The sequence below is a fragment of the Nomascus leucogenys genome, chromosome 16, assembly GCF_006542625.1.
Source record: "Nomascus leucogenys isolate Asia chromosome 16, Asia_NLE_v1, whole genome shotgun sequence".
NCBI lineage: Eukaryota > Metazoa > Chordata > Mammalia > Primates > Hylobatidae > Nomascus > Nomascus leucogenys.
In genome coordinates, this window is record NC_044396.1 from 89,966,511 (window position 1) to 90,038,599 (window position 72,089).

The following is a 72,089-nucleotide window of genomic DNA, read 5'->3' on the forward strand; positions in this document are numbered from 1 at the left end:
TGAATATATGTCATGAGGCCTGACCCCCTCTGATGCTGATTAGCCCTTGCTCTTATCCCAGCATTTGTATTTTACTCATATCTATGTCTAGAGTCACAACCAGCCTCCTTAGGGCAAGAGAGTTCGGACATAAAAAGTACCACGTGTAGAATCCAATAAACATTGAATGAATTATTGTAAAACATCATGAATGAGTTTGTAGGTAAAGGGTTTCAATAATAACAACATACAGAGATTTTTCCCCATGAAGAATCTAAAAAATTAAGAATATTTTTAAAAACAGAGCTTGTCAAAAACATTTTGCATCTGAAAAGCATTACTTAAAATACTATTAATGTATTGGGATCTCTATAACCTAATCTTGTGTGACTGATGCTGTGAGAATAAAACCATGTATTGTGGATTTAAGAAGTAAACTCATTTCCCCAGGAGTCATTGAAAGTGAGCATATTTAGGGATTAGCTGTTTACTTCAGTATCGTGTCATCTTCTGTGGTCCTACGGTCCAAAGAGAAAGTTAGAACTTTCTCTTTGATGGTGAAAGCGTGCTCTGCAGGCAGAAATTCATGCCTTACAAACCTTCAGAAAGGCAGAAGCTGTGGCCCGAGCAAAGGGAAGAGGGTTTGTCCCTCGCCTCTTGAGTTCCCACTACTTATTCTCACGTCCTCTTTGTTTCGATGGGCCCATGATGAAAGCGCATGTGTACAATTACTGCAGGAGAAAATAAGCATTCTAATCACCTATTGAAGATGCATTATTTTGTGTAACCAGGGTGCTTAGGAGCCATTGAAAGTTCTGAAAGGACAGGAGAATGAGAATCTGTTCTTAAGGACAACCACTCTGAGTAACTCGGCTGAATGCATCCTATCTATTTATCAATAACTCTAGTTCCCTTCCTTGGAATGGAGAAGTGTCAGCAGTGTTGATTAACCAGGATCACAGACCCATTTTAATAAGATGACAAAAAGTGCAGACCTTTTACTCACCAGAAAAACGTACCCACAACCAAATTTTGAACATAATGTATTAAGGTTTATGCATCCCGTGAAGTCCATCTATGATCAAAGACTGGTGTTAAAATCTGTAAAGTATAATATACAATAAAGGAAGAGTAAGAAAAAAATAGTTTTAGAAAATTAGATCCTGTGTGAGTCACAAGATATGTATAAGTGACAAAATGTGTGGGGAAGTGAAGAGATGCTTGAGAAACAGTTTGGAATTTGAATCCGAACTCTGCTGCCTATTCAATGTATTGGCTTAACTAAGACATCTTAACACTCTGAGCCAATTTGGTGCAAAAAGAATGATAATGTCATTTGCAGCATAAAGGGAATGCCTGTAGAAAGCCCAGCACAAGGTCTGATAGGACTTAGTGCATTCGTTTAATGGAAATTAAATCAGCAATTATTTTCTGAATATATTTTATTTGCCTAGCTATATGATAGTCACAAAAAGAGGCTTGCACCAAATACCTGATGTGGTACGCATTGAATGTGTCATTAAACTGATCTCAGCCAAACCTATACATCATCGTTCTTGCTTTAAAAATGCTTGAGAAGATAGAATAAAAGCATGACAGTGCTTGAAGAGACAATAGTACTTTTCTCCATTTATACTGGAGTTTCAGAGCTGGAGCTTGGATGAGAACAGGGGTATCCAGGCCCTCTGTATTCTTTCCATTCCAGTATTTTACAAAGAAGCTAAAAATTCGATGTATTTCCATTGGATGAGATAAAAATAAAAGCCTCAGGGAACACAACCGCGATCCTGGACCAGGAGAGATTCTGCAACATACTGCTGTAAGAGAAGCCTGGAGACAAGAGCTGCCATCTCCAACCAAGCCATAACCCTCTCCTCAGAGGTAAAGAGAAAATAGCAATGGGACTTATGAGCAGTCTCCTGTGGATTCCAGATACTTGCTTGTTTTTAAATCGATGTTCCCAGCTTTGTCATGAAACATTACCTGTGTTAACCTTTGCAACTTTTCAAAAATTTGTATGTTATTATTGGTTAAAGTAACTCTTTTACCTACTCACAAGGCCATAGTGGGGAGTAAATGAGACTCTCCGATGACTGACATATAATAGGGTCTCAAAAATACATTTGTGTCATCCCTCTCCCAGGTGCTCCTGTCTCCAGCTCCTGGTGTGGCATCCTCCAATCCACATCCCTGGATGGAACACATGCTAGATACTCTCAGTCCCTCGTAACTGGAAAATGAACCATTGTCAATCAAGTGGGTGCTCCCCTGTCCTTCAGGAATCTTCATCAACATGCAAACCCACTATCTCCAGAAACACTTTAGCAGTATGAATTATTGCAAAGTGCCACAGCTGGTTACCTGATAACATTGGGTCTGGGAACAGGGCAGATTATTTATGGGAAAGAAACAGATGTGAAAAGAGAGGGAGTTCACGTCTTCCTCAGGAACTAGAGGCTAAAAGTCTTCTTATGTACTCTAAGGAAATGAATAGAGTCTGCCCAGCTTTGAGCTAAAGATGTTCCTTTTGTGAGAATAAATATGAAATTAGACAATGTTGTCTACAATTTAAGATATATAAACATTAATCCATAAGATGCGTAACAAACCAGGTTTTTGACACTTTACTTACAGTAATTTTTAATATGCACTAATAAGTCTCATTGCTTTAAATGATATAATTTTGTCATTTATTAAATTAAAAACTTGGAGTAACCCTGATTAATGAGATACAATTTGTGCAGTTCTGATAACATTTTTAAAATGTAGTATTCATGGTATATAATTTTCAAGCTTCTTTCATTGACTTCTTTGAATTGTTTGGCCAAACCACTAGAGGGGGAAAAAATGGGTATATTATCAACCCTAGCATCAAAGAGAGAATGTGCTAGGGTAGAAAGATCACGGGAATAGGAGGTAGAGCAGCTATATTTTCTTCTTCAAGTTCAGATTTTGCCTTTATTAATTCCTTGAAGAACGCTGTCTTACTGTTCTTTGTACATCTAGCATTCGGTTAATATTTTATGATTATGTGAGTTACTGAAAGAATAAATCAATGATTTACTTTTCTATTTCTGAGTGTCATTAGTCTGTTAAAAGGTGACATGCTTTACCTACCTCACAGAGTGGATTCAAGAGATAAATGATAGTTTGTGCAGGGAAAGGGGAGAGTCGCAAGAAAGAGAAAGGAAAATCAGCATTTATTGAGTGTCTGTCTTGTGTCTGACCCTGAGCTGGGCATTGAAATATGCTGCATAATGCAATATTCGCAATAAAATGATTAAGATGCTAGTTCCATTGTCATTTTACAGAAACGGGAAATTAACATATTCGCTTCCAGAGAAGGTAAATTATTTGCCCAAAGTCACACAGAATGAATAAAACCACAATTTGCATCTAAGTCTCTTTCCACCACCCGAATTTAAAAGAGGTCAGTTTCGGGTTGTTATGTTAATAATTGAATTAATTTATTTACATAAGGGAAAGAAAGGCTGTGTAGACACTTGGAAGCTCTGCCCTGTTCTCTTACTCTGTGAGCAGCATTCCCCTTTGCATCCAAGAAAAGCTGCTGCTTATTTCAATCAGGTAGTCTAGTTAGGGCTGCCTCTGATGGTCTTTCGAGAATCTCTCCACCCATGGCTCAAGCGATGGTCCAAGAAGCCAGCAGAGAAATAAGAAGATGGGGGTGCAGAAGAGGATGCACATATAATCAAAGAAGGCCACCCCGAATCTTTCCCAGAACTGTTTTTGAATGGAGCTGAGGCAGTACATTCAGTCTTTCCCTGGAGGTAGAATTGTGAGCTGGGATGCAGAGGAGGCCAAATGCCACCTTTCTAGCTCCATGGAAGAAGCCCCACATGAGAGGCCACTGGACAGCAGGAGATGAGAGAGGCCAACAGAGGCGGTGGTGGCACTTGTGCTCTGGTTCCAGCTGTCTGGCCCCCTGTCTCTCTGAGTGGTTTGGTGAGGCTTCCTTTAAATTCCTACTTCAAACAAATGAGGGGAGTTGAGCTTCTGGCATTTAACATGGCCTGTTTTATTTACAAGTGTCCTAAGTCCATTTAGGATAGACGAAGGCAAAGTTGAAACAAAAACCCAATGCCACAGCAGGGCAGGCACTTGGCTACAAAGGGTAATGCAGACAAAGGCAGAGGTGCCATAGCCACTAGGACACAGAGACAGTCATTGGCCAGACTCTATCTCTGCCACTTAGACTTGTTTACCATTCAGATTATGAAGACAGCATTACTGTTGGTGGAAGGAAATGTGTTGAATAGGCTCCAGGCTCCAGGGCCCTTGGGCTCCAAGATCTTTGGCAAAGTCTGTTTATTCCCCCAACCCTCTACCAATCCATTGCCTTTTTGATCATCATTCATGCCTTCTAATTTATTGACTACTACCAATATGGCATTCTGATAGGCTCCAAAAGATTGGGAAGACAGAAGGTGTTTCCCTTGAAGAATTTTCAGTCTGGTAGAAATGATATTTAGGTACAATGAACTACAGTAGCATGTAACCAAATTAAGAAGCCTATACCTCTTCACTCAGAGATTTTGGTCTAGAAATCCATTCTACAGAAACCCTTGAAAGTCTCCCCAGAGCTGAGCATTCAGTACACACCTCTTTATTAGTGCAACAAAAGCTCTTATGTGGTCATCAATTAATTAAAATAAATTAAAGAGATAAATCTTAGGTTTTTATTTTATCTTAAATTAGGAGCATGTAAGTGCATATAATTTGTAATTGTTTTTTTACAAAGCATCAAGGCCATGTCTTTGAGAAAGGGTCTAACACTTGGCATTCAGAGTTGTCTCCCTACATAAACTGACTGTATAATGAACCCTCTGTAATTGCCATATCCACTTTCATTAAACGGAAGTAATTCTTGGCCGTTTTATAATCTTCTATCACAAATGAAGGCAATATATCTCTCAAGCCATAAGCAACATTTATATGAGCACACCAGGAGGGTAGGAAGGCCACTCTGACCACTGGCTCTAAATTTCATTATTTATCAAATTCTACATAACCTTGGCTGTAGGGTTTGAGATGGCAATAAACTTCTCAGTCTTTAATCAATAGAGAGTTATTGAACATCAATTTTAAGCTAAGCAGTATGTTGAGCTCTGTGAGGAGGTGAGCAAAGCAGATACCACCCTTACCTTCAAGGAAATGGCATTGCTGTGGGAAAGAATTACCATGAAAACTATGAGAAAGGTTGTAATGGAAAGGTTAGGGGTGCTATGAGAAAAAACATGTCAGTGACAATTGCTTCTTTAGAACATAACTGCATTGAGGCCAGTGTGTCCACTCTGCAACCTCACACTTGGCCTTCCAGTCCATACATGAACTCTTGCTAAGTGAATTGTATCCAAGAAGAAGACTCCTGAACTCAAGCAAAGAGGAATCTTTAAAATTGTTAAAACTGATTTGCTGGACAGGACAAAACAAAATAAAGCTTTTGAGACATTTATAGGCTAATGACATTTCTTAAGTTTCAATTATTAGTAAGTAGCAGATCTAAGATTTGAACCCAGGTAGATCTGAACCCAAGGCCAGGATCTACCCAGATGCTGTCCAGGATGCCTCTCTACTCTCTATCAACTGCCAGGGACTCTTGGATAAGATATGCCCTTTTTTTGCAAGGATGGTTTGTATTTGACAGCTGGATCATAGGAAAGGCTGCATCATTGTCAGACGCCATGTGTTCATTTTCACTGTGCTGCTCAGCTTTACTGACTCCAATTCCATCACAGGCCTGTTGGAAATATCTACACCAAAGATGTCCATCTGCTACAAAAGCCCACCCATTGTTTCGTAGCTATGGTAAATAACATTTATAGTGTCTCCATTTGACTGTACTTGAATAAGCAGGCAGCATTATGGTGTGAAAAATAGAATGAGACATGAAATCTCACCAAACTCTGCCTTCGTCAGACATCAGATGTGTCATTTCACCTCACTGGACTTCAATGTTGAAAGAGTGGTCATCCATCATTACCTCATTCACTCAGTCATTCAACAAGTGTTCACTGGCACCTATGTGTGTCAGGCCATTTTCTGAGATTGTATACACTTATTTATTTTACATTTTCAATACCTCTGAGAGAACAGCATAATAGGCATTCTGCAAAAGTTTGCTGCATAAATAGATAAAATAAATTAAAAATGAATATTCTTGAAAAAGTTAATGATTTTGCATGAGTAAGATGTTTCATAAAATGTTCAATTATTTTTTATTATTTAAAAAGTAACATTACCAAAAAAGTGAAAAATAAAAAACCCACTATACTATGATCTTAATATAACCACAATCTTTAGCAATGTGTAATATTTATTTTGTTTGCTTTTTCATTCCTATACAACCAATATAACATGTACTTTTCATTTGTTAAATGCAAACAAAGGAAAGGAATGTGGTGAGTGTGTGCTATGGCACAGTGAAGAGGGCCAGAGATAGAAAAATAAGTAAGTTTCTACCATCAGTGAGCTAAATTTCCAATACTGGAGAAAGGTCAAAAGTACAATTCAATGCGATGAGTATCTTCTTAATGGAAGTATATATATAATGTTCTTCTTGAACGTGGTACATCATTTTCTTAAGGCATTTGAAAAAAAAAAATCTTTAAGCTGGGACTTGCACAATGACTTGCAAATAAGCAGGGACAGGACTTAGAGGTCAAAAGAATAGAATGGAGAAGCATGAAGATGCCAAAGTGCCCAGTGTTTCACAGATGATGAGCCCAGCACAGGGGCAGAGAAGAGGAGGAAATTTAATGACAACAGCTGAAAGACCCTGAGTGTCAGCTACCATTCCAAACATGGGCAGTGATCAGCTGATTTCATTTTACTACTCTCATTCTCGGTTTCTGTGCACAAAGAAACTGAGGGACAAAAAAAATTCAGAAACTTGACTAAGGTGCAAAGGTAGGAGGTGGGGAGGGCAGGATCTGGAGTGACCACATGTCTGAGAAACTCAACCTCCAATCAGGAAGAGTTTTGGAGTAAAGTAACCATCATAAAAGGTACACTCCATCTATCTTTCCCCTGTGGATTGTGCAGGATCTGAGAGAGGGCTCACACATAGTAAAACATTTGCATGCCCCCTGGAAAACCCCTGACTCAATTTTCCTTCTGGCAAGCACATTCTCTTTCAGCTGGGCTTTACTGAAAGTCTCACAAGGAGCCGCCAGAACTGGCGGCAGGTAGGTGTTTTAGGCACTGACACCTCATTAACCGGACCCATGTCTCTTCTTGGCATCTTTGTCCTTTCTTCTCTCCCAGTACCACCTTTGCTGGTACACCCTGGCTATAATGAGCCACCTCCATCTGAAGAATCTAGCAGCTTTGCATACAGGGCAGGCAGGGAAGGGTAGCTCAGTGCCAGCTCTGCACTGGCTAACAACACTCTAGTTTGAAATAAAAAAACAGGAAGCTGCAACACAAAAATGTATTGACTAATGTCATCTCCCACCCCTGCAGTAATCTTACATCTGTTTTCTTGGGAATTGAAGATTTTTTTTTTGTGAATGCTGGATAACTATGTCATTCTAGAGCATTTACCAGATATATCTATATATATCTATATATAGATATAGATATATAAAATCATATTATTTGTCATCATTTTCTACCAGTTCACTGTCCTATCCTTTTATTCTTGACATCTTGCTTAATTTGAAGTATGGCATTAAAAAATTAGTGGGAACAACTACTCACTCTATTATGACACGGAAGGTATAGGATGAAATGGTGACCAGGGTGTTGAGAAAAAGATCTATATAGAATAATCGGTTCAGCCATCTTATTCTTTGGAAGAAAACAAAAATGGGTCTCCTCCTGTCCATTCCTGGGCTGTCCAGGAATGTCCCTGGGCTGTCCCTGCTCTAAAACAGGAGGCTTGCCTTGCATTTCACTTTCCAGAAGTCTCCTTAATTACCTTCTCTTCTACCAGGCTATCAGTGCTTCTACATTATAGACAGTCTTGTTTTCCTATACACAGCCAGCAGCCAACAGAACTAGGCACATAATAAAAATAAAAGCTACATTTATGCAGTACCACATGCCATCAATGACTCTAGGGGCTTTAAGTGGATTCTCTGATTTATCCTTCATATTTCCCTCCACAGTGGGTGATATGATATCCCCACTGTACAGATGGGGGAGCAAGTATAGCTCAGAAGCATCAAAGCCAGTGTTGCAAACCAGGGTGTCTGGCTCAGGAGCCCATTCTCTTAATCACTAGTTTCTACTGAGCTCAAGAAACATATACTTGGAGAATAAAGGCAAGGGAAGGTTAGCCTAAAAATAAAATATTTTTCAGGCACGGTCTAGCTAGAGGGAGCTACATCTAAAGGATGACTGTGTGGAGAAGTGAAAAGTCTTCTTCTAGTAAACTCAAACAAAAATGAAAATAAAACAGAGGCAACTGGTTCTTGAGATGCAGATTTTGGCTCAAAAGAAGGGAGAACTTTCTAAAAGTCAGAACTGTCAAAGCAAGGGATCAACTGAAGAGTGTCAGATTCCATGGTGCTGGGGATTTCACACATTGTAGAAGAAAGCTTTGTCAGAGATCCTGTGGAAAACTTTTGCATACTGGCCAGAGATTAAATGGAGGACCTCTAAGGTTTCATGCAACTCATTTCAACATGCATGGAATGCACGTGCCTAGCAATAATTAATTGATTCCTAGTAAACATTTGTTAAATAAATGGAGGAACTACGTTTGCCCTGACAAGAGAGGAGGATGCAGAATGCATCCCATGGAATTATAAATTCTGGAGTCAATCCATATTAGGTGTCCAGTACTTCCCAAACTCTGCTACTTGGGAGTTCCTATAAAATCATTTATCAATATTTTTCTCAAGGCTCAGTGAACAGAAACGTCTCCTAACAGCAGCCATTGCTAACATGAATTAAGTGCTCACTAGTGGTAGGTCCTGGATATTTGCATGTATCATCTCATTTTATTGTTGAATGACAGAATGAGGTTGATATCATTTATTGGCCCCATTTTACAGACAAAGAAACTGAGGTTAAGTGACCCACCCAAAGCCACAGAGCTAGTAAATGAAGTCAGAATCTGCATTCGAGCCCCAGAGCCTGTACTCCTATCCACTGCATTAGAGTAATCACTATCATGATTCTTAGGCAGCTACTCTGTATAGGAAGTGCATGAGGTGCTTTATGTACTACAACATCTAATCACCACACCAAATGTATAAGACGAATACCACACCTCTGATTTTAAAGTCAGAGAGTTCAAATGATTAACCAAAGTTACACAGCAATTAAAGGGCATGGTCAGGACACAGCTTAGTTTTGCCTACGCTATGATCCTAGTGGAACTGAATATTTTGGAATGCAGTGCTGGAGATTGGGAGCATTTTTCCCACTCTACATTTTGTCAATGCTTTAGCTTATTTGGTCCTGCCTACCCTTTAAAACCCAGTTAATATGGCACTACTATTGAGCACTTTCCCCAACCTTTTTTCTTCTGCCCTAGAAATACACAATTAACTTCTCCTGCTTTGTTGGAATATCTACAGTACCGAGAAACAGACATTTTATATGGTGGTCATTTGCTTCTAGAAGATATACATATAATATATATTTTACTGTATGGATGTCTAAGTCCATTTGGGCTTCTATAACAAAGTGTCATAGGCTGAGTGACTCGTAAACAACAGAAATGTATTTCTCATAGTTCTGGAGACTGGAAGTCCAAAATAAAGTTGCCAGCAGATTCAGTGTCTGCTGAAGGTCCAGGTTCATAGACAGTCATTTTCTCACTGTAGCCTCACAGAGCAGAAAAAGCAAGGGAACTCTCCAGGCTCTCTTTAGTAAGGACACTAATCCCCTTCATGAGGGCTCTGCCTTCATGATCTAAAAGCCCCACTTCCTAATGCCAATATAGTGGAGGTTAAGATTTAGCATATATGTTGTTGGAGAAGACATAAATATTTGGTTTATAGCAAATAAGATCACATTCCACTTACTGACTTATAATTTTTCTTTTATCACTTAACAACATAAGATCAACATTTTCTGACACTATTACTTATTTATTTTTATTTTCATTATTATTATTTTTTGAGAAGAGTCTCACTCTGTCACCCAGGCTGGAGTGCAGTGGTGTGATCTCGGCTCACTGCAACCTCCACCTCCTGGGTTCAAGTAATTCTCCTGCCTCAGCTTCCCAAGTAGGTGGGATTACAAGCATGCACCACCATGTCCGGCTAATTTTTTTTTTTTTTTTTTTTTTTTAGTAGGGACAGGACTTCACCACGTTAGTGAGGCTGGTCTGAACTCCTTACCTCAAGCAATCCACCTGCCTTGACCTCCCAAAGTGCTGGGATTACAGGCATGAGCCATCGCACCTGGCCACCATTATTTTTCTATTACATCATTTGTAATAGCAACATAATACACCATCTGAATTTGTACTATAATTTAGTAATAAATGCCTATTATTGGATATATATTTTTCACTTTTTAAAATAAAAATTGCTTGAATAAAGTTCTTTCTGAACAAATAGTTACACACATCTCTCTGTGTGTGTGCATATGTACACATATGGTATAGACTCTTAGGAGAGGAATTGCTAAGGTCAAAGTAAATGAACATTTGAATCTCATGATTTGTGTTACCAATTGCCCTCTGAATTCTGCCCATTTCCAATCCCAACAGCAGAGTATGAGAAAAATCATAGCCCAGACTCTCAGCAACAGAGTTTTAAAACTAGTAACCCTTTTTTTTTTTTTTTTGTCAAATTGATAGATGACTTCTTTCCTTCTTCTGCCCTAGTATGTATTTACACTTCTTTAAGACATTCCTTCCAATGCTTTAGAGCTATTAGATTCTTGTGCCTCCACTGCTAGCCTACAAGTTCCTTAAGGGCAGGAATCATGTAACTCACTCATTCTGTAATCCAACTCCCAGCATGAAACCTGCTTCATAGTAGATGGGCAGCAATGTCTACGAATAAAACCAAACTTTGCCAGTAGTTACAGGGAGTAATCAGCAAACAATCTCTGGAGAATTTAACCCCTTTTGTTAAGGTGGGATATGTGTGTCTGCAGTGATGTGATGCTGAGGCTAACTTAGTCTCACTGCTGCAAGCTCCAGATTTTCAGATAAACGTTCCCTGGAGAACAGTGCTCTAACTGAGCCATCACCTTATGTCAGCTCATTGAACACCTGCAGCCTGCCTCTTCATACCATGTAAACATATCACCTCTTTTCTGAGAGAGGGACCCAGAAATTTACAAAATGTACAGTCAAGTTGCCTTCAGTGTTTCAACTTCAAAAACTTTTATTCTTTAACACTACAACCTCAGAAAAGATGCTTCACTTCTTTCGAGACATTTTTGTCACCAGAGTGAAGATAATAATAGTACTACCACTAGGGGTGACTCATACCTCCCCATATGGAATGAAGACACTCTCCAGGTGCAGGTTTGGGGGCTAATGTATATTTCCAGTATCACTGAGACCCCTTTAACAATCACTGCTAAGATATCGCACATCCCTACCAGGCAATTTACCCCTTAAGGGGCATATAGATGTACTTCATTTCACTCACCTCAATTACTCAAATTTGTCTCAAAATACTCTACAGCATGGACATTTTGCTACGTGTTTCCACCCCGTGCCAGAAATATTAATTCATCAATTCATTCATTTGTTATAAAAATAGCTAACATTTATGGAATATTTACCATCTGCCATGCATTGCGCTAAATGCCTTACATATGGTAAAGTATTTAATTCCCACAAGAGTGCTATTAGGTAGCTACTATTATTATCTTCACTCTGATGAAAAAATTGTCACCAGAAGTTAAAGATCTTTCCTGAGGTTGTAGTGTTAAAGGATAAAAGAACTAGCTAGAATCAAGGACATTGGATTCCAGTGCCCATGCTCTTAAAACATTATACTAGCCAACAAATATGTAATGAAATGTACAACGTGCAAACCTCTCTGCTAAATGCCATCATTGTTTACACAGTTATTCCTACTTGAACTCTCTTGTGAGATATTATATTTCAGTGACCTTATGTGAGGACTGACTGCTTTCTGCTCACAGTTGCAATATTCACGTGGCATTTATTTCAGAATGTGTTTTGCATTTTGTTTGAAAACATCAAATTTTTCTATGTGTTAGATATTGGTCTCATGCACTAAACACCCTGCTGTAGGTAATCATTATTGTTCATCTAATTATTGGAAGCCTCGTAATCAGTCCCCAGTTTCCATCCTCTTTTTTTTTTTTTTTTTTTTTGAGACAAAGTTTTGCTCTTGTTGCCCAGGCTGAAGTGCAATGACGCGATCTCGGCTCACTGCAACCTCCACCTCTCAGGTTCAAGCGATTCTCCTGCCTTAGCCTCCCGAGTAGCTGGAATTACAGACATGCACCACCACACCTGGCTAATTTTGTATTTTTTAGTAGAGACAGGGTTTCTCCATGTTGGTCAGACTGGTCTCGAACTCCCAACCTCAGGTGACCCGCCTGCCTCAGCCTCCCAAAGTGCTGGGATTACAGGCATGAGCCACTGTGCCTGGCCTCTATCTTCTTAATTCTATTCCTCAGACTATTACCTAAGGTCTTTTTGTAAAACGTAAGCCCAATCATATCACTTTCCATCCTAAAATCTTCCCGTGACTCCTAAAATCCTCCGGTGTCTTCTCCTTTCCTTCAGGACAAGTTTCCCTTAGAAAAATACATTTGGAACAGGGGCAACACCATCATGCAGAATGACCTTCAGCTTAAAAGTCACTTCATTTCATACACTCTGTCCTTGCTCTCTTCTGTATGGCACCAGATCTTGGTTTTGGCTTCATTAACTTACTCATATTTTAAAGCTTAATAAACAGCTCTCCTAAACTCGAAGATATCCACCTACTTCCTTGGGTTGAGTAAAACACCCCCACTTTGTGCCCCCTCTTCTCTAGTTCTCTAATTTCCCCTCTTTCTAGTGCAGCTTTTATCATAATATACGTAATGATCAATCAATGCCACAACTTTTTTGACTTGTCTCTCATATAGTCTGTGAGCTCTTGGGAGAAGGGGAGGGAAAATAATCTCATGTCTCTGTAACCACTTGGACCTACAGTAACGACTGGCATTCCATAGGCACCCAGTAAACCATCCCATCCATGTCCCTTTGCCATTTAATGCAGGTGGACAGGGATGCTTCATCACTTATGGACCTCTTCCACGGCTGTGACAGCCAATCCACATTTCGCCATGGATATCTTTCCTTCTTTGTTTTTTTCTTATTTCTGTATGTGTTTTTTCCTGTTTTCTCCATATACTTTTTCTCTTATTCTGACTATTCTTCCGTCATTTTCTCCATCTTTCCTCTAACCCTTTCTAAACGCCTGCCTGAATATCTCAAATATTATTTGGCCCCTATAGGGTGCTAAACTCTTTACCAAATGCTGGAGATGGCTGCAGGTGCATAAGAAGAGTTTTCTGTCTCCTCAGATATTTTCATGCAATGAAGGGGAAAGTCAAGTTAGTAGACATTTGTGATGCCATTTTATAGTAAAAATGATGGTAAGAATGCTACCCTCAAGGGCAGAGGTGGGCTCCTGATACAGGACAGAGAGCAGGAGTCAGCAAAGGCTTCTTTGAGGGGATTTACTTTGCTGAGCCATGAACAAAAGGTAGCAGTTACATTGCAACTAGAAGAGGCATCCCAGGCAAACGAGAGAGCATGAGGGAATGTGGAGAAATGAGTAATAGCCAAATTGGGCGCAAACATTGCCAAGAAATAAAGCTGGGAAGGGGAACAGAGCCATATCATGAAGGACCTGTATAGAGACAGTGAAAATGTTTCCATGTAATGATACATCATTCATACTAGCATTCCTGAAGTGTCATGTACCTTCTGAGAGATTTGTGTCACTTACCTCATTCAATCTTCCCCTCAACACTTTGTGATAAGAACTATTATTTACTCCAGTTCAAGAATGGAAGAGGGCTATTAAGACAACAGATACCACTACACTCCTATTAGATTTGCCCAAATCCCCAAAACAGTAACAATACCCAATCTTGGAAAGGATGTGGAGCAACAGAACTCTCATATTATGAAAAATGATACAGTTACTTTGAAAGACAGTTTGACAGTTTCTTACAAAACTAAACATACTCTTACCATATAATCCAATAATTGTACTTGTATTAGTTCATTCTCACACTGCAAATAAAGATATAGCCAAGACTGGGTAATTTGCAAAGGAAAGAGGTTTAATTGGCTCACAGCTCCACAGGGCTGGGGAGGTTTCAGGAAACTTACATTCATGGCAGAAGGGGAAGCAAACATGTCTTTCTTCACATGGCAGCAGCAAGGAGAAGTGCAGAGTGAAGGCGGGGGAAGCCCCTTATTAAAGCATCAGATCTCATGAGAACTCACTATCACAAGAACAGCATGGAGGTAACTGCCCCCATGATTCAATTACCTCCCACTGAGTCCCTCCAATGACATGTGGGGGTTATGGGAACTACGGTTCAGGATGAGATTTGGGTGGGGACACAGCCAAATCATATCAGTACTCCTTGGTATTTACCCAGTGCAGTTGAAAAGGTATGTCTACATAAAAACCTGCATGCAAAAGTTGATAACAGCTTGATTTTAATTGCCACAATTTGGAAGTAACCAACATGTCTTCAATGGGTGATTAGCTAGATTAACTATGGTACACATGTCATTGGATTTAGGGCATACTCTAATCTAATATGATCTCATGTTAACTAACTATATCTGCAAAGACCCTGATTCCAAATAAGATCACATTCTGAGGTTCTGCTACAACATGAATTTCTCAAGGACACTAGTCAACCTACTATAGTTCACCATCAAAATTTATGTCCATCCCACGTGCAAAATACATTTACTTCAACCCAATGTCGCCCAAACTCAACACATGCATTCCAGCATTAACAGTAAATCCAAAATCTCATCCAAATATCAACTCAAAAGGTTTCAAATCTTACCATCTAAACCATCTAAAGAAGGTACGGGTGAGACTCTAGTTTTAATATATCCATTGGCAAAATTCCTTCCCATCTGTAGACTTGTAGAATTAGAAAGCAAGTTATCATCTTTCAAAATACAATCATGGCATGGGCATAGGAGAGAATTCCAGTTCCAAAAGGTAGAAAATGGAAGAAGTAAGTAGGTTACTGATTTAAAAATAATTCACACCTAATAAGGTGAGAACAACTTGATATCATTCATAGGAAACCCATAAAGCTTTTTTTTTTTTTTTTTTTTTTTTTTGAGACAGAGTCTTGCTCTGTCTCCCAGGCTGGAGTGCAGTGGCCCGATCTTGGCTCACTGCAAGCTCCGCCTCCCTGGTTCACGCCATTCTCCTGCCTCAGCCTCCCAAGTAGCTGGGACTACAGGCGCCCACCACCATGCCCGGCTAATTTTTTATATATTTAGTAGAGATGGGGTTTCACTGCGTTAGCCAGGTTGGTCTCGATCTCCTGACCTCATGATCCACCCACCTCGGCTTCCCAAAGTGCTGGGATTACAGGCGTGAGCCACTGCGCCCGGCCCCATAAAGCTTTTAAAAGAGTTCAATAGGTGAAAACACTGGCAGCTTGGATGAAGGGAATGAACATAGTTCAGACTGGATTCTGGATTGCCAGTTCTTTACGGGTAGCTATGAAATGAGATTATGGAAAAGAAATAAGAAATATCAAAGGGAAGAGCCAATTTCCCAGAAGGTAGAACTCAAGAGTCCAGAGAGTGGAGCCAAGTGCTGAGAATAGTAATGTACCCAAAAACCACTCAAGGGAGCAGAGATGGAGCCTGTTTAAAAGTACTTCCTTGTCCTCAGCATATGTGGCTGTTACAATATGGACCCATCTAGACTGCAGATATGCTGTGGACCTGTGATTACAATGTGCCTCCTGTTCCTCCCTATTTTAATCACAGTGCCTGTATTTTATTGCTTCTAACCATTGTGTTTTGGTGGTGGGCAATTTATTTGTATTTTACTTAATAGGCATCTGGATCACACAAGGGATCACCACAGCAAGCCTCGTCCTTATTCACATATGATGCAGATCATGAGATTCTGGATTTCAAGCCATCTCATCTAAGAGGGATGAGATTTCTGAAGGTCCTGCGATTTACATAAACTTAACTTGAATGGGGGAAAATGTGAATAATTCATAATGATAAGAAAGACTCTGATAGATTTAAAAAATTACTACAAATTCCTCAGTATGTCTTTCTCTTTGCAACGTGACATTGTGGCTTCTCCAATCATAGAGTGGAGTCTATTTCTTCATTCACTTGAACAGTCTTGCGATTTGATTTAATAGAAGGTTGACAGACGTGACATGGTGGGTATGCTGAGCCTAGGTCTCAAGGGACGTGATAAGTTCTGTGCTAGCTCTTCTACTGCCCTGAGACTTTCATGTGAACAAGTCTGATCTAACCTGCTGGAGAGGCCATGCAGAAAATGGCCCAGCCAACAGCCTGTACCAACCACCAGACACTGAAATGAGGCCATGCTGGACAATACTGTCCCAATGTAGTCTTCAGGCGGCCACAGGCAAATGAGAGCTCACAAGCTAGACTAGTAAGCAATCTGCCCAATTGCACCCAGCCCAAATTGCTAAAGTGATTTTGAGCAAATTAAATGCTCGTCTTTTTAAGATAAGAAGTTTGGGGTGGTTCATTTTATAGCATTGGACATTAAAATACATTTTCTAATGCAAAGGAAATAATTAGAAAAAACTAAGGGAGTTTGATATTTATAGAAGTTTATGCTATTCCTTATATGAATTTTATATAGACAAATTTTATATAGAAAGTATCAATTCTCAGTACTCTTCTGATTTATTTCACATATGGACAAAGTATATAAGCAATATGTACCTGCATATCAGAACTTCTACGATTTTTTTTTTCCACACTACAGTTTGTTGTTACCCTCTTTCTTTCAAGAGCACAATTACAGGGAGAAGTTTGCATTCTGGGTACATTATATGTACCATAGTTAATCTAGCTAATCACCTATTGAAGACATGTTGGTTACTTCCAAACTTTTTCTTTTTCTTTCTTTTCCTTCTCCTTCTCCTCCTTCTTCTTCTTCCTCTTTTTTTTGCTGGTCTGGCTTATGATCTTTAATGCAGTTTAATGCAGTTGTAGTCACATGGTAGGGCCTGAAATTATCTGGAGGCTACCCAGACTAGACATCCAAGATGTTTTCTTTCTTCACTAGTATCTAACATCTTAGGGATTCTTGGTCTCATTCTCTCAGTCCACATGGTGTCTTATCCTTTATGAACTATCAATAAGATGAGCTTCTCATGGCATATTTGTCTCAGGGACACTTCTTACATAGTGAGTGGTTTCCACAAGGCAAGGAGTGAAACTTACCAGGCCAGTCCGCAGCTACACCTAGAACTGACACAGTATCACTCCCATCTCATTCCACTGGCCAGAGCAGATGCTAACTGGTAGATACAGAAACTCCCACTTTTCAGAGGCAAGGCAACAATTCAGAAGAACAGGCAAGATGATTAAACCATTTAAAAATATATAATCTTGTACAATTCCACAAATCAAATGTTTTTGTTTTCCTTTAGTTTGTTATTAAAAACTAGATAGTATCTAATAATCACTCTTGTAGGTAGAGTAGGGAGCCTTGTGAAGTGAGACCCCATCCTTTCTTTGCAATTAAAAAGTTGATAATATCAATGGTGAATTTTTGTTCAAAAAGAATAAAGAAGTCAAATTAACTGTGCATCATCAATGCCTAGCAGATTTCTGGAATGTGGTAGAGGAACAACAAATATTTGTTGTAATATATTTGACAAAATGAAAACAATACAAACTGGTTATGTGAGCAGAGACAAGTCATTGAACTTCCCTGGGTTTCTATTTAGTAATCTGTAACATGAAAAAGTTCCATGAATCACAGATAATAAGAAAAATAAAACTGGCAATGGGCAATATTGCTAATATTTGTAGATTACAAAGACCATTCATATTTGTGTGGACATGAGTTGTTTGTCTCTCTGGAATGAATTCTAACTTCTGTTTCTCAAAGGCCACTGATTTCCATTTTGGGATTCATATAGTTTTGGGGAAATTGACTTTATCCCAGACTTCTGGAATATAGCCTGTCACAGAGGTTGGCCAATCAGTGCTTCTAATCACATTGGACACATTGACTCATGGTGACCAAGTTTATCTAATAAGAGTTGATGCTGGGACTTATGCAGCCATGTAGGTACATAAAGGAACCCAGTCCTAAGGTGGTAGCTCTCAGGGATATGTGCTTCCTCAGTCTTTTCCAATAGGAAATAGAAAACATTTCCTACATAGAAAACATACAACATATGTATCACTTTGATTGTTTCAGCTCATTGTCATAAGTCACTCAAACTTTTAATAATTTCCTGGCCTGCCTTAAGCCAGCTAGGAGTCATATGAAATCAAAAGAGCCCACCGTGCTGCACACTAATACTCCATTCATGAGAACCTCTCCACCTTGTTGGGTGGTTTCTGACTCACTAGAAGAATCCTACAGAATTATAAGTCAAGTTTTCTCATACTGAAGAAGATTTAAGGGCCTTAGAGTAAAGGAGATCTAAGGTCCATTTGAAGGTCACCACTACTAAGTAGCAGAAAATGAAACTACAGTTTTGTCTTTTTTTTTTTTTTTTTTTCAACAATAAAGACTATTAGCCGAATGCAAGTTGGGAAAAGTCCAACCTTTACTGCTGACAAGTCATGTGTGCTTTCTCTAGAATTTAGCAGACAGGGAGTCTGTCTTAGGTATTGCTATATTGCTGGCTTCAAGGGCATTGTAAGCCTTCAGTAAATAAAGGAATACTATTAGATAAAAACATTATTTTAGGCACATCACTTTTGTTTTTCCTTCTGAATGTTGATATCCTCAACTTTAGTGTAGAGACAATGACTGCTAACAGATATATGATAATAACTAAAGTAGATGATACACAGTATTCTATATAGTACCTAAATAAAAAACAAAGGTTATATAATAGAGGTTAGTTCACTGTATGTCAGTCCACTAAGATTCCACACCATTCTGCCTCTATGCAGCTTTCTGTCTACGTAGTATTTTCATTGAGAACTTCTTCTTTGACTTTGAATTGGGGCCAGTTGGATTTTCTGTCACCAATTTTTCTACCTTGGTCTGATTCATTATTAATAGCAGTGACCCCTGGCATCTCAAAGAGTGAACATTAATGGCAATGGGTTTTAGTTACAAAAGCCAAGGTTATAGTTGTTACAGCTCAGGGTAATTTTCATTCCTAAGTTCTTTAAATTCTTAAAAGTGGAAAGGTCAATAGTGATTTATTCCACTGCCAACCATCTCAATGGCAGTTCTTTACAAACAATTTTTCTGTCTTGACATATGGTGAGACTAATAGCCAATGAAGCTAATTTCATAAGGCAGTGAGCTGACTACTTGGATTCATTTTTAAAAGTAAAATCTGATGTTATATATATATATAAAAAGATGTTCCCAAGGCCCTCCACCTGAACGATGGGGACAAAAAGTGAGAACAAGGTGAGATCCTGCTGCCTTGGTTGTTAGGCTAATTTTATGTGTCAACTTAACTGGGCTAAGGGAAACCCAGATAGCTGGTAAAATATTAGTTCCGAGTGTGTCTGTCAGGGAGTTTCAGGCATAAATTAGCATTTGAATTGGTAGACTGAGTAAAAATGATTAGCCTTCACCAACGTGGGTGGGCCTTACCCAATCCATTGAGGGCCCAGGTAGAACAAAATGGCTGAGGAGGGGTGAACTTGCTCTCTCTGTCTGAGCTGAAACATCCATCTTCTCCTGTTCTTGGACATTGGAGCTCCTAGTTCTCAAGATTTTGGACTCAGGCTCTGAGTTACATCCCCAGCTCCCCTGGTTCACAGGCTTTTGAATTTGGATGGAACTATTGCAGAAGCTTTCATGATTTGCTAGCTTGCAGAAAGCAGATTGTGAGCCTTCTCAACTTTCATAATTGTGTAAGCCAATTCCCATCTCTCTCTTTCTCTCTCTGTCTCCCTCCGCCCCTCCTGTAATGCACTTGGCCATCTTGTATCTCAGCATCAAGAACACTGTAGGGCTTATGTGCTAACTGCATGAACATGTAAAGCTAAGACTTTAGTCATGGCTTTGCCTCATGTTAACTAAAATAGGAATAAAAAACAGCATGTAGACAATTCTCGGGAGGATATGCAGATGGGAGAAAATTCACAAGATATTTTACAAGTACAACCTTAGGAGGGAGAAGGGTGCTAAGACAAAGTACATGCAGACCTTAGCATTGACCTCATCGGCCAATGATGTGAGAATGACGGGTGCCATAAGAAAGCATACACACTTGGAACCAGGCTTGACTTCTCTCACCTTGTTGTGTATTGCAGATCACAGAGATTATAGGCAGGGGGAGAAGTGGTGAGATTAACCAAGCTTCAAACAGAGATACTCCCAAGCTGTTGTGAGAGCTAAGTAGGCAAATTGGTTATCTAAAGACTCCCTGTCTCAAACATACAACTCATTCTACCTGAACCACGAACGGAGTAAAAATCATTCATCTTTTATCTGGTCTGGAAATAAGTCATTCAATTTTCCCTTCTCCAAGCATCTTCATCTACAAGATGGAGGTTTTCTTCCCTCTTTCCTCCTTCCCACTTCCTCTTCCTTCTCTTCTTCCTCTTTCTCCTCCTGTTCTTTACCCTTCTCCTCCTCCCTCTGTTTCTTCTTCCGCTTCTTTTTTTCTTCCTTTCTCTCTCTCTTCCACTTCTCATGCTCTTTTATTCATTCAGAAAATGAACATAAAATTCTACTTGTGCTAGGCACAAAAAATATACAAGTGAATAAAAAACAAATTTTTTCCTATTACTTCAGACTTTTACTTTCTAGTAGGGTAAGAAATTAAACCACATAAGCAAATACATAGTATAGAAGGATTATAATAAGAAAACACAAAATGAAATTCAGATTAAGAAATTAGAGTGAAAGTCACTTCAAGTTGAGTAGCCTAGGAAGATCCCTGTCTGGAAGTAACATGTGAGCTGAGATTTTAAAAAGATGGCAATGATTATTTTCCTAAAGTGAGAAAGATAAAATGCTAAGTTAAATTAAAATAAACAGTTCAAAGCAACATAGGCAGGGGAGGTAATGGAACAAATGATGATTAAGGAATAGATTGGGAACAATCATGTAGAAATGTATAGTTTCTTAGGCCAGAGGGAAAAAACACTTTAAAAAAATAGCATAACGGAAGACATAAGAGTGTTGAAGGAGTGGCCATGAATAGCTTGCATTTTGGAGCCTTGGTTACTGCTGCTGAGTGTAAACAGGGAGGTTACTGCTGCTAAAGTGGAAACAGGGAGATTAGGAGGATGTTACAGTATTCCAGCAGGAGAAGAAGGGTAGTTTAGAAAAGTGGCCATTGCAGATAAAGATAAATAGAAGGATTCAAGAACTTAGTGACTGATTGGATGAGGAGGCAAGAGAGAAAGTAATACTAAGAATGGTTCACTTTATTCACTGTGACCAGGCGATCTCTGCTCATTTCCAGAGAAGTGCCCCAAATAATTGTTAAGAAACTTTACGGAAAACAGGAGCCTATTCAAACACATACCATTGAAGACTCAGGTAAGATTTAAGATATGTCTTTGCTAGGCCTCAATATCCAGAATTGCATTATTTTGTTCAGCAGCCATCGATGTGTAAACACAATAAATGTGTTTTGCTACTGACCTGTGTTTGGAATTTTGTGGGCCAGCAAAGACAGAAAGAGATTGATGCTAAGGAAGTGAAGAGAATTAATGAGAAAGGACACAGCTCAGATGAACTGGCCTAGGCTTCGGATTAGCAAGGAAGGAAAAAGAGTACGAAGCATTACCCAGAGGGAGAAACATGAGAAATAATGGGACTGATGTCTCATTGCCCACTGTACATATAAAGGAGGGAGATGACTGGAAAGGCAGATTACACTCAGAGAGGGAGACATTTGCTTGACATTTTAGTTGTTAGTAGTTCTAGATAAGAGATTTTAAGATGTGGTGGGGAGAATGTAATGAAAACACAAATGGAAGTGCAGATGGTTGGGGCTGAGGAAGTGGAGGAAGCAAAAGGTCATGACGAGAGCTTCAGGATGCACTTGGGCACTGCTGTCTCCTGCGATGAGGACTTGCAGGAGCATCTTCAGTCAGTGGACGAGGTTTCTGGAAAGCCAGGGGAAGCAACACAGCTATAGGGCCTGGCAGTATACCAGTATAGTATGCTATACAAAATGGGGGGCTCATTCCCCTAGCAGTTTACAAATAGGGGCTTAGTGACTACTTATTGAGTAAATGAATGTATAAATTTATCATCTTAAAGACACCTATTTTTGCTTCTATATGTAAATTATGACTTACTAAGTAGGACTTTGGCAGTAATCCTGATTAGTCTTTCTTCTCCTCTCTTTTAACCTGGTTGGATTCTGTTAATAAACCATATTTAGCTGAACCCTTAGTCCAGTATGTTAGTTTTTAAAGGTTGCTGATATGGTTTAGCTATGACCCCACCCAAATCTCCTCTTGAATTGTAGTTCCCATAATCCCCAGGTGTCATGGGAGGGACCAAGTGGGAGGTAATTGAATCACGGGGGTGGTTTCTTCGATGCTATTCTCATGACAGTGAGTAAGTTTTCGTGAGAGCTGATGGTTTTATAGGGGTTCTGGGTTCTCATTCTTCTCTCTTCTGCTGCCATGTAAAGAAGGATGTGTTTGCCTTCCTTTCCGCCATGATTGTAAGTTTCCTGAGGCCTCTCCAGCTATGCTGAACTGTGAGTCAATTAAACCTCTTTCCTTTATAAATTATACAGTCTCCGGTATTTCTTTATAGCAGCATGAGAATGGACTAATACAGCTGCTACAACAAAGGAGCACAGATTGGATGGCTTCAACAAGAGACATTTATTTTCTTCAAATACAATCACATGGCAGTTTAGGGCTTCAACTACTGGATTTTGGAGGGACACAATTCAGGCCATAACTCCCAAGATAATGATCTTATCAGAAATTCTTTGCCTTGCTTGTTACTCATTTAATCGAAGAAAGAAATGATTAATTAAGCACCCGATTTGTACAAAATCCTGAGCATGGAGCTTCACCCAGGTATGCACTAAAAGGTGAGTAAAATGTAATCTCACTCTTCATGTAGAGAATGAAAATATAATAGATGTTGTAATAGCTATGCCAGGTAGACTTTCCAAACAGATCCAACTTTCATTTTAACTTGGTTGGAAACACACATGCTCTAGAGGGGGCAGCCCTTGATGCCACGAAGCTCTAATCCAGCCATGCTCATTGGACCAAAGGTGGATACAACACCCAACCCAAACTGGGTCAATCAAAGATTTACTGGGGATTTCATGTGAGGTCCAAAGGTTGTCACAGATATTTGGAGTTGTCCACATGGCAGGCACGACATGGTATGAAAGGAAAAGGTATCCTAAAATGTATATTTTATTTTACCTATTCTATACATAAGGAAAATGTGCCTCAGAAAAATGGAACAGGTTATTCAAGATCACTACAGCTTCATATAAATACATATATTTAAATGATTTTTATAATATATTATTATAGTATATATTATAATAATATAACATATAATTATGTATGTTATTAATGTATTATAATGCTTATTTTGCATATATACACATATATACACACGTGTATGTTTTAATTTTTCAATGCCTTGGAGCTCAAAAGTGACTTAAATTTAGATACCTCTAAGATGTATATATATGCTTTTCTCTGAGTACTTGTTTTTAATATGCTATTACAGCCAGAGTATTTTGAGGGCATTTTAAAAGATTTTGAAAATACCTTATAGAATCTAATGGAATATAAATATTATCCATTGCTTACCAGCCTGAACTACAGTAATATGTTCAAGTATTACTTCTTCACCTCATTACCACTTAATTGAATTAAAGCTAAATTCGTATTTATGCTGTATAATTAGGAATTACGGGTAAGGGACAGAAACATTCTTATTAGTGGCCATCTGTTTGTAAAGAAGCGGCAATAGCAGAATTACTAGGAATTCAGTAGCAAAAGCACACACAAAGAAAATCAGTACTGGTTGGGCATGATGGCTCACGCCTCTAATCCCAGCACTGTGAGAGGCTGAGGAGGGCGGATCATGAGGTCAGGAGATTGAGACCATCCTGGCCAACATGGTGAAACCCCAACTCTACTAAAATACAAAGAAAAAAAAAAATTAGCTGGGCATGGTGGCACGCACCTGTAGTCTCAGCTACTCGGGAGGCTGAGGGAGGGTAATCACTGGAACCTGGGAGGCGGAGGTTGCAGCAAGCCAAGATCGTGCCACTGCACTGCAGCCTGGTGACAGGGCAAGACTCCATCAAAAAAAAAAAATGAAAGAAAAGGAAGGAAGGAAGGAATGAAGAAAAGAAAAGAAAAGAAAAGAAAAGAAAAAAGAAAGAAAGAAAGAAAAAGAGAAAAAGAAACGAAACAAAAAGAAAAGAAAAAAGCAAAGCAAAGAAAAGAAAATCAGTACTGAAAAGACAGTACATTGATTGTTTGGGTGCAGATGAAGAGATGGTGGCATAGAGGCTAAGAAGTCATGGAGCTACTTAGCAGTACACCTGGGCTAGAACCCCATTTTATCAGCCACCTGGCTTGAAATTAATTTTTCTTTCTAAAACACTTTCCTCCCAAATGCCCAAACAACCTATGTCCACCGAGCCCATTCAATAAATGGTTGAAAGTTGAGTAAGCTGTCAGCTTCACAAGCAAGTGAACCAAGGATTAGGGAGGTCAGCCTCATCACAAAGACTCTTCAGAGAGCAGCTTGATTAGAATTGATAAACAGTCCTTCTGCTCTGAGAAGAAATAACACTCCTCTTCAAAGAACATTAATAACTGATTTCTCTTTCTCATTTTCCTCTCTTAATATTTTTCTAGCAGTTTTTATGTCACTGGCATAGCATTATTATTGGCATCCATCATCTCTTAGGTAAGCTTAGGGGTAATGCCCTTATCTTAATAATTAGCAAAATGGAGACATAAAGGAGTCAAGTGACTTGCCCAAGTTAACACAGAGTTGAAACCCAACCCAGAGATATGGCCATCTGGATCACTCACTTGTCAACAAGAACAAATATCTAGGCAGTGATAAAAACATTAAATGACATGATAATTAATGATGAGCTATATACCACCCCAGAAATGAATAAAGATTTCATGCACATCCTCATTTATGCTTACATTGACTATCATTCATTTCATAACAGTTTCATCAACATCCACCATGTACAAGCCACTGTGCTGGGTTTGAAACGGTCTATGGTGCAATGTTGTGTTGTATCTTAGGCTCAAATCCTTGCCCTGCTCTTCACTAGCTGTGTGAACTTGGGTAAAAGCCTTAATACCTGCAAATTTTCTCATCTGGAAAACAACAACAATAACATTTACCTCTTAGCATCACAATGATGAGTACAACATCCAAAATGATCTGTAAATTCACTGACATGGCAAATATCTGAATGCAGACTCAAAAGAAGTCACCATGATGGGCAAATGGATAAAGGAAGGCTGATATCATTATTGGAACTACACAGAATAAAAGGCAAGGTTCTTGTTCTCAAGAAATTTCGTCTTAAGGAGTTAAGTAGTGATGATCACCCATACAAGGAGTATCTGACAAGCGCCTTCTTGTGACTGAGACAAAACATTGTGGGAACATGGAGAGATTTTTTTTGGTTTGTGCCATTCTAGAGGACTTCAAAAAGGCTGTAGTCTCAAGCAAGACCTTGAAGGGTAAGTATAATTTGACAAACGTGGGGAAGATGGGCACAGTGACTAAAAGCAATAAAATAAATGATGGTACAGGAATGAAAAAAAAAGGTAACTGGCAAATATTAATGAATTGGCCAAGCTTATTGGAACAGAATATGTATCTAGTTGAGGCTGATGTTAAGACTAAATAGGAAAGTCGGGGACAACACAGAGATTCTCCGAGGCAGATTAGGGAAAAGTCCTGTCCAACAGGCCTTGTGCAAAGGCACCATTCACATGCTTCATCTCTACCTTCACTCCTTCCTCCCGTGATGGCAGCTGGCTAGAGGTAAATTGTGTTCCGAGCCCTGTGTCTCGTTTTTATGATTTATTATTTCAGTCTTTCAGCAGGGTGAGAATATAGAGTGTGCTGGATGGCACATACTCGGGGAATTTATGTTGCATAGCTAAACATCATGTCTGTCTATCTCTTCCCAGTAATCTCTAATAATACCCAAATGGGCTTTTTATTTTAAACATCTGGACAGCCTAATGGTGGTTGAGAATTAAGGCGCTGAGTGAAGAAAACAGTGCAGTCATAAAGTCTGTCGGATAAACAAAGCTTTCTCTGGAACATTAACTCCTTTCCTGAGAAATCTTCTCTGTTCCTCAAAATGCACTTAGTAACATTACATCTTCATCTCCAGGTACCACTTTTCTTTTGCAAATACTCTCATGGCATTTAATGGGGCCATTAAGGTAGGAAACTATGGGATATTAGCATAAAAAGAACATTGTCAGAAAAAAAAAAAATGCAAAATGCTTTCTCTCACACACACTCTCACCACCCCCACACCTTTGAAGTTTGCTTTTGTTTTATAACAGCAGAAATTCCCATTGTGGATGGTAATTTTTGCTAGATAATAACTCTGTTGACACTGCCACACACTGGCAAAAGTTGTGTAACTCAGGAAAAGGAGAGAGACTGGAATGGAATATAATCAGATAGTTTTATTTGTTTTTAATACACACAGCCATTCAATAAATACAGGCTGTTGGGTTTTATCTTCCTTCTTAGAGATCTCTATGGCTTCTTCTCACTCCAGAATGGTGGAGAAGTATGAGCAGTCTTTGACAACTCTAGCCTTTGCAAATGCGTGCCATCTGCTGGGTGCCCTCCTTGTCCTCAGTTTCCAGTAAACATTTCCTCACTCTCCAAGATTCAGTTCACATGTTTTCTTTAGTATGAGCCTGTCTAGACCCCACAAGGGAGAGTTGGAAGCTCCCTGCTTCAAGTTATCATAAAACCACACCAACACTTCTCACACTGTCTTGTCATTGCATTTATAGGCATATGGCCCCAACCAGGTTATGAGCAACAACTAGGGCTGGGGGTCAGGAGTGTGGATTACTTTATTCTTTATTGCCATTTTCTGGTTACTTATACAGTGCCTACCACAGAGTTAGGCATTCAACATATATTTGTGTATTAATTTTCCATTGATGCATAACAAGGTACCATAAACTTTGCACCTTAAAGTAGCACATATTATCTTAGAGCTTTTATAGGTCAAAGGTCCAGGCAGGGCTGGTTGAGTGCCCCACTTTGGCTCTCACAATATGATAATCAAGGTATCATACAGGACTGAGTTCTCATCAGAGCCTCAACTCTGGGGAAGAATCTGCTTCAGGCTTACTAAGGTTATTGACAGAATTCAATTCTTGTAGCTGTAGGACTCATGGCAGCTTTCCTCTTCACAGCTAGCAAGAACAAGATAGCAGAGAGAGTCCGCTAACAAGCCAGAGTTTTCTATGGGATAATCACAAGAGCGTTGCCCATCTTTGCACATTCTATTGATGAGAAAAGAATCACAAGTCTCCCTTCATGGAAAGGGAGTATACAAAGGCATGAATAGCAGGAAGTGGGATCACACAGGCCCCCTTTATTGTCTGTCCATCACAGAATGTGTTTAACAAATCTCTAACCCAAATGAACTGCTTTGTTTTTTTCTAATAATAGCATGATTAAACCTAGTGTTGCTGCATGCCATGTCGTTTAGGTATTCGACGTCCTTTGCTTACTATCTGCCTTGGAATGGACAGGTACTTACACGGCAGAGTTTGTGTGTATCCTGTTAGGACTAAACTCTGACCTTTTTCTTCCCTTTTCCAAATTCCTATCTAAAAGGCCTGGGGAGTCACGCCTGCAAACCAAAAATAAAATCCGAAAGCCCCCGCCCAACCATCTGAATGAACTCCCTCCTCGGCCAGGGCACTCCAAATTTAACCTGAAAGGCTGGTTCAGGCCATGACATGAGAGGGTGAGGGGTGGGCATGCCTCATTATGCCCTCCTCGCTTTTAGAATTCAGGAAAAGCTGATCAGCATTTAACATCAACACAGACCTTAAGTCTGATAAGGAACATTGAAAATCTATTCTCTCTGAAGCCTGCTACCTGCAGGCTTCATCTGCATGATAAAACGTTGGTCTCCACAACCCCTTATTGTAACCCAAACATTCCTTTCTATTGACAATAACTGTTTTAACAATTGCCAGTCATCAAGTTTTGAAATCTCTCTATAACCTGGAAGCCTCCCTGCTTCGAGTTGTCTCACCTTACCAGATGGAACGAATGTATGTCTTAAATGCATTTGATTGATGTCTCAGGTCTTCCTAAAATGGATAAAACCAAGCTGTGCCCCAACCACCTTGGGCACATGTTCTCAGGGTCAACTGAGGGCTGTGTCCCAGGCATGGTCCCTCATATTTGGCTCAGAATAAATCTCTTCAAATATTTTACAGACTTTGTTTCTTTTGGTCGGCATGCCCTACAAACATAAAGTCTCATCAGAGGGGTTTTATTCAACCCAGGATAACGTGGCTCACTTTGCAACGTAACTCTGGCATAGCCTCACATGAAAGGTCATGAAGGAAATAAAAATATTTTAACCCCAAATATGTTTCTTTGCCGTATCTCGAAATAGCTCTGCAAAGCTGTCACTTGTGGGGAAAAACTACATTCTGTACAGAATCCTCTTCTCTTTCTGGGGCTTTTTCCTCAATAAAAAACCTTAGCGAGGGCTTAGCATATGCTAGGCACTCAATACTAGGTGGCAAATAAATGATTTATTTAAGGAATGAAGAGAGCATGAGAGAGTGCTCCATCTTTGGTATGATCTAGGGGATAATTTGGCATTTAAAAAAAAAGGCAAAAAACAATTATAATCTATACTCTCTGAAGCCTGCTACCTGGAGGCTTCATCTGCATAATGGGAACCTTGAGCTCCACAACCCCTTATCCTAATCCAGACACTCTCTTCTATTGATTCTAGGTCTTCAGACAATAACTTTACTCTTTCAACCAATTGCCAATTAGAAAATCTTTGAATCCATCTACAACCTGGAAGCCCCCACTTTGAGTTGTCCCACCTTTATGGACCAAACCAATGTACATCTTACATGTATTGATTGATGTATTATGTGTCCCTAAGTTGTATGAATTCAAGCTGTACCCAACCACCTTAGACACATGTTCTTAGGATCTCTTGAGACTGTGACTCGAGCCATTGGTCACTCATATTTGGCTCAGACTAAATCTCTTCAAATATTTTATGGAGGTTGACTCTTCATTGACACCTGTTTGAGTATGTAGCATATGTTAAGCCCTTGCTAAGCACTATGAATATACTGTTAAACACGTGTGTCAAATGAATGAGTTATTAATCAATGAAGAGAGTATGAAAGTGTACTCAATCTTTGGTATGAGTCATACAAATGTGAAACTTACCCTTCTTTATGAAATATTTCCTTTCATATTCTTTAAGTATTGGCTTGGGGTGAATAAGATGCCAACTGTTACATCCTATGCCAGTAACTCAATTCTTTCTTTCTAAGGACCTCTTCTTTAAAGCACTGCTGCATGGACAAGTCCCATAACAGGGGCTTTTGCCTCAGGCCAGAAAGACTGAAGTTATTCAAAGTATGAAATAGCCAGAAATAAAAGATAACTGAAAGAGACCTCTCAACTATCCTGCAAAGTTTCTTCTAGGTCCTTGCATTTGCACCCTCTCTTCTTCCATTCCTTATATGCTCCAGCTTTGATTCCATTCTGCCTACCTTGTACACATTTATGAGTTTTCCCTGAGCCCTGGTTCATCCTTTCCTGCCTTGATTCTCTTGGACCAACTACCTTGTATAGCCCTAAAACCCCAATTCTCTAATCTTAGTCAATTTGTGCTTCATTTTGACTTCCAGAAGTGCCCATAGGTGAGCAGTTACTTGGGTCAGGAATAACTGTGTCTGCTCTAATGCCAGCCTCCTAGGAGTGGCCTGATTCAACCTGGATAGGTCTTGTAGTTCCAAATCTGATGGCTCATCTAGAATCCCATCTCCTTCAAAGACTACAGAAAACATTTTGAAAGGGGAAAGATGTGAGCACTAACTATTTAGGTTTCTGTTCTTATCAGTGTCCTTTGATCCAAAGCTCTTTCAGACAAGGAAGGAATACGGTTAATATACTACATATATAGACATCAATTTCAAACTTATAGAGTTAATATACTACATAGATACACATCAATTTCAAACTTTCCTGATGTTTGCAAAAGAATGCAGATTATTTCCTTTCTTCTTTCATTCCTTCCTTCTTCATTCACCCATTATTCCACAAACAATAATGAATTGTTAGAAGAAAAATGAGTAAAAACAGTTGGTAGAGGGAGGTTAAGCTCACAAAATATTGGTGCATTCCTCTATACTTGCCTGTCTTCCATGCAGTTATATTGGGTCCACATAACTTTATCCTGAAAAGGGATGTGTATTATTTGTATGTCATCTCTATTTTTAGAGCCAAGGCACACCCTCTCCATTCCTTTCCTAATCTTCAGCAGTGACCTTGGAGAATGTATGTTGAGATGGTATAGTTGCAGGGTGAAAGAGCCTAAATTCCTAAGTTATTGCGAGGTCGAGCACAGCTCTGCAGAGCTGTCTAAACACCATAGGTCTTTGGGTGAACAAGAAAAGCTCTGATTGTACTTAGTGAAGGATATTACTGCAGCATAGATAAATGGCATACAAGAAAGAATTTCATACATATAAGAGAATTTCAAAGGTCAACAGTTTGATATCTGTATTGTCCTGAGCCAGAAATGAACTGAAAATGATCTCTCTCTGTCTCAACTATTTATCTATCTACCTCCAAACTATATACTATATATCATTATATATGTATATATCACCATCAACTATATGTATGTATATATAAATGTATAAATATATATAAATATGTATGTGTGTGTATATATATATATATATATATATAAATATTTTCCCTGAGCATATCTTGCTTGTTAATCATGCTTTTATACGCATTATTATGGGGATGATATTCTATATGTTATATTTAATGTAATGAAATAATTCGGTGAATAATGAGGTTTTAGAATATATTTAACAAGTATTCAAATAATGCTTATGGTCTTTCATCTGGTCAACAACAGTAACCTCTCAACTATAGACATTTTTGTACATTATTAAAAACAGTGAATTCTGACAATTAAAGAGTTAGGCACCATTCTCAACAAACTAACACAGAAACAGAAAACCAAACACCACATGTTCTCACCCGTAAGTGGGAGTTTAACAATGAGAACACATGGACACAGGGAGGGGAACATCACACACCAGGGCCTGTCAGGGGGTTGGAGGCAAGGCGAGGAATAGCATTAGGGGAAATATCTAATGTAGATGATGGGTTAATGGGTGCAGCAAACCACCATGGCACATGTATACCTATGTAACAAACCTGCATGTTCTGCACATGTATCCCAGAACTTAAAGTATAATAATAAAAAAAAGAGTTAGGCACTATTGTGTCTATTATGCAGATAAGACAGAGGCACAGAGAAGATTTCATATAACTAGTAAGTGGCAGACTTGGGATTTGGATCAGTCAACCTGGTTTCAGAGTCTGTGTAGTTAATTATTATTGTATGCTAGGCATCATAGCAGCAACCGTTCAGATTTACCCCAGAGTAAATATACCACCAGTTCATTTCGTTTGATGTGAATGTATGCAGCTGCGTCAATATATTTGCCTGATGGACACTGAGGAGACAGTGTGAACTAGAGAAACTAACTATGGTGCCTCTTGTCCCCCCATGTTAGTAGGATAGCTCATATTCTGCTTTCTGAGCTGTCTCCTCCTCTGCCATCCTGTTCCCACTTCAGTCCTGTGATATATGGCAACCTAATACTATCTGCATCTCCTATGGTTTTTTAAATAGCCATATCACAGTAGCTATCCAAGGTCCAAATATCAAATCAGATGACTGTTTTCCTGTTTTCCTTCTGTTGGATTTGACACGCAACAGTCTCTTCTTGAGGAAATGCCTTTCTAGTGCCTTCCTTTTGCATTATTCTAGTCTCTTTGTTGATATGTCTCCAGAGAGGTCTTGAGTTCTTCTCTAACCTTTTCATTACTCACTAGACTTGGATAACCTGTCTTCTCCAGAGGTCTTTTCTATCTGTAAACTTCTATACCTCTTCTCTAATTGAATCTGATTTTTCTTAATGAACTTGGCCACTTTTATCCAACCACTTATGTGCTTCCTTCTCTTTTTTTGTGTGATGCCAAGTTCTCCTGATTCTCATGTGACCTCCCTAACAATTTCCCCAGCGTTCCTTTGATCGGTTTTTCCCCTTCCTCTCCTGCTTGACCTTTAATTAGTAGCAAATCTTAGGTCTCTATCTTAAGTCCTCTTCTCTCCTTGGTCTACATATTTTAAGTTGTCCCTCCTTTATGGACCAAACCAATGTACATCTTACATGTATTGATTGATGTATTATCCCTAAATTGTATTCATTCAAGCTGTAGCCCAACCACCTTAGACACATGCTCTTAGGATCTCTTGAGACTGTGACTTGGGCCATTGGTCACTCATATTTGGCTCAGACTAAATCTCTTCAAATATTTTACAGAGGTTGACTCTCCCTTGACACCTGTTTAACAATATATTCACAGTGTTTAGCAAGGGCTTAACATATGCTACGTACTCAATGGGTAAGCTCATTCCATTTCATAATAGTAAACTCCACCTATGAGCTTCTATGGCACAAATCTTTATCTCTAGATCTTTCCTGAACTCTGTAATACCTATTTGAATCCCCTCTTATAAGTCTAGTTGATATCTCAAACTTCAATTTTCTAAAGCAGAATTCTTGAATAACCCTTCACAATTATTATTCCCTAATTTTTCCTTCTCTCCAATAAATTGTTCACATCCCTATTTAAGGCATTACCCTTCCTTACCGCTTCTCTCATACCTACATCCAATCCATTACCAAGTCTAGCCGATCTTGCCAACAAAACATATTCTGTTCTGATGAACTTCTCTCGGTGACATTACTATTGCCCTAGTGCACATTTCCATTATGTCTCACCAAGTGTGTGAGAGCCTCTCAACTGTATTCTCTGAGTCTTTTCCAGCTGCCTTAAATCATATTCTCACCAAAACAGCCAGCATAATCTTGTAAAAATATAACCCAAAACATATCACAATCTCCTGATGACTTCTTATTACGAGTGATGGTTTGCCTTGGCTTATAAATCCACAGTGGCTTATGACTTGGTCTTCAGAATCATTTGTAAAACTTTTTTTGATGATCAGATGCCTTTGTCCAGCAAAGTATTGTGCAGTAATCTCATGTTAGTCTTTTCCTTCACCTTTAACATAATTACTCAATTCCAGCGATTAAGTTAGAAGACGAATGAAAGGGCTGAAGAGAATCTTAGCAGGAAAAACTGGAAAAGAAGCTGTTTCGTGCTGGATGTTCTCTACCATCTTTTCTTGATACACTCTTGCATTAACTATGCTTTGCCCAACACCTTGAGGGTCACCAGGTTCTGTGTGAATGGTGCAGCCTGAAGTCTAACTAACTCCACAGGACATAATTTGTATAGAGTAAGTTACACAGAGCTCTTTCCCTACACCTCCAGCATGAGCGAATCCTCAGCTTCCACCTGCGAGGACTGAGGAACCTTGATTTTATTAGACATGCTAACACTTGGGTCCCACTTCCATCACAAAATTAGGACTGAAATTGTATAATCAACTAGGAAATAAATAAAAGCAGTCTAAGACACTGTGAACAAAATGTTTAAATACCTCCACTTAACATATAAACAAATGTAAGCTGGAGGGTCATGACACAGGTCAATGTTACATATAGGAAAAGTGCAAGCACTTTTGGGGGAGGTTTCCAGTAACTCTGCTAAGCATAAAAGATCAGAACTGGGATTTGAGGTGGCTCAAGAGCCATGATGTGCAGTTTGACACCAACAAAATTAATTTTCTACTAAAACAAAAACAATGCCACAATTCCAAGAAACATCATTGAATTCAGAGACTTTACAACATAACATACACAATGATGAGGCTACAATCCCAAAGTGCATGAGATTGGCATATAAATAACCAAGAAAACGTGACCAAGACACAAAAGAAATGAAAATCAGCTGAGAAAAATCTCAGTATGACATGCTGAAATTAACATCATATATGGACTTGAAAGCAGCTGTGTTACTATGTTCAATGAAGTAAAAAATATATTCCCTTTAATAAATGAAAAGATAGAAACTCCGCATCACATAAGGACTTCATGAGGCAGCTCCCAGATCTCTCATTGTTCCTCACTTGCTGCTTCGCAATGCACCCTCCAACAGCCCTGCTCAGATTGCCAATCACTGAACTCAAGACCCTTACTTGCCTGAATGCCTTTGCCCATACTTCTCCCTTCTTCTGGGAATCCCCTGCCTCTTTACCTGAATAACCCAAGTTCTTTCTTTGCATCTAAATTTCTACACAAACCTTACCTAATCTTCCCAGGCTGCATTAGGTTTTTTATGTTTCCTTCATGCCTTGTGCATTTTTCCACCTGTGCTATTATAAAATTATCATAAAGTAAACTGCATGTATGCATAGATTATCCTTTAACTTGTGAGCTCTTTGAGGGCAAGAACTTTGTTTAATTATGTTTAATTCATCTTATATAGTACCTACCTTCTAACAAAATGTTTGTTGAATAAATGGAGGAATAATAGGAACAGTAAAGGTAATAATGCATAATATCCACTGACATGTAGTCTTTTCTTTACATTTATTGCTATTATTTAATTTTTAATTAAATAATATTTTATTACTATCCCTATGAAGTAGATATATTTATTAAACTCTGTTTTACAATTTTATGAACTTAACTTTTTGTAGTTAAAAAAATTTCTGAGTCTTTTCTAAAGTACCAGAACAATGTGTTGTTGAAAATCAAATTTTGTGCATCTAAATACTTACTAGACCATACCAACATTTTCTGAAATACTATGTGATTTAAGGAAGTCTTTTACCTTTGTGCATCACAGATTCCTCCTCCAAAATTAAGGAAATGTAATGCGTAACTGGTTCTCAAACTGTGATTTTTGAAGTGAGATCAAAGTTTATTATTGCCTACCAAAAAGAAATGCCAACAGTCTCTGTAATAAAACTTCACGGACAAATTAGAATAGCCAATCATTGTCTTTAGCTTGACATTTTGCCAACCTGACATGGTAAGATTGGCAATCTTTTGCTGATAAGAAACTTAGACCCTTCATCAATAGAATATGATGGAGGAAGAGGAGGAGAAGGAGAGTTTCTTTCTAATTGAGTAGAGTTTATAGAAAGAAAAATAAAAATGCTTTCAGAAAATGGTTTCCAGTGAGGGAGGAAGATAATAAAGTAGATCAATATTGGTGGAAAAATAAGAATATGTGGAACATAATCTCCCTGGTCTCTTGTAGCATAAAAACACAATGCTAAAAACCTTCCCTTCAGCCCTGTAAGGTGACACCACAGAAAGCTCTGAGAAGCAAGAAAGATGAAGAAAGTAGAGAAGATTTTTATTTATACATTGTGAGCTTTTATGTGTAAGACTTTGCCTGAGGTATGGCTCAGATCCTTCTGAAACTGCCCTGAAGACAGCAACTATAAACTGATTAATACACAAGCATGCAATGATCTTAGGAGACTTCAGAGTAAACAATATCAGGCAGTTTTTATACAAGAGTTGAAACTCTCAAGAAAGGAATGGCAGGTATGAGTTACCCATTTTTGCGGCTTTTAGCCTGAGGGCAAGCCAAAGTTAGGGCCAAGCAGGACAACTATGGTTGCTGCATTTTTTTTTAGCTGGGTAAGCAGAGAACAGATTTTGTGGTTACTAAAGTTACTGGCAAGTAAAGGAGAATTATCCTGAAAGGAATAGTCAGAGAGAAGATGCACCCAATTTTGTATATAAACTCTGTCCAAATTGCTGGCTGTTCTCCGAATTGTGCCTGTGTTGGGGAGGCTGCTAGCAACTTTGCTAAAAATGAAAGATCAGAACTGGGATTTGAGGTGGTCCAAGAGCCATGATGTGCAGTTTGACACCAACAAAATTAATTTTCTACAAAAACAAAAAAACAACAACCCAGTTCTCAGGAATACAATGGAATTCAGAGACTTCACAACATAACATACACAATTATAAGGCTGCAATCCCAAAGTTCACGGTTTATAAATAACCAAGAAAACATGACCAAAATGCAAAAGAAATGATAATCAACTGAGAATAATCTCAGCACAACATGTGGAAATTCATATCACAAATGCACTTTAAAGTAGCTGTGTATCTATGTTCAATGACATAAAAAATTATCTTAATTAATGAAAAGATAGAAAATCTCAGCAGTGACATGGAAACCATAATAAAGGGATCAAGTGGAAATTCTAAGAACTCAAAAACACAATATCAGAAAAAAGAGAAAGAGAGAGGAAGGAAGGAAGGAAGGAAGGAAGGAAGGAAGGAAGGAAGGAAGGAAGATTATTAGGTAGAATAGAAATGCTAAAGTAATAGTCAGTGACCTAACAGTTATATTAATAGAAATTCTCCAAAGTGAAAAAGAGAATAAAGTAAAAAGAAGATGGAAGAAGAAGAGGGAGACATAGAAGTCTACAAGATAATAATAAAAATTCTAAGATATGCATGTTTACAGTCTCATAAGAGAGAAATGAGGCAGATACAGTATATGTTTGAAGACATAATGACTGAAAACTCCCCAAATATGTTGAAAGACTTAAAGTTTGTAGAATCCTGAAGCTAAATGAACCCCAAGCAACATAAATACAAAAAAAAAAAAAAAAAAAAAAAACCTTAGGCACATTAGAGTAAACTGCTAAAACCAAAGAGAAAGAGAAAATCTTGGAATTCATCAGAGAAAAATAACACATTTTTAGAGGAAAGTAATGCTTTCAATTAGCACTGACATCTCTATGAGGAACTATAGAGGTCAGGAGACAAACTAGTGTCTTCAAAGTGATGAAGTTTTTTTTTTTTTTGTTTTCTGTTTTTTGTTTTTGAGATGGAGTCTCGCTCTGTCACCAGGGCAGAGTGCAGTGGCATGATCTTGGCTCACTGCAACCTCCACCTCCTGGGTTCAAGCAAATCTCCTGCCTCAGCCTCCTAAGTAGCTGGGACTACAGGCACGTACCACCATGCCCAGCTAATTTTTGTATTTTTAGTAGAGATGGGATTTCACCATGTTGGCCAGGATGGTCTCAATCTCTTGACCTCGTGATCTACCTGCCTTGGCCTCCTAAAGTCCTGGGATTACAGACGTGAGCCACTGCGCCTGGCCTAAAGTGTTGAATTTTTTCAAAAGCCCTGTCAAACCAGAATAGCTGATTTAGAAAAAAAATAACATTCAGGAATAAAGATGAAGTAAAGGCATTTTCAGACCGAAGGAAGCTGAGATCACTCATCTGTAGCATACTTAGAGCAGAGTGAATGCTGAAGAAGATGTTTCAGTCTATAGAAAAATTGATACCAGATGAAAACTCAGAGCTTCAGGATGAAACACAAAGCTTCAGAAAGGCTGAATATCCAGGGAAAAAATATGAACAATTATTTTTAAACAGGAGGAAAATTTTTTTCTCTTAATTTCTTTGTAATACATGGAGCTACTGAAAGCAAAAATTATACTCTTGTCTTGGTGATATATAATAATCTGGAAGTAAGATAAATGAGAAGTCTAGTATAAAGAATGAAGGGGAACAGGTAGAACACAGGGGATTTTCAGGGCAGTGAAATAGTCTGTATGATGCTATAATGATGGGTACATTTATTATACATTGGTCCAAATCCATTGAATGTACACCAAGGGTGACCCCTAATGTAAGTGATGGATGCTGGGTGATAACGATGTGCCAGTATAGGTTTATCAGTTATTATAAATGCACTACTCTGGTGGAGGATATTGATTATGGGGGAAGCATGCATGTAGGGGGGGAAGAGAGTATATGGAACATCTCTATACCTTCTGCTCAATATTGCTATAACCTAAAATTGCTCTAAAAATTGGTTTATTTTAAAAATGAAGAAAAAGGCAAATGGATATATGCCCTTGCAAGGCTTCTATGTGTTTTGTGAAGTGGTGTGTTAATGTTAAGAAGAAATGAAGTTTTTTTTTTAAATACATATTGTAATCCCTAAAGCAACCACTTAAAATGATGCAAAAAGACATATTAAAGAGCCAACAGATAAATTAAAATAAAATTCTAAAAAACATGGTAAAATTACCTAAAATAAGGAGGAAAATGGAACAGAGGAGCAAAAATGGGGGGAGGGACAAAAATGAAATAAATAGTAAAATGATAGACTTAATTCAACCATATCCATATGAACATATATTATGTTCCATATAAACTAAACTCTTCAACTAAAGGCAGATACTATCAGAACAAATCAAAAGTCTAAGCCCAATTATACAATGTCACCATTGATGTACTTCATATATAAACATACAGGTTCTAAGTCAATGGATGGAAAATATATACCATTGAAATGGTAAGCATAAGAAGTCTGAAGTAGCATGTTACTATCAGATAAAACATATTCTAAAATCAGGAGCATTAAATTAAAAATAAAAGCTCTGTGAGACACGCAGGAGATGCTATTATTGCCATATCAATGTAACAGGTGGCTCATGCCTGTAATCCCAGCACTTTTGGGGGCCGAGGCTGGCAGATCACAAGGTCAGGAGATCGAGACCATCCTGGCCAACATGATGAAACCCCATCTCTACTAAAATATGCAAAATTAGCCGGGCGTGGTGGTGTGTGTCTGTAGTCCCAGCTCCTCAGGAGATTCAGGAGGCTGAGGCAGGGGAATCGCTTGAACCCGGGAGGCGGAGATTGTAGTGAGCCGAGATGACGCTACTACACTCTAGCCTGGGGACAGAGCAAGACTGTCTCAAAAAACAAAAGAAAAATGAGATTTTGAAAGGTGAGCTTTGTTTAAGAATGTTTGGCTTGCCGGGCGCGGTGGCTCACGCTTGTAATCCCAGCACTTTGGGAGGCCGAGGCGGGCGGATCACAAGGTCAGGAGATCGAGACCACAGTGAAACCCCGTCTCTACTAACAATACAAAAAAAAAAAACTAGCCGGGCGTGGTGGTGGGCGCCTGTAGTCCCAGCTACTCGGAGAGGCTGAGGCAGGAGAATGGCGCGAACCCGGGAGGCGGAGCTTGCAGTGAGCCGAGATCGCGCCACTGCACTCCAGCCTGGGCGACAGAGCGAGACTCCGTCTCAAAAAAAAAAAAAGAATGTTTGGCTTAAAACACTTTTGTTCTTGCTGTTTTGTTTAATTAATTTTAATTTTTAATTTATTTTTAATTTTTGTGGGCACATAGTAGGTGTATAGATTTATGGGGTACATGAGATACTTGATACAGGCATACAATGTGTAATAATCACATCAGGGAAAATGGGGTATCCATCATCTTAAGCATTTATCCTTTCTTTGTGGGACAAACAATCCAATTATACTCTTCTGGTAATTTTCTTTTTTTTTTTTTTTTTTTTTTTTTGGCAGAGTCTCGCTCTGTCTCCCAGGCTGGAGTGCAATGCCGCTATCTCAGCTCACTGCAAGCTCTGCCTCCCGGGTTCACACCATTCTCCTGCCTCAGCCTCCCGAGTAGCTGGGACTACAGGCGCCCACCACCACGCCCAGCTAATTTTTTTTTTGTATTTTTAGTAGAGATGGGGTTTCACTGTGTTAGCCAGGATGGTCTCGATCTCCTGACCTCGTGATCTGCCCGCCTCGGCCTCCCAAAGTGCTGGGATTACAGGCGTGAGCCACTGTGCCTGGCCCTGGTTATTTTTAAACGTACAATAAATTAGTGTTGACTGTAGTCACCCTGTTGTGCAATCAAACACTAGATTTTTTTCTTTCTATTTTTTTTTAGACAGAATCTCACTCTGTCACCCAGGCTGGACTGCAGTGGTACAATCTCGGCTCATTGCAACCTCTGCCTCCTGGGTTCTAGTGATTCTCCCCCTAAAAAACTTTTCATACGAGAGTACAAGTCTTCCTATCCTCAGTAGCCAACAATGCTCAGCATGAGGAAGCTAGTCCACCAGTGACTGCTGAAAGAACAATCTGCTACCGGTCATCAGGGCACAGTAACCCACTGACTCACTACCGGCACTGCCATTCACAGCACAGTACGCACAGCGTTCTGACATACAGTAGTCACTATAGTGAACAGCCACTGTCTTATCATTCCGGGATCTTGGAATTACCCCTGCACCATAAACCACATGGTTACTGTAGAGGCCTCTAGATTATTGCAGCGTGACCCAACCCTGGCCACTCTTGATATCCAAGAATGTGTGTATGGTATAACAAGATCCTCTGTTTTTATGTTCCTCATAATTTTGAAACTAAAACTGAGTAGGCTTCATTAATTGGGTACCTGAAGTTGTAATGTATTTAACGTGGGTATTTTGTGGCCATGACTATCTGAAACAGATTTGAAACTTGGAGGGAGATGTTCAGAAGAGAGACAACAAAGAATATGAAAAAAGAGAAAAAGAGGCCGGGCACGGTGGCTCACGCCTGTAATCCCAGCACTTTGGGAGGCTGAGGCGGGCAGATCACGAGGTCAGGAGATCGAGACCATCCTGACCAATATGGTGAAACTCACCTCTACTAAAAACACAAAAAAATAGCCAGGCATGGTGGCACGTGCCTGTAATCCCAGCTACTCAGGAGGCTGAGGCAGGAGAATTGCTTGAACCAGGTAGGCAGAGGTTGCAGTGAGCCGAGATTGCACCACTGCACTCCAGCCTGGGTGACAGAGTGAGACTCCATCTCGAAAAAAAAAAAAAAGAAAAAAAAAAGAGAGAGAGAGCGAGCGAGAAAAAGAGACTAGTGGAAGTGAAAGAAAGTGTTGGAAAACGTTCAAATCTTTTATTTCAGCTGGTTCCCATTCTTGGGTCCCTTGAAAACTATGAATACTTTTCAAATGATTCTCCTTTTGGCTTCTGTATATTCTTGTTGTATTGTATCTGTCTCATGCTAAAAAAAGAAACAGAAAAAACAGTTGAAAAATATACTCATTTACTTCTTAGAGTTACTGAGAATCAGGAGTATCTCTCCCATTCATAATGTTTTTATTTTTAAATGTAAAATTGAAAGATTATAAGAAAAAACGCATTTCAAGCAACATCAGTAAGCTGGTGATGGAGATCTTTTGGGAGAAGGGAAAGGACTTTTCAGCATCCCTAAATTTTCATTATATTGCCAACTGCCTATTCTCCTTCCACAGCAGGCAGGTTCAGCATGGTGCATTGCTGGGCCTGCAGCAATAATCCACAGCAGCAAGAACAGTGCATCATCCAATTATATGGTCTATTGTTTCATTATTCACCCTACATCAGCTGCACCTGTCACCAACCCCACTCCCCTTCATTTTCTACTGGCAAGCTTACCGTCCCCCTGCACACAGCAATCATAGCCTGTTCTGAGTAACTTCAGTATCCCATTAGTTTCAGTAAGCAATATACTTCACTTAAATTATAAATTTAGAAATAGCATTCTCTACTATTACCACCCATTTTGGCCCCTATTTTGCCATGAACGCAGTGTAGTGAGAGTGAATTACGAAATGGAAATTTTGGAACACAAAATCAAAATATCCCCTGCTCTTTGATGCACACCTCAATGCAAAGAAAGTCACACACATGACAGACACACCCCGTGCACCATGCACACGCACATACCACATACACACAACACTTAACATGCACACATACACACACACAGGCACAGGCACGCACACCAGGAGAGCCAGCCATTGGGTCAGGTAGTTCATTAATGTAACACATTTTTTGGGCCACGCTACATTTTCCTTTTTTTCAAATCAATCAAATAACATTTGAGCAACACTGTGAGATATAAAATAGAAATGGAAATTTTGCATTCGCCTTAAAGGAAACTACATTGCAGCAGGTGAAGAAGATATATCCATGAAGACTATTTCCCAACAATTAGTAAGAAAGTATAAAAAATGAGATTCAGGATATCTATGTCCTGTTCCCAGTTAAAACAATCAGCAGTCAGGCAAACAAACAAGAAAAAGCATTAACAATTTTCATAGAAATTATTTTATATGAGGAATTTGTTAGATAATTGTTAAAAGACTGCATAAGCAAAGATGAATATTGAAATAACAGTGGCAATTACTCTAAAAATTAGCTATCCTCTCCAGGACTGGGAAAAAATTGAAATCACACAGGTTACTGCCGTAAGCTTTTAAAACTAAACACTATGCATGACCCCTTAGTGTCTCTGGCTTAAGGTAGGGTCAACTCCTTGGCCTCTGACCCCATGACTTTCAGTCTAATAACAACCCTCTAGCTCTAACTACTCCAATTAGAGGAAAGGGGCATAGAATAAGGAGGGTGAGGAAAGGACAGTAAAAATAATATTGCCTCATGTGTACAGCAAAACCCATGTAACCAGCACAAAAGGAAGTCTTCATGTGATGTACACACTTTCTACTTGGTTGACCTTCCACTCTAGGTCATCAGAAGGAGAACACTGTAGCTGTTTGCTGATGTGAGAACACAAGAGGGACCAGATCTGGAAGGAAATCTCAGGAGACTGGTTGGATATGTCTGTTATCTCTATTAGATATCTACATGTTGAACTAGGTAGCTGAAGACACAAGTCTGGAATTCAGGTGTGAGATCCTTCCTGGAGATAGTAGTTTTGAATTTATCAGATTCTAGTTAGTATTTAAAGTCATGACATCCTATGAAATCATCAAAGGAGTGAGTATGGATAGAAGAAAGAAAGAAACTGAGATGTGAGTCCTGAGCCATACTGAGGGTTAGTGGTTGGGAGGAAAGAAATATCCATCAAAAAAAAAAAAAGAAAGAAAGAAAATAGTAAGACAAAATGGATAACAGAGCAGACCTGCAGTGCCCAGGACAGCCAGCTTACAAAGACTTCCAGGCAGAGGAACTGATCATCTTGGCCAATGCTTATATCATTCAGGATCAAGTGATAAGATAGAAAGCCCACCAGATATTTAAACAGAGAAAAATTGATGCACATCATCATTAACTAGGTGTTTAAGACCTGAAAACAAAAAATAATAAGATATCAGAGGTCAGAGGAAGCTGCTATCACCAAGGGCCTGGGGAAGCAAAATAAAGTGATTGGAATTTATACATTGAGAAGTTTGGAGAAAAGGAGCTGAAACAGGCATTCCAGGAGAGGGCATCGCTGAGTTGGTGTGTGTATCTAAGCTCAGAAAAGGGGCCCCAGACATCCAAAAATGTGAGAGACCATCTGGTGCTGGTGTCTCTAAGGAGACATGATAAAGCTGGTAGCTGGACCAGCATGTGTTGGAAAAAATTGCAATTTTTCATGGATAAATAAAATTGTATATATTTATTGTAGACAACATGATGTTTTGATACATGTATCCATTGTAGAATAGTGTCAATCTAATGAACATATTCATTACTTCATATACTTATTTTTTGTGTGTGTGGTGAGAACACTTAAAATCTAATTTCTTAGCCAGATTCAAGTATACATTTTTGTTAGTTATAATTACCATATTGTACAATAGAGCTCCTGGACTTATTCCTCCTGTCTTACAGAAATTTTGTATTCTTTGACCAGCATCTCCACAATTGCCAACCCCAACAGCAGCCCTTGGTAATAACCACTTTATTCTCTGCTTCTATGAGTTTAACTTTTGCAATCAAAGGCTGCTATGAGATGGAAGTGCTGCTTCCTGCTGGGATTATGTTGTCAGCAATGGCAAGCCAAAGCAGAAACAGGAAGTAAGTAGGATGGACAGTGTCTTTTTTTTTTTTTTTTTTTTTTTTCCAGAAGACTTCCAGTCTGTTGAGCTCAATGATGTGACTGGTTGACTGGGGGAGGTAAAGCAGTAGGTCTTTGTAAGAGACCAGCAAGTGGCTAAGAGAACAGGAAACCAGAGCGGCCACCCACCTGGATATGAAATACACGAAGAGAATATGGTAGAGACCGTGAGACAGGCACTATTCTTTAAGAAATAAGGGAGAGCCATGGTGGGGGTTGAGAGTAGGGAAGAATCATCTATGGCAACAAGAAAGAAAGTTTCAAACAAAATTTACTGACTACCAAACCTTTGTGAACAATATGGTTTGGGTACCTTGAAAGGCAGAATTATAATTGGCCTTTCAACCAAGGGTTGGCATTTTTTTTTTCTGTAAAGCATCAGCTCGTCCACATTTTAGGCATGTGAGGCACGTGGTCTCAGTCACAGCTACTCCACTCCACTTCTGCTGCTGGAAAGCAGCTCTGGACGTTGTACAAAGGAAGAAATGTGTCTGTTTTAATAAAATTCTGTTTCTTGACAATGAAATTTCAATTTGATACAATGTTTAAATGTCATAAAATATCACTCTTCTTTTGATTTTTTTAACCATTAAAAAAATATAAATATCATTCTTAGCTCATGGGCCAGAAAAACACATTTGCGGTTGCAGGGTGTAGCTTGCCAATCCTGGGTTTCAACTGAGGCTTTGCCATCAAAGAGCATGAAAACTCACAGATAACAAGACATAGGCACAGAAATATATGGTTAAAGGTAGAAAATATCAATAAGATTTTGGAGGGATATATTAAAATTCCCATGCAAGTTCAGGAATCAAGGAAAACTGTGGAAGAAGTAGAATACAAGAAATTGTAATGCCTTAGAAACTGCTGACCTAGACATGGATGAATCACTAGCCCTCAATTTGCAGGGCAGGCAGAGCAGATGTGCGTGTTTGGGTAGACCCTCACTTTACTCCTTGCGGCCCTTACAGAGCCCAGTATTAGTCCTGCTTGCTCTGTTTGGCTACTTTCCATAAATCAGCAACAGCAGCAGGTTGGAAATTATTATTTTCTTAGAGTTAACGTTTTCTAATCTGATCTGTCTTAAAGGATCGAAGTAACACTGGACATGACAGAAATCTGAGATGACAGAAAGGAAATGCCCACCCTATCACAGACTAAATATAATTTACCTTTGCATGAATGATTTTCCAAGGAACACCAGCAGGACTCAGAGAGGAGATGGAAAAGAAAAGTGAACTGTCTGGAAGAAATTAGCTTCTGCCAAATTGCACCCCTCCTGCTTCCTGAATGACTTGCTTTGGAAATTATGCTTATAAAAATCACATTCTCCTTCACTGCAATTTTACAGAGGCTACTATAATATCACTCTTCATCTCCCGCTTTTCTCTCTGCCTACACCACTATTCCCAAATCAGGTAAAGTAAGAGGAAACTGGGCATCAGAAAGCAAAAAGGACAAAATCATTAAAGGTATGTGAGCACTCGAGCCAATATCTGAGAGTTCTAACCCTGTTTCTGCCACTTTATGTTGTTAAACTTCAGACAAGGTAGATGATTTAATTACTTTGTACATAAGTTTCTTTATAAAGAAATAAAGAGAATAATGGCATCTATCCCTTAGAATTGTTATGATGATTAATTGGGTTAATTTATGCAGATTGCTTAAAAACAGTCCCTGGTGCAGAATAAGCATTAACAATTATTATTGACTCTAAAGTCTTGTATCAAAGCTTTTGCTGACTTCCTGTGACTTAGAGCAGGGGTCCCGAAACCCCAGGCCACAGACTGGTACTGGTCCGTGGCCTGTTAGGAACTGGGCCATGCAGCAGGAGGCAAGCAGCAGGTAAATGAGCAAAGCTTCATCTGTGTTTACAGACACTCCCTATCACTTGCATTACTGCCTGAGCTACGCCTCCTGTCAGATCAGTGGTGACATCAGATTCTCATAGGAGCACGAACTCTATTGGGAACTGCACATGCGAGGGATCTAGGTTGCCCACTCCTTATGAGAATCTAATACCTAATGATCTGTCACTGTCTCCCATCACCCCGAGATGGGACCATCTAGTTGCAGGAAAAGCAGCCCAGGGCTCCCACTGATTCTACATTATGATGAGTTGTATAATTATTTCATTATATATTACAATGTAATAATAATAGAAATAAAGCCCATAATAAATGTACTGCGCTTGAATCATCCCGAAACCACCGCCAACCCCCAGTCCGTGGAAAAATTGCCTTCCACAAAACCAGTCCCCAGTGCCAAAAAGGTTGGGGACTCCTGACTTAGAGGATCCACTTCAAGCTCTCAACATTCGGCAACACCCTGAGCCCATTGCTATCTTACACTCTTCTACTCACTGTTGTGACAGCCCATTTCTATCTTACAATCCTGTACTCACTGTTTTCTCTAGCTGGAAAAATATTTCTATTCCTATTCTTAAAAATCCGAGTCATACATTAAGATCCAGCACTAAAATTGGCTTGATTTTGTGCATTTTCTCTGCCTCCACCAAGCATTTAATTCCTTTGTTATGAGCTTTTGTCAGTACAGCTTTTCTTATCTTGCACGGTGTCTAAGTTAAAATGGCTGTGCAGGAACTCTAGCTTTCTGGTACTTCCAATGTAAACCATATGAAAGGGCTGTGCCCTGTTGTTCACGCCTGTAATCCCAGCACTTGGGGAGGCCAAGGCAGGTGGATCACCTGAGGTTAGGAGTTCAAGACCAGCCTGACCAACATGATGAAACCCCGTCTCTACTAAAAATACAAAAATTAGCTGGACGTAGTGGCAGGCACCTGTAATCCCAGCTACTCAGGAGGCTGAGGCAGGAGAATCGCTTGAACTGGGGGGCGGAGGTTGCGATGAGTCAGGATCACACCACTGCACTCCAGTCTGGGCGACAAGAGGGAAACTCCATCCCAAAAAAAACCAACAAAAAAACGCAGTGGCTTGAGCCAGTAATCCCAGCACTTTGGGAGGCCGAGGTGGGCGGATCACGAGGTCAGGAGATCGAGACCACCCTGGCTAACACTGTGAAACCCCGTCTCTACTAAAAATACAAAAAAAATTAGCCGGGCCTGGTGGCGGGCGCCTGTAGTCCCAGCTACTGGGGAGGCTGAGGCAGGAGAATCGCTTGAACCCGGGAGGCGGAGCTTGCAGTGGGCCGAGATTGTGCCACTGCACTCCAGTCTGGGCAATGGAGCAAGAATCTGTCTCAAAAAAAAAAAAAAAAAAAAAAAAGATAAGAAAAGATTGTTTATTACTCTGGGGCAGAGGATAGATTTTCCTACCTCTATTCAATAATATTTGTTAGCCTCTGCTTCATACACAAAATAGAGTTGCTGGGTTTTATTTTTCTTTGATAGAGAATGTTCTCAGTATGTTGGCTCATAAGAAATTTTCTTTCTTTGGTTCTTCTTGGTATAGCTAAAAGAGACTTTAAAAAGTAATAAATATATGAAAACCTAAAGGGAAATAAGCAAAGGACACACAGGCAGAAATCACAGAAAGCTCCAGTTCTTGTTATGGATTAGAGGTTTCAGGTCCTGCCTGAAAACTGAGCTCACAGGCAGGAGAATGCAGCAGAATGAGGTTGTGAATTGAGCTCAGAAATGTGTTGTTCAAATCTTGGCCCCAAGACCTGATAGTATTGTGAACTTGGGCAGGTCTATTTGTCCATAAGAATGGATTTCTTCATAAATATATAGAGCCAAAAATGGCTAGTAGTGCAAAATGCTACTACAATAATTGAGTACACATTAGTGACAACTTTTGGCACTAGACCTAACCCAATATGGGTGGCTTTGGCTATGTGGGGGTGGAAGGGGTGTTATTTATGTGTTCCATATCCTTAGGAAATTAACACTCCAGTTCTAAAGGGATGCTACAACCAGCTTCCCAGCCTGCCTCCTGTTCTCTATAACCCAAGCGATAATTCTAATGACAGCCGTCAAAGATCTGAAAGCCTTGACAGATTTTAAAGCACAGCCCAAGGGTGCACATGGATCCTGGGGCCCACCCACTTCTGGTCTCAGATCTAACTGCCAGTGGCCCCACGATAGGCTGGCCTTGGTATTGATATCAGTATCTTACCCTCCAAAAATTCCCCATCAAAAATACAAATAGATGTCTGCCTTAATCCGACAGCAACCACAATGTCCAATACACTAGGAATTGCAATGGTATGTGAGAGAAGTGCTGGCGTCCTTCAACAAGACGAGGGCTAGAACCAGTCAGAATTATTCTCAGCTTGGAGAAAAGAGGGAAAAAACTAAAAGGGAAGGAGAAGGAAGAGAAAGAGTTGAGGAGGGAAAAATAGCTAAGATTTTTTTTTTTTCTAGAATCCGGAAGATTTTAGAATCATGGGTACAAGAGCCCAGAGTTAAAATTAGAATGAAAGAGCACAGGTTCATATTGCCTGGGGTAGAACACGGAACGATAATTGAATGCAAAGATTACATGAAAGAATTTTTTGAGGGGATGGGAGTGTTCTAAAACTTGATAGTGGGGTGACTGCATTTACTTAAACTCATCTAATGGTAGTATTAATTATCTAAGGGTACACTTAAAATGCGGGAATGTTATCACATGTAAACTATACACCACAATAAAGTTGTGACCCATCCCAGACAGAGCAATCTGGGCTCCAGCCCATGAGGCACTGCCAGGTGGACGGAACGTGTGCCATCCTCCTGAGATGTGTGGAGCACCTGAGCGAGTTGCTTTGTTTTGTTTTCCCTAGCTGGAGAGTTAACACTGTGCATGTTCCTTAGGGGCCAGCACTGCAGCTGTAAAGCCCTCTCTGGGCACCTCCTTTAGACTTGAAAGAAGATGGCAACACCTCTGGTTTTGGGAACCAGACTCCAGGAAGGCATTTTAGGGCTGCATAGGAAGCTGAGTTGGTGCAGTACCTCAGCAGCTGTCCCCGAGTGAGGGGACAGCTGGGGATGGAAGTCTTTACTGTGCGCCCTCACCCAGGTGAGTATAGGACCTATGTCAGACTCCACTGTGGAGTGGGAGAACTTGGCAGTGACTCCCCATAGGAAGGTCCCAGTTTTTCAGACTTAAAAATGTACTATGGTGCATATAGGAATACAGAAACTGTGTCGGAACATTGGCTTGATATTTCAGTTCCTGGGGAGCTTCAGTGGCTCCGTCATTGCAATCTTTATGCCAGTAGCTGCCTTAAAGGGATGTGTGCAGATTAAAGGAGAAGAACCTAGGTGCCAGCATGACCAACTGTCCCAGATTCCTTGGGACATTGAGGGTTGCCTAGACTGGGGATTTTCAAGTGCTATAAACAAGGAACTCCAGGTAAACATAGATCCCTCCCTCACCCCTTCCTTCAAGCTTTAGGTGCTCAAATTTGTATCTTCCAAAGATAATTATGGCCACTGTGTGGGAGAAGGGTTATGGAGGGGTAGGGGAAGGGCTAAAATGAGTATGTGGTTTCTGGAAGACAGTAATAATAATCTGAACTACAGTATCAAAATTTGCAAAATTAAATTAAAAGAAAATATGGTGGATTTACCCCTGGAAGTGTGGGCAGGAGTAGGAGTGGGAATCTAAATCATTAGCAGACATGTAAACATCCATTAAAGGTTTCAAACCTATTCTAGGGTGCAATAGAATCAAATATTTGTAAACAGTGCTTGGGAATAGAGGATAATTTTTTATTTTGACTAAATTGTTGTCTTGAACCATCTGCTTTTGGCTCACTTGTAATTAACCAATCTGATTTCATCAGATTACCTATACCTATTGAGACGAGGGGCCAGCTAGGCTTCCTGGGTCGAGAAGGGGCTCAGAAAGCTGTGAAACTCACTCACTTCCTGCATCAGGACTTACTTCAGTCCTGGATGAATAATATTGAAGATTATGCTTAAAATATTCCTAACACCAGGATTTGTGCATATGTTTTCTTCCCCAAGAAAGCTATAAACAGCAAAAATTTTGCTGTGTTTCCCTCTGTCTTCTCTCCCTTTCTCCCTTCCCCCTCCTCCGAAACTAAAGTAAAAGGAATGTTAACTGCCCCTTTTTCTGTGACCAGTGGACTTTATCTATACTCCCAAAACCAATTCCTTGAAAACATTCTTGGTAAAATCCTGTAAGATCCTGTCTCCTTTGCCATATCGCTGCAAGGTCATAAAGTAGATAAAACCAAAGTTGCAATTCCGGTTTTCCTCAAAATCTAAGACATGTCACAAAATAATTTACTGCCTTTGTTTCTCACTCTGGTAACATCTTCCCACCACAGGTATTTCTGACCTTAAAGAGTTTAAAAGGCAATCATTTAATCTAACTCTGGCAACCCATTCAGAACCCCTTCCACACTGTGGAAACTTTGTACTCTTGCTCTGCTCAATAAAACCTTCTGCTCACTCTCTCTCAGACTGAGTCTCTATCACTCACTGCGGTCAGCCGCCACACCAATTCTTTCGCATGCCTAGGCTAAGAACCTTAGGTGTTATATCTTGGTGAGCCAATCAGGAGTCTCCAGGAAAGGCATCTAGATCATCAAGTGGTGAGTACAATCAGACCTCTTTCGCTTGCTATTCTGTCCTGCCCTTCCTTAGAATTTGGAGGCTAAACACCAGGCACCTGTCGACCAGTTAAAAGTGATTAGTGGGTGTCAGGATGTCTAGTAAGGGGCTAACAACCCCCAGCCCTTAGGAGTTGGGAGCATTGGTTTGCCTGGAACCAGTTCTAACTCTTTCACTTTCCATGGTGGTACCAAAGTACGCCTGGGAGTGCTCAGTGGACGTCTTGGTCTCCCAGATATCCTGGTTGAGACTATGGCCCCATCAGAGGCTCCCCCTGCACAGGTTACTGAGCACTAAGCATGAGACAGCCACCTTTTCTGATTCCTGCCTCATGGGTGCTAATGTCCACTGTTTAGACTTCTTTCCTCATCCCATAAGCATGGTTATTCCCACTAGGCAGGATCAAGATTCCCTATTTAGAAGTCTTAAATGCTTGGGGTGGTACCCAGAAGATCCCTGTTCATAATGCCCTCCAGTGTTTAGGCAGGTGTCGCCATTTGATGGCTATTTCAAAGGGCCAGTTCTCCACCATAGTGTATTGTCCCCCACATCAGGACAATTTAAAGACAGGTCTGTAATTTTCATGTGGGTAGTAGAAGTGCCAGGGCATTTCCTCCATTGCTCCCCAGATAGGCTTTCCCCTTCCTTGGGCCCTCTCAAGTACAATCTGTGGTGCATAGGCATGGTCTTAGAGCTGTTGAATTGTTGTTTCAACCATTCAATAATTGGTATTTGATGGAAGAAAATATAGTCAGTTGGGACACGGGATACCGGTACCGCCTTGAGAGAGGGGCTTACTCCCTTGATGGCAAATGGGGACATTAGGCTAAAGTACAACAGCTGTTCTCTCAGCCTTGGCCTAGAGGACATCCAGAACCCCCTTTGAGCTTACTAAGCCTCCTGTTGCTAATTCAGAGATTTCTCCTTGAAGGACAGTTTTATGGCCAGGCCCACGTAAATTGGGCCTTAGCATGCAAGCATCAGTGGTGCCCCCAACCCAGGCCTTGCCACCCTGGAATAGGTAGGATGCATTGGCAGAAGGACCACAATAAATCCAGCAGTCCTTGTATCCCATTTAGTGGTCAATGGGCACATAGCAGGGGCAAGGGAAGTTTCCATCCTGCCTGTAAGCATGGTTAAATCCGGTAGATGGAGAGCTCAGGAAAAGCGGCCATGAGCTTTGAGCACAATTGGACCTGACCCTTAGGGGACGCCCTAGGGGAAGATGAGTCACAGGACTAACCAGGGGTGCGGGCATCCCTCTATTTAAAATTCTAGATGGGCACCATACCTTCAAAACTGGACACTCCATTAAGATGCATCCTGAATAACCAAGACAGATTTGACCCTGAGACCTTAAAAAAGAAACGGCTGATTTTCTTCTGTACCAATGCGTGGTCACAGTACTCCTTACAAAATGAAGAAACTTGGCCCCCTGAGGGAAGTATTAATTATAACACCATTCTACAACTAGATCTTTTCTGTAAACAGGAAGGTAAGTGGAGTAAAGTCCCTTATGTACAGGCTTTCTTTGCCCTTTGTGACAATACTGCCCTGTGCCAAGCCTACAAGCTTTGCCCAAATGACAGAGACCCACAGTTGCCTCCATACTCAGGGCCTCCTCCCTCAGCCCCACTCTCCTTCCCCAATCACTCTCCTCCATCCGGCCCCACCGAAGTGTTAAAGGCACACCGGAAAGAGAACATAAACTCTGTAAGCCAAGCACCCAAACTATGTCCCTTACAAGCAGTTGGAGGGGAATTTATGCCCACCTGTGTACATGTAACTTTCACACTCTCAGATTTAAAACAAATAAAGGCAGATTTAGGGAAATTCTCAGATGATCCTGATAACAATATAGATGTCCTGCAAAGATCAGGGCAGTCCTTTGATCTAACATGGAGAGATATCATGTTACTTCTTGATCAAACCTTAAGTCCTACTGAAAAGGAAGCAGCTTTAGCAGCAGCCTGGCAATTTAGGGTAAACAGCCAAAATGGCCCTGGAGGAGAGGGAAAACTTCCCCACAGGGCAACAGGCAGCCCCCACTGTAGACCCTCATTAGGACACTGACTCAGATCATGGAAATTAGAGCTGCAGGCATTTGCTAACTTGCATTTTAAGAGGGTTGAGGAAGACTAGGAAAAAGCCTATGAACTACTCAATGCTATCCACAATTATGCAGAGAAAAGAGGAAAACCCCTCCGCTTTTCTAGAAAGGCTAAGGGAGGCCCTAAAAAAGCACACCTCCCTAACTCCAAATTCCGTAGAAGGCCAACTTATTTTAAAAGATAAATTTATCACCCAATCAGCGGCTGACATTAGGAGAAAACTCCAAAAGAAAAGTGAAAGTTTCGATTGCTAAATTATTATGGTGAAAATTAAAGTTGTCATTAAGTCTTCATAAGCACCTACATGTTAAACTTTTTTTTTTTGAGACAGAGTCTCGCTCTGTCGCCCAGGCTGGAGTGCAGTGGCGTGATCTTGGCTCACTGCAAACTCCACCTCCCAGGTTCACGCCATTCTTCCGCCTCAGCCTCCCAACTGGCTGGGACTACAGGCGCCCACCACCACGCCCGGCTAATTTTTTGTATTTTTAGTAGAGACGGGGTTTCACTGTGTTGGCCAGGATAATCTCGATCTCCTGACCTCGTGATCCGCCCACCTCGGCCTCCCAAAGTGCTGGGATTACAGGCATGAGCCACCACGCCCGGCCTAAACTTCTTGTTTTAAATCCACCTAATGTGCACAATTCCTTTTCTGCACGGTGTCTTTGTTTTTTTAAATTTTAATTCAGGGGTCCATGTCCAGGTTTTTATATAGGTTAATTGTGTTTTGTGGAGGTTAGGAGTATATATTATTTCATTACCTCAGTGAAAAGCATAGTACCTAATAGGTAGTTTTTCGATCCTCACTCCCATTCCACCTTCCATGCTCAAGTAGGCCTGGTGGCTGTTGTTCCCTTCTTTATGTCCATGTGTACTCAAAGTGTAGCTCTCACTTACGAGTGAGAGCATGGGTATTTGTTTTCTTTTCCTGTGTTAGTTTTCCTAGTATAATGGCCTACCATCCATGTTGCTGCAAAGGGCAGGATCTTATTATTTTTTATGGCTGTGTACTATTCCATGATATATACATACCCCATTTTCTTTATCCAGTCTACTGTTAATGGGCATTTAGATGGATTTCACATCTTTGCCATTGTGAATAGTGCTGTGATTAACATAAGTGTGCATGTATCTTTATGGTAGGATGATTTATATTCCTTTGAGTATATACCCAATAATGGGATTGCCAGGTCAAATGGTAGTTCTTCTTTAAGTATTTTGAGAAATTGTCACACTCCTTTCCATAATGGTTGAACTAATTTACATTCCCACCAGCAGTGTATAAGCATTCCCTTTTCTCCACAGCCTCACCAGCATCTGTTATTTTTTTCCTCTCATTAATAACTATTCTGACTGGTATAAGACGGTATCTCAATATGGTTTTAATTTGCACTTCTCTGATGATTAGTGATGTGTAGCATTTTGTCATATACTTGCTGGCCACGTGTATGTCTTCTTTTGAAAAGTGTCTTTTCATGTCCTTTGCCCACTTTTTAATGGCACTGTTTTTTGCTTATTAAGTTAAGCTCCTTATAGATTTTTGATATTAGAATTTTGTTGGATGCATAGTTTGCAAGTATCTTGTCCCATTCTGTGGATTGTCTGTTTACTCTGTTGTTAGTTTATTTTGCTGTGCTGGAGCTCCTTAGTTTAATTAGCTCCCACTTGTCAATTTTTGTTTTTGTTGCATTAATTCTTTCTCAAAGTTGATTACCAGAATGATGTTTTCTAGATTTTCTTTTATAATTCTTATACTTTGAGGACTTACATTTAAATGTGTAATCCATTTGGCGTTAATTTTTATATATGATGACATATAGAGGTCAAGTTTTATTCTTCTGCATATAGCTAGCTAGCTGTTGCAGCATCATTTATTGAACAGGGAGTCTTTTCTTCATTGATTATTTTTGTTGACATTGTTGAAGATCAGATGGATGTATGTGTGCAGCTTTATTTCCAGGTTCTCTATTCTGGACCATTAATCTATGTGTCTGTTTATGTATTAGTACCATGCTGTTTGGGTTATAGTAGCCTTCTAGTGCCGTTTGAAGTTAAGAGCTTTGCTCTTTTTATATAGGATCACTTTAGCTATTGGGACTCTTGTTTTCTTCCATATGAATTTTAGAATTTTTTCTCTAATTCAGTGAAAAATGTCATTGATAGTTTGATAAGAATAGCATTTAATTTGTACATTGCTTAGGGCAATATGGCCATTTTAACAGTATTGATTCTTCTTATTTATGAGCATGAAATGTTTTTCCATTTGTTTGTGTCATGTCTGATTTTATTCAGAAGTATTTTGTAATTCTCATTTTAGGGGTCTTTCAACCTCCTTGGTTAGCTGTACTTCTAAGTTTGTATGTGGTGTGTGTGTGTGGTTATTGTGAATGGGACTGTGTTCTTGATTTGGCTCTCAGGTTGGGCATTGCTGGTGTATACAAATGCTACTGATATTTGTACATTGATTTTGTATTCTTAAACTTTGCCGAAGTTGTTTATTGGATCTAGGGGCTTTGGGGCAGATATTATGGGGTTTTCAAGGTATAAAATCATATTGTCTGCAAAGAGAGATAGTTTGACTTTCTTTCTATTTGGATGCTTTTTATTTCTTTCTCTCGCTTGATTATTGTGACTCAGACATACAGTAATATGTTGAATAGGAGTGGTGAGAAAGTGCAACCTTGTCTTGTTCTGCCTCTCAATGGGAATGCTTCCAGTTTTTGCCCATTCAGTATGATATTGCCTTTGGGTTTGTCATAGATGACTCATTATTTTGAGGTAAGTTCTTCCAACCTCAAATTTTTTAAGGTTTTTAACAGGAAGGGACACTGAATTTTATGTAAAGCCTCTTCTTCATCTATTAAGATGATCATGTGGTTTTCATTTTTAGTTTTGTGATGAGTCACGTTTATTGATTTGCATATGTTGAACAAACCTTGCATCCCAGGGTTAAAGCCTACTTGGTCATGGTAGATTAGTTTTTGATGTGCTGCTGTGATATGGTTTGGCTGTGTCCCCGCCCAAATCTCACCTTGAATTATAATAATTCCCACATGCCAAGGGCGGGGCCAGGTGAAGATAACTGAATCATGGGGGCAGTCATTGTAGTGAATAAGTCTCATGAGAGCTGGGGGTTATATAAATGGGAGTTCCCCTGCACAAGCTCTCTTTGCCTGCCACCATGTAAAATGTGTCTTTGCTTCTTCTTTGCCTTCTGCCATGATTGTGAGGCCTCCCTGGTCATATGGAACTGTAAATCCATTAAACCTCTTTCCTTTATAAATTACCCATTCTTCAGTGTGTCTTTATTACCAGTGTGAGAAAAGATTAATACATGCTGTATTCATTTTGCTTGTATTTTCTTGAGGATTTTTGCATCTATGTTCATCAAGAAAATTAGCCTTAAGTTTCATTTGTAGTTGTGTCTCTGCCAAGTTTTGGTATCAGAATGATGCTGGCCTCATAGAATGAATTAATGAGAAGTACCTCTTGCTCAATTGTTAGGAATAGTTTCAGTAGCAATGGTATCAGCTCTTCCTTATATGTCCTGCAGAATTTGGCTGTGAATCTATCTGGTCCAGGGTTTTTCCTTGTTGGCAGGCTTTAAGTACTGATTCAATTTCAGAACGTGTTATTGGTCTGTTAAGGGTTTCAATCTCTTCCTGGTTCAATCTTGAGAGGTTATATGTTTCCAGAAATATATCCATTTCTTATAGGTTTTCTAGTATGTGTGCATAGAGTTGTTTATAATAGTCTCTGAAGGATTTTTGTATTTTTGTGAGGTTGGTAGTAATGTCTGCTTTGTCATTTCTTATGGTGTTCATTTGTATCTTCTCTCTTATTGTCTTTATCAGTCTTATTTCCTCTTTCAAAGAGCCAACTTCTGGTTTCATTGACCTTTTGTATGGTTTTTGGTGTATCAGTTTCATCCAGTTCATCTCTGATTTTGGTAATTTCTTGTCTTCTTCTGGTTTAGGGGCTCATTTTCTCTTGTTTTTCTAGTTCCTCTAGATGCAGTAACAGATTGTTAATAAGAGATATTTCTAACCTTTTAATGTGGACATTTAATGGTATGAACTTCCCTCTTAACACTGCTTTAGCTGTGTCCCAGAGATTCTGAAATGGTGTATCTTCGTTTTCATTAGTTTCAAATAATTGCTTGATTTCTGCCTTAATTTTATGGTTTACCCAAAAGTCATTTAGGAGCAGGTTGTTTAATTTCCATGTAATTTGGGTGTTTTTGAGTGATTTTCTTTGTATTCATTTCTATTTTTATTGTGCTGTGGTTGCAGAGTGCGGTTGGTATGATTTCATTTTTTTTTTTAATTTGCTGAGAATTGTTTTATGGCCTATTGTGTGGTCGATTTTAGATATGTGCCATGTGCAGAGAGAAGAACGTATATACTGTTGTTTTGGCGTATAGAGTTCTGTAGCTATCTGTTAGGTACATTTGGTCAAGTGTCAAGTTCAGGTCCCAAAAAATTTTTGAGAGTTTTTTGCCTTCATGCTCTAATACTCTCAGTGGGGTATTTAAGGCTCCATATTATTGTGTGGTTATTTAAGTCGCTTAAATAAGCTTCTAATAATTTTTTTATAAATCTAGATGCTCCTGTGTTGGATGAATATATATTTAGAATAGTTAAGTCTTCTTGTTGTATTGAATTCTTTCCCTTTATGTAATGCCCTTCTTTGTCTTTTTTGATAATTGTTGGTTTAAAATCTCTTTTGGCTGAAATTAGAATAGTAATCCCTGCTTTTTTGTTTTCTGTTTGCTTGGTAGATTTTTCTCCATCCTTTTACTTCAAACCTATGGATGTCATTGGATGTAAAATGAGTCTCTTGAAGATAGCATACTGTAAAGTCTTGTTTCTTTACTCAACTTGCCACTTTGTGCCTTTAAGTGGGGCAGTTAGCCCATTTACATTCAGAGTTAATATTGATATGTGTGGATTTTGTCCTGTCATCATGATGCTAGCTGGTTATCACGCAGACTTGATTTTATAGTTGCTTTATAGCAGGGGTCAACAACCCCTGGACCAGTACTGGTCCATGCCCTGTTAGGAATCAGGCCACACAGCAGGAGGTGAGCAGTGGGTGAGTGAGCAAAACTGAGGTCTGACTCTTGTTAGATCAGATGTGGCATTCAATTCTCATATTTAATGAGAATGAACCCTATTGTGAACTGCACATGCAAGGGATCTAGGCTCCACACTCCTTATGCGAACCTAATGCCTGATGATCTGTCACTTTCTCCCATCACTCCCAGATGGGACTCTCTAGTTGCAGGATAGCAAGCTCAGGGGTCCCAGTAATTCTACATTATGGTGAGTATGTAATAATAATAGAAATAAAGTTCACAATAAATATAATGAGCTTGAATCATCCTGAAAAACACCCCTAACCCTAATCCATAGAAAAATTGTCTTCCATGAAATCGGTCCCTGGTGCCAAAAACGTTGGGTACCACTGCTTCATAGTGTCAATGGTCTATGTACTTAAGTGTGCTTTTATAGTTGCCAGTTATGGTTTCATTTCCATATTTTGTGCTCTCTTAAGGACCTCTTATAAGGCAGTTCTTGTGGTAACAAATTCCCTTCTCATTTGCTTGTCTGAAAAGGTCCACCTAGAATTACATTCTCATTAAAATTAGTTTTTAGTCAAAGGCATAAAAAGAATACATACAAAAAATTAAAGAACTCCAAACCACCAGACTTTCCCTATTAGAAGTCTTTTAGATGGAAGGAAAATCATAGCAGATAGAAATTTGGCATTTCAGAAAGGAATGAAGAGCATTGAAAATAGTAACTATTTAGCTAAATATGTAAAATCTGTTCCTACTATGCAAATACCTTGAAGAGAAACTTTACTGCTTAAGCAAATAATAACAATATAGTATGGGTTTTATTACATATGTAAAGTTGAAATGTATAACACAAATGGCAACAATAGCCAAAGGATTGGTAGGAGGGAAATAAAAATATAATATTTAAAGATTATTTACTTTGCACAAAGTGGTACATTACCTAAATACAGACTGTAAGTTAAAGACATGTATGGTAAAGCAAACACTTGAACAACAAAAAAAAGAATGATAGCTAATAGTCCAACAATGAGATAAATTGAAATCATTAAAAAAATTCCATTGTTCCCCAAAAGGTAGTAAAAACTAAATAAATAAAAAGATCAATTCAGACAAATAGAAAATAAGTGGCAAAATTATAGATTTAAACTGAACAATTTTAATAATAACAATAAATTTAAAAGTCTAAATGCCATATTAAAATACAGAGATTGTCAGATTGAATTTTAAAAATAAGGCATAAGTATATGCTCTTTTTAAATATACAGACACAAATAAGTTACAAGTAAAATGATTGAAAAGAAATTCATCGATAACACTAATATAGAGAGAGCTACAATATCTGTGTTAGTTAAAAACAATGAGCTTTACTTACAAAGAAAATGGCCACAAAGAAAATCATTTTATAATAATAAAGGAATCAATTTATCAAGAGAACACAAAAGTCTTAAACATTTATGTAACTAATAAGAGAGCTTCAAAATACATGAAGTAAAAACAGATGACACTGCAAGGAGAAATAAAAAATTCAGAATTATACAAAGAGATTTCAGTACTCTCCTCTCAAAAATTGGTAGAGCAAATACATTGAAAGTGTATGAAATTATACAAAATAAAAGATTTGATATAGTTGACATCTGTGGAAAAACTATACTCCAAAACAGCAAAAAAAAAAAAAAAAATAGAGCATATTTGAGGACATAAAATAATCCTTGGGCCAGGCAAGGCAGCTCACACCTGTAATCTCACCACTTTGGGAGGCCCAGGAGGGCAGATCACAAGGTTAGTAGTTCGAGACCAGCCTGACCAATATGGTGAAACCCTGTCTCTACTAAAAATATAAAAATTAGTTGGGTGCAATGGTGCACACCTGTAATCCCAGCTACTCAGGAGGCTGAGGCAGGAGAGTTGCTTGAACCTGGGAGGCAGAGGTTGCAGCGAGCCCAGATCGCGCCACTGCACTCCAGCCTGCTGACAGAGCAAGACTCTTTCTCAAATAATAATAATAATAATCCTCAATGAACTTAAAAAAAAGGAAGTATATTTGTTGAATCTAATATAGTAAAATTAGAAATCAATAACAGATCTCTGAAAAATCCCTAAAGATTTTTTTAACATATGATACATATCTAAATAATAACTCAAAGAAAAAAATCAAAATGAAAATTAGGAAGTATTTTTTACTAAGTGAAATTAAGACAGTATGTAATAAAATGTGTGTTGTGCTGCTAAAGCACCACTTTTACAAGGGGATGATTTATGGTACCAAAACACCTATATTAGAAAAAAATGAATTATGTCAAATTGGTAACCACACCTTCTCTCTCAAAAATGAAGGGGAGGAGGAAACAAGCTCCCCAAATTTTAGTAGAAGAAAAGAAGTACTAAAGAAAAGAGTAAAGATTAACAAAAGAGAAAACAGAAAATATATTTTTTTAATTATTGAAACCAAATGCTGGTTTTTTGAAAATATCAATATAATCAATAAACTTCTAGTCATTTTGATTGATAAGAAAAAAGAAAAGACACCAATATCAGGAATAAAAGGAGACATAACTACAGATTCTACAAATATTAAAAGCATAATAATGAAATATTGTTGAAAACATAAGCCAATAAATTAAACAATTTAGATAAAATGAGCACACCCTTGAACCACATAAACAATCAACTCTTCTGCAAAAGAAACATAAACCAAAAATAAAAGAGTTCTGTATCTATTAATAAAATTAAATTTGTAGTTACAATCCTTCTCACAAAGAACCTTCTAGACCCCATTGACTTCATTTGGTTTCACATCTACCAAACAATTACAAAATAAATAATACTCGGCTTTTTGTCATATTCTTGTTGGCCGCATGTATGTCATCTTTTGAGAAGCATCTATTCATGTCCTTTGCCCTCTTTTTAATGGGGTTGTTTTCTTCTTGTAAATTTGTTTAAATTCCATACAGATGCTGGATATTAGACCTTTGCCAGATGCATAGTTTGCAAAAATTTTCTCCCATTCTCTGGGTTGTCTGTTTACTCTACTGATAGTTTATTTTGCTGTGCAGAAGACCTTTAGTTTAATTAGATCCCATTTGTCAATGTTTGCTTTTCTGCAATTGCTTTCAGCATCTTTGTCATGAAATATTTGCCCATGCCTATGTCCCGAATGGTATTGCCTAGGTTGTCTTCCAGGGTTTTTATAGTTTTGGATTTTACATTTAAGTCTTTAATTCACCTCAAGTTAATTTTTGTATATGGTGTAAGGAAGGGGTCCAGTTTCAATATTCTGCATATGGCTAGCCAGTTATCCCAGCAACATGTATTGAATATGGAATCCTTTCCCCATTGCTTGTTTTTGTCAGCTTTGTTGAAAATCAGATGGTTGTAGGTCTGTGGGCTTATTTCTGGGTTCTCTCTTCTGTCCTATTGGTCTATGTCTCTGCTCTTGTACCAATACCATGCTGTTTGGGTTACTGTAGCCCTGCAGTATAATTTGAAGTTTGGTAGCTTGATGATTCCAGCTTTGTTCTTTTTGCTTAGGATTACTTTGGATATGCAGGTTCTTTTTTTTGGTTCCATATGAATTTTAAAACAGTTTTTTCCTAGTTCTGTGAAAAAATGTCAATGGTAGTTTAACAGGAATAGCACTGAATCTTTAAATTGCTTTGAGAAGTATGACCATTTTAACAATATTCATTCTTCCCATCCATGAGCATGGAATGTTTTTCCATTTGTGTGGCATCTCTGATTTCTTTGAGCAGTGGTTTGTAGTTCTCCTCGTGGAGACTTTTCACTTCCCTTATTAGTTGTTTATCTAGGCATTTTATACTTTTTGTGGCAATTATGAAAGGGAGTTCATTCATCATGATTTAGCTCTTGGCTTGACTGTTGCTGGTGTTTAACAATGCTAGCTGATCATTAGAGAAATGCAAACCAAAACCACAATGAGATACCATCTCACACCAGACAGAATGGCTATTATTAAAAAGTCAAAAAATAACAGATGCAGGTGAAGTTGCGGAGAAAAAGGCATGCTTATATATTGTTGGTGGGAGTGTAAATTAGTTCAATCATTGTGGAAGATTGTGTGTCGATTCCTCAAAGACCTAATGACGGAAATACCATTCAACCCAACAATCCCACATCCCCAAAGGAGTATAAATAATTCTATTATAAAGACGCATGCACACATATGTTCATTGCCACACTATTTACAAAAGCAAAGACATGCAGTTAACCCAAATGCCCACCAATGACAGATTGGATAAAGAAAATGTGGTACATATACACCATGGAATATTATGCAGCCATTAAAAAAAACTAGATCCTGTATTTTGCAGGGACATTGATAGAGCTGGAGGCCGTTACCATTAACAAACTAATACAGGAACAGAAAACCAAGTACTGCATATTCATACTTCAAAGTGGGAGATAAATGAAGAGAACACATGGACACATAGAGGGGAACACCACACAATGGGGCCTACCAGAAGGTGTAGGGATGGAGGAGGGAAAGGACCAGAAAAAATAACTAATGGATACTAAGCTTAATAACTGGGTGATTAAATAATCTATACAATAAACCCCCATGACACGTTTACGTACGTAACAAACCTACACGTCCTGCACCCGTACCCTTGAACTTAAAATAAAAGTTAAAAAAAGAGAAAGACATAATGCCAATTCTACATAAACTCTTCCAGAAATTTAAAGAAAAACGAACATTTTTCAACTAATTTTGTGAAGCTATTATTACTCTTATTCTAAATAAGATAGACATTAAAAGAAAATTCATAGACCAATACATCTCATTAGCATAAATATAAAAGTTCTAACCACAATGTCAGCAAATCACGTCCAACATATGTGAGACTGAAGAAATACCATGACCAAATGGGGTTTATCCAAAAAATGCAAGGCTGGTTTAACATTTGAAAAACAAACAGTGTAATTAGCAAACTAAAAGAGGGAAAATAAATAATGATCTCAAAAGATAGCGAAAACACATTTGACAAAATCCACTTTTATAAGAACACTTAGTAGAAGAAAATTTCCTTATGATAAAGATTGCTAATAAAACCTGCAGCTAACATCATACTTAATGGTGAAAGATTGAATGTTTTCCTTCTAAAATTGGGAATACAACAAAGGTTGTTCATTCTCACCACTTCTATTCAACATTGTATTAGATGTTCTAGTATTACAATAAGGAAATAAAAAGAAATAGAAGGCATCCAGATAGAAAAGAAAAATATGAAACTCCTTTATCTTATAGAGGACATGATGATGCATATAAAATCTGGTGGGATGTACAATAAAGCTATTTGACCTAATAAATATATCTATTACGTTTGCAAGATACAATAACAATACAGGGAAATTAATTGTACTGCTATATGCTACCAATAAACAACTGAAAATTGATACCATAATATTCACAATTGCATTAAAAATATGAAATGTTTGGGGATAAAACTGATAAAGATGTGAAAAACTTCTACACTGACAGGGAATAAAGCATTGCTGAGGAAAAATCACAGAAGATCTAAGTAAATTAAAAGTTATACTGTGTACATGAATTTGAAGGTTCCATGTTATTAAGATATCTATTATTTCCAAATTGATCTATAGATTAAATGTAATCTCTATCAAATTATATTTTTAAAAATTTATTTGGAAAGTTAAATGATAAAGAATATTGAAAGCAACTTTGAAAAGAAGAACAATATTTAAGAGCTAGCATATCAAGACTTACTTTATTAATCAAGGGAGTGTGATATTAGTATAAAGATTGACATATAAAAGAAGAGTGTAATCATTGGACAGTATAATAGATGACATTGGAACAGTTACAAAAAAAAATAATAATTCAGGAAAAGACCCAGATATACTAATGCAAAAAAAAAAAAAAAAAAAAAAAAAAAAAAAAAAAAAAAAAAAAAACCAGATATCTATGCAAAACTAATTTTCAAGAAAAATTCCAGGCTATTTAGTAGACAAAGGTCAGTCTTTTCAACATACAGTGTGAGAAAAAATTGATATCCATATTCAAGAAAGCAAATACGTATCTCAAATCACACACAAAAACTAACTTAAAATGGATCATAGACAAAATTGCAAGGCAACACTATAAAACTGTAATAACACAGGAGACAATCGTTTTGATCTTGAATTAGTCAAATATTTCTGGGATATGATACCAAAAACAAAGTTTATTTAAAAAGTTGGACTTTATAATGTTTAAAAAAATTTCTATGAAATTTACTGTTAAGAGAATGAAAAAAAAAAAAAAAAAAGCCAGAGACTGGAAGAAAATATTTGTAAATCATAAGTCTAATGAAATACTTTTATCTGGAATATATAAAGAACTCAAACTCAATAATAAGAACCCTCTCCCCACACACACAAGGGGTGAAAGATTTGAATAACTACCTCAGAGAAATGCAAACTTAAGCTAAAATGAGATGTAACTTCCCACCTCATATGGTCTGGCTCTGGGTCCCCACCCAAATATCATGGGAACTGGTGGGAGGTGATTGGATCATGGGGGTAGATTTCCCTTTTGCTGTTCTCGTTATAGTGAGTGAGTTCTCAGGAGACCTTGTTGTTTAAAAGCATGTATTTCCCCTTCCACTTGCTCTCTGCTGCTCCACCACTTGAAGACTGTGACTCTTTTCCCTTCAACTTCTGCTATGATCGTAAGTTTCCTGAGGCCTCCCCAGCCATGCCCTCTGTACAGCCTGTGGAACTCTGAGTCAATTAAACTTCTTTTCTCCATAAATTACCCAGTCTCAGGTATTTCCTTATAGCAGTGTGAGAACAGACAAATACATTTACCTATCAGAATAGCTAAAATTGAAAAGAAAAATCATTCAACTGTTAGGAGAAACTGGAACTTTCATACACTTCGAATACACATTTAATGTGATACAGTCAACTTTGAAAAAGAATTTGGCAATTTTGTTTGTTTTAAAGTTAAACATATACCAATTATATAATTCAACCATCCAACCCCTAGAGGTTACCTAAAAGAAATTAAAGTATACTTACCTATAAAGACTTATATATGAATGTTCATAGTAGCTTTATTTGTATTAGTCAAAATGGGAAACAACCCAAATTTCCTTCACCAGCTGAATAGTTAAACAAACCGTAGCATATGCATAAAATGGAATGCTATTCATCCATAAAAAGAAATGGGTTATTGGTACATGCTACAAAAGGTATGACATTCAAAATACTTATGCTTAGTTAAAGAAGATGTATTAGTCTGTGTTCACGCTGCTGATAAAGACATACCTGAGACTGGGCAATTTACAAAAGAAAGAGGTTTAATAACAGTTCCACATGGCTGGGGAGGCCTCACAATCATGGTGGAAGACAAGGAGAAGCGAGTCACATCTTACATGATGTGATGGTGGCAGGCAAAAAAAACAGAGATTGGGCAGGAAATTTCCCCTTATAATAATCTTGTGAGACTTATTCACTGTCATGAGAACAGCATGGGAAAGACCTGCCTCCATTATTAAATTACCTCTCATCGGGTCCCTCCCATAACACAGGGGAATTCAAGATGAGACTTGGGTGGAGACACAGCCAAACCAAATCAGAAGCCATACCTCCTACTCCTCAAAAAAGAGCTGATTCTGTATTATTTCATTTATATAAAATTTAGGAAAATCAAACATATATAGTGAAATAAAGCAGATCAATCGTATGTTGAAAGAAGCTGAGAGGTGAAATTGGAGATAAGAATTAGGAGCATATGTAAACTTTTGTGAGTGGTGGATATATTAACTTTCTTCATTTTAGTTATGATTTTACAGTTGTATACATATACCAAAGTGTATCAAATTCTACACTTTAGATATGTGCAGCTTATCATATTCCAATTATACCTCAATAAAGCTGTTCAATGAAGAATACTTTTAGAGCAGTAATAGGGAAGAGGAGCCTAGACTTAGTGGTATACTTAACAGATGTTTTCCCTCCAAAATTGGAAACAAGATTATTTTCTCAAAGTGTAGAGAAAAGGTAGATGGATTTCAGAAGTTCAAAGTAAGCTAAGAAAGTTTAAAACAGTTGTTCTGAAGAAGAGAAGAACTAATTGACCAGAAAAACAAAACAGAGCAACATCAAAAGCTGCCAATTAATGAAATCTTAATTATCCTGGGACACAAAAAATGAATAAAATATAGTCCTAAACTCTCAGAAACATCACAACTCATGGTACACAGGCAGTACTTTCTTCCGTTTAGAAGACTGAACAATTCTGTAATGCCTTTTATAGTGTTCATTTATTTTCAAAGCAGTGAGCTTCAAAATACTTTATTAACAAACAGATACAAATGCTGCCTTTTTTCCATACTGTATATGAATATTGTGCCATGTCGTGAAATACTCTTTTAATCCAGTCAATTATTTGTGAAGTATACTCACCTAAGGCCCACATATGGGCACTGGAGTTCATTTGGACAGGAGGAAAGAGTTTCTTTGTTGTTGGTGTACTTCAATGATTGAGAGGGATTTTCTCAGTGATCAGGGAGCACCTGGTCCATTTGTAGCTTAACAATGTATCAATCCCAGGAGCAGAGGTGGAGCTGTGCTGCTCTCCATCTGGATGCATCCCATTGGTTACCCTCAGCATGGTCACTTCATATTAACCCTGCCATCAAACCTAGCTCTGTACTGCTGGGCACACAAAGCCCACTGCCAGGACCACCTGAGATCCTGCAAGACTGATGGATTTGGCAAGTAACCTTGAAAGAAAATATTTCCAGATGACTAACATGTAACATCCCAGGGTGCCTCAGAAATTATGTGCAGATATAATGTTTTTTTTTTTTTTTTTTTTTTTTTTTTTTTTTTTTTTTTTTTTTTTTTTTTTTTTTTTTTTTTTTTTTTTGAACTATTATTGTCATGTAATTTTCTTGTATTCTCACATTGTTTATAGGGCTTGCCTTCTGCATTCTTATTCACATGTGAAGAAGACATGGCCTGCAGATGTAAGCAGGTCCAGGGAACAGTGGTCAGACTGCTATAAAACAGAATCAGAGCAAGAAAAGACTAAACAGTAATGACACGAGACATGGGTGCTGCAAAATACCAAAAAAAAGCAATGAATGATAACAGGCAGAGATGGGAACAGTTAGGAAGACTCAGAAGAAGACAGAAAAATGTGGAAAAGTTTGAAACTTCTCAGAGACTTGTTGAATGGCTTTGACCAAAATGCTGATAGTGATATGGACAATGAAGTCCCAGTTGAGGCGGTCTCAGATGGAGATGAGGAACCTTTGGGGAACTGGAGCAAAGATCACTCTTGTTATTCTTAGCAAAGAGACTGGTGGCATTTTATCCCTGACAGGGGCAAAGATCTGTAGAACTTTGAACCTGAGAGCGATGATTTAGGGTATCTGGCAGAAGACATTTCTAAGCGGCAAAAAGTTCAAGAGAAAGCAGAGCATAAAAGTTTGGAAAATTTGCAGCCTGATGATGCTGGAGAAAAGAAAATCCTATTTTCTCGAGAAAAATTCAAGCTCACTGTAGAAATTTGCATAAGTAACAAGGAGCCAAATGTTAAACACAAATACAAAAGGGAAAATGTCTTCAGGGCATGTCAGAGACCTTTATGGAAGCCCCTCCCATCACAGACCTGAGTCCTAGGAGGAAATAATGGTTTCATGGGCCAGGCCCAGGGCCTTGCTGCTTGGTGTATTCTCAGGACTTGATGCCCTGCATCCCAGTTGTGGCTAAAAGGGGTCAATATACAGCTCACCTCATTGCTTCAGAGTGTGCAAGCCCCAACCCTTGGTGGCTTACATGTGGTACTGGGCCTGCAGGTGCACAGAAGTCAAGAATTGAGGTTTAGGAGCCTCTGCCTAGATTACAGAGGATGCATAGAAATGCCTGGATGTCCAGGCAGAAGTTTGCTGCAGGGGCAAAGGCCTCATGGAGAATCTCTACTAGGGCAGTGAGGTTGGGAAGTGCGGAGTTGAAGCCCCCACACAGAGTCCCCACTGGAGCACTGCTTAGTGGAGCTGTGAGAAGAGTGCTAGCATTCTCCAGCCCCCAGAAGATCCACCAACAGCTTGCACCATGCACCTGAAAAAACACTCAACACTAGCCCATGAAAGCAGCTGGGAATGTGGCTGTATCCTGCAAAGCCACAGAGTCATAGCTGCCAAAGGCTGTGGGAGCCCACTTCTTGAATTACTGTGATTTGGATGTGAGACATGGAGTCAAAGGAGATCATTTTGGAACTTTAAGGTTTAATGACTGCCCTACTGGACTTTGAACTTGCATGGGGCCTATAACTGCTTTGTTTTGGCCAATTTCTCACATTTGGAATGGATGTATTTACACAGTGTCTGTACTCCCATTGTATCTAGGAAGTAACTAACTGGCTTTTGTTTTTGCAGGCTTATAGGTGGAAGGAACTTGCCTGGTCTCAGATGAGACTTTAGACTTGAGATTTTGAGTTAAGACTCTGGGGGAGTGTTGGAAGGGCATAATTTTGCTTTAAAATGTGAGGACATGAGATTTGGGAGGTGCTTGAGGTGGAATGATATGGCATAGCTCTGTCCCCACCTAAATCTCGTCTTGAATTGTAGTTCCCATAATCCCCATGTGTCGTGGAAGGGACCCAGTGGGAGATAATTGAATCATGGGAGAAGTTACCCTCATGCTCTTCTTGTGATAGTGAGTGAGTTCTCATGAGATCTGATGGTTTTATAAAGGTCATTTTCCACTTTGCTCAGCACTTCTCCTTCCTGCCGCCATGTGAAGAAGAATGTGTTTGCTTCCATTTCTGCCATAATTGTAAGTTTCCCGAGGCCTCCCAAGCCCTATGGAATTGTGAGTCAGTTAAACTCCTTTCCTTTATAAATTACCCAGTCTTGAGCAGTTTTTTATAGTAGCATGAGAACTGACTAATACATGTTTCATTGAGGAAACTCACACTGTATCAGCATTTCTTCTTTGGAATCTACCTTCCTGAAGAGAGTAGGGGCACTGTCTTTTTTCAGTGCCCTGTTCAGTCTTTTTTCAGTGCCCTGTTCTCTGGAGTCCATTCTTCCTGCCTCAGGCCCTGAGTGCTTTCAATCTGCTGCAGGTCCCCAGCATAACACTGTAAATTCCACTCTCCATTTCTTACATCATCTTCATTTTTTGAAATGGAGTTTGACATGGCAAAAGAGAAGCTTTCCCCTCTCCTTCAGACAGCAAAACAGGAGTGGTGGCTCATGTCTGTAATCCCAGCACTCTGGGAGGCCAAGGTGGGTGGATCACCTGAGGTCAGGAGCTCAAGACCAGCCTGTTCAACATGGCGAAAACCTATCTCTACCAAAAATACAATTAGCCAGGCATGGTGGTGGGCACCTGTAATCCCAGCTACTCAGGAGGCTGAGGCATGAGAATTGCTTGAACCCGGGAGGCGGAGGTGGCAGTGAGCTGACATCTTGCCACTGCACTCCAGCCTGGGGGATAGAGCAAGACTCTGTCAAAACAACAACAACAACAACAACAACAAAAAAACAAAACAAAAACAAAAACAGGCCATCACACCTCTGCTTAAAATCTTCCACTAATTCCTCCTTTAAATACAGCATTAGTCCAAGGTCCTGAACATGGCACTTAAGGCCTCCCTCTGCCTGACCACAGCCAACCTCATCAACCTACTCTCCCAACAATCCACACAAAAACAATTGCTACTAGTCCCCAAAGGCTCTACAAAGCTTTATTTTTTTAAAGGAATCAGGTATTCTATATGTGAATCATTTATAATATCATATCTAATTTTAGTGCCTACAAACCAGTCATCCAATAATCTAATGTTAATTGAGGTTTCCTTTACAATAAATCTCATTCATTATGTACTAATAACTTTGAGCCCTGGTGCCCCATATTCCAATACTAGGTAGGGAAAATCTTGCTTTTTGTTTTTAATGAGATTTTCACTTCTTTCTTTTTAATGTTTTATATTTTAATCACATAATCTATTTTAAGAAAAGCAATTATAAATATATGCCTTAGAGTAGGAGTAGTTTACATTTCTCATGTATTGTCTTATTTCCCTCCTTTAAAACTTTGCAGCTCTTACCATTCCCATTTTATAGATTAAAAACAAAATCCCCAATAGACATTGTTAACTGTGAACTGTATGTCAGGGACTATATAAGACAGAGAGAATATCACGATGATTCAATACATTTATGTAAATCAATTTACTTATAGGAGATTCAGGAATAAACTCTGAATACTCTCATGGTAATTATTATTTAATATGCAATACATTAGTAGCTTATACATACCTATAAATATGTATGTCTACTCATGTATTAATAACTAAGCATCATAGACCATTATGCAAGGTTTTATACAAAGGATATGCTCTGTTTGTTTCTTATTCTTTTACTAAAATAGAGTGAAGTTATCCTTAATAGAGCTACATCTATTCAGTATTGGATTTAAATTGGGGAAACTACAAAAAAGTCTGAGAAGTTCACTTAGGAATTTAATATTATCTGAGAATTCTTATGAGCTTTAGAACACTCGTTTTTGGAGGACAAGAGCAGGAAAGGGAATAAAGAAATAAAGATTAGTGGTGCCATCATCGGACACCCACAGCTGAACAACAGATTTAAGAGCTGTCACGGCAGGAAGTCATCAAACTATTTTGGAAATTAATCTCCCTTTTCTCATCATTATTTGAGCCTACATGAGAAACACTGAGTGGTATCCCAGCTCCCCTGAGAAGGTATATGCAGGAAGCCATGGGGGTTTAACAATATCAGGACTTGGAGTCAGGAGCTGCCAGCTTGTAACTGAGGCTCTCCAAACCTCACTTACCAAACTTGCAAAGTGGAGATAAATTTTAGCTAATTTTCAAGGCAATGGTGAAAATCAAAAGACAAAAGTAAAAGTATAATGCACTGTAGAGATATTCAGTAAAATCATTTTTCTTCCAGCTTTGGACACAAAATTTTAAAAAGACTGCTAAAAATTATATTTCTGTAGCTTGAAAAATAATACATTAACGGATTTAATGAACAGTAATCAAGTATTTTCCAATATCTGAAGGAGTAGTTCAGGAACTTTTGAGCAACCCTTGGTTTTTGACGTCTGGGGCAGAAAACAGAGTTCTATATATGTATGAGACTGTTAGTGTTGCCATAACAAAATAAAACAGACTGCGTGGCTTAAACAACAGACATTTATTCCTCACTGTCCTAGAGGCTAGAAGTCCAAGATCAAGGTCCAGCAGATTGGGTTAGGGTGAGGGCTGTCCCCACTTATTTGCTGTGTCCTCACAAAGCCTTTCTTCTGTGTGTATGCAGTTAGAGGTGTAGTGTTCTTCCTTTTCTTGTAAGGACACCAATCCTATTGAACTGGAGTCTCACCCTTATTACTTCATCCAACTTTAATTACCTCTTAAAAAAGTCCCTATCTCTAAATGTAGTCATGTTGGTGGTTAGGGCTTCAGCATATGGAATTTGGGGCACACAATTCAGTCCATAGCCGTATGTATCAAAAGGAGAGAGAGAAAAGGCATCTTAGAAGAAACTCTAAGACTTGGGATTTGCACAGACCAAAATCTCAATTCCCCTGTTCTTATTTACTCTCAGTAAGGCTTGGAAAATAAGTTAGTGTCCCTGAACCTCAGTTTCCACAACTGCAAAACTGGCATTGTGAGAACTATTTTAGAATTTTGTTGTCAAAATTAATAATATGCCACACACGAATTATTTTCCAAGTAATAGGTGCTCAATGACTATAAATTATCTTCTGGAGCCAATTTTATAGGCACCAGGCACCTTTTAAAATGTCCATTTCTATGTCATATGCATTATATTTCACATTTCATTACTTGATTTTATTCTCAAAATAGAATAAGGAGGAGTTGAGTTTCTTAATTACAATAAGATGTCTGAGCACATGTCTGGAGCCATAAACTCATTTAAAAGAAAAGTTCTATCAGCAAACTGCAGAAAATTTTACTCTTTGGGTATATACACGAAAAAATTATGTTCATTACAACCTAAGATATTAATTGTGTTCTTCATGGCACATCACTGGTATTTTTGCCAAGTAGCAGATAGCAGAGATGAGTTCTATTAACTTGGATGGAGTATAGACCTCTTTCCCGTGTTCTTGTCGCATAATGTTTTGTTCGTTCCCATGGCGATGAAATTGCCTAAAATTCTCATGGTCAAGACTGAGTTGTTAATTTTAAAGAACAAAGAGCAGTTGAAATGACTACCCTTCTAAATCCAAAGCTGACATATAGCCTTAAAGTTAACCTTTCATTAATGATTTGAAAGAAAATCTGTAA